Genomic DNA, 72,089 nt, shown 5'->3' with positions numbered 1-72,089 from the left:
ATGCCATCAAACGCAGTCACTGTGCCATGCCATCAAACACAGCCACTGTGCCATCAATTGTCACCACTGTGCCATGCCATCAAACGCAGTCACTGTGCCATGCCATCAAACGCAGTCATTGTGCCATGCCATCAAACACAGCCACTGTGCCATCAATTGTCACCACTGTGCCATGCCATCAAACACAGCCACTGTGCCCCTCAATTGTCGCCACTGTGCCAATTGTCACCACTGTGCCCATTGTTGCCACTGTGCATGTCACTGTGCCCTTTAATTGATGCCACTGTGCCCTTTGTCGCCACTGTGCCCTTTGTCACCACTGTACCTATTGATGCCACTGTGCCCTTTGTCGCCTCTGTGCCCATTTTCGCCGCTGTGCCCTGTAAAATGCACTTACCTTTCTGCTTTTATGTCCCTCGATGTCCTTTCCCGCCCTCGATGATGCTTCAGCCAATCAGGTTACCGATAACCAGAATCGGTGAACCTGATTGGCTGAGACGGCCGTCAGTCTTATCCAAGGGACGCAACCCCCCTACGTTCCGAGGATAAGACATCTGGGAGCCGAGGGGCTGTACTCGGAAAACCTATTAGAGCCGCTGGCTCTGATAGGCACTTCCGCACAGACAACCAGCTGCCGTTATTCAGGTATCCGGCGCCCTATGTCCGGCTATCTGAATAGACCAGTTGCAGCTGGCCACAATAACATACATTCGTGCAATGCATGAATGTATGTTATTTGCAAGATCCAGAGAGGGCGGCGCTGCAGAAAGACATTCTAAATGTCTTAAAGGGCCCGTTTTTTTTCTTTATGACTACAGGAGGGGGGCGGCGCCCAGGCGCCCCCTATGAACGGCCCGCCACTGCTCTCCGGTAAGGATTTGTTTAGCACTTTGTCTAAACATAAAACATGAAAAAACATATTTATAAAGCAGCTGCGGGTGGGAGTAGTGGCTTTTCTGTTATTTTGACGTAATAAATACATTTTATTCCTGACCATTTCACTGGTCTCTCCCACGTACCCCACACTGTGTCTAACCGGGGTGTTTTACGGGGATATATATATATTTTTTTCTGCCCTTGCACCCCCGGTTAGACACGATTGGAGGAGCCCCTCTGCAGCGGTAGAGGAGTGCTTGATCGGTTAATTGTAAATATCTAGCCTGTTCCTTCAGGAGACTTTTTTCTTTTTCTTTCCATAATTTTTTTGATATTTTTTTTGTGGTTCTTTGTTGTTGTTTGTTTGGGGGTTAATTGACATTGTGCTGAAATGGCTTATCATTCACTTGGCAAACACCCTACCCTGATCTCCCATAACCTAAGGGGACTCAACACTCCGGAAAAGAGGGTATCACTTTTAAGAGAATTAAAAAAAGCTCAACCTGCCTTTGTGTTAATTCAAGAGACACACTTCCAATCCTCCTCTGTACCTAGATTATTTGACAGACACTTTCCTGAGGTATATCACGCGCCAAACCCTAACTCTAAGTCCAAAGGTGTATCTATTCTGTTGCATAAACACGCAAACTTTAAAGTGTCCCAGCAATACAAGGACCCTAAGGGGCGATTTCTGTTCCTCAAGGGAATGTGGCATAATAGAGAGATCACCTTGGCAAATGCTTATTTCCCTAACTCAGGCCATCTTGCATTCTGCCGTCACTTAATAGACGAACTAAAGGGCTTTGCCACTGGCTGTATTATTTTAGGAGGGGACTTTAATATCCCATTGTTACCTCTACAGGATACCTCTAATGGTAGGTCTAGCATTTCATACTCTATTATTCAGAAAATTAAATCACAGCTGAATTCTTTGGCCTTGGTGGATGCTCGGCGCCTGGTATATCCAAAGGGCAGAGATTATACGTACTATTCCCCGTTGCATAAGAAGCACTCTCGTATTGATTATGTGTTTATTTCGCAACGTGATTTACCTTTGCTCCAGGCAGCCAATATAGGTATACAATCCCTTTCGGATCACTGTCCGGTATCGATTTCCCTCTCACAATTAGATAGGCCTTCTAGACCATGCAGCTGGCGGTTGAATACCATCTTATTGACGGACCCGTTTACTCGTCAACAAATTCACGAGGCACTCAAATTATACTTTGAGCTTAATACTACAGAAGAATTGTCACCTTTGACAATTTGGGAGGCCCATAAGTGCGTCATACATGGCGAACTTATGCGCCTAGGTTCTATTAAGAAAAGAGATGCAGAAAACGTTACCTCGGCATTGGCGGAAAAAATTGCCTTTTTGGAAAGCCAACATAAACAGTCACATTTAGAGGCAATTATGTTGGAACTGTCAAAAACGCGGGAAAAAACGTAACTCCCTACTTAACCTTAAAGCTAAACATATTCTCTATTTTAAGAAGGGCTTTCATTATGAACATGGGGATAAGTGTGGCAAATTTTTGGCAAAAACCCTTAACACAATTTCTCATGCACATTCTATTCTCTCTATTAAGACTTCTGAGGGTCAACTTCTACAAAAAACGGACCAGATTGCGGCACAATTTCATGCTTTTTACACTAAGCTTTATAATCTCCCTGCGATACATAAACCTGCAGAGCTTCAGGGAAATAGAGAATCCGTTCTGCGAGAATACATCGTGGAGAGTGGCATGCCTACTTTATAGTCGGCCGAGAGCGATTCCTTGGAAATACCGATTTCAGAGGAAGAACTTATGGTGGCAATTAAGACTCTAAAACCGGGCAAGAGTCCAGGCCCAGATGGGTTTACAGCCCATTATTATAAAACTTTTATAGACACCCTGAAAGTTCCTCTACTCCGTGCCTTGGACCATATTCGAATTTCATCAACCTCGAGCACTTTCACGACGGCATATGTAACACTGATCCCTAAACCATCGAAGGACCCTACTGACTGTACAAGTTACAGGCCAATCTCTTTGCTGAATCTGGACCTAAACATATTGGCAAAACTAATGGCATCTAGACTGACACCTTTCCTTTCAAAACTTATAGGTCCAGAACAGGTGGGATTCATGCCAGGAGGGGAAGCACGGGATAATGTCATAAAAGCCCTTAATGTGGTTCATCTCGCACATACCAGGGGAATCGAGGGCCTCCTCCTCTCAACCGATGCGGAGAAGGCCTTCGACCGTGTCGCCTGGGACTATATGTTTGCTACTTGCAGACATATTGGGTTGGGATCGCACATGATGGCGTGGATATCGGCTTTATATTATAAACCTCGGGCACAGCTTAAAATCAACGGCACCCTCTCAGAAGCAGTGGATATAAACAATGGCACAAGGCAGGGATGTCCTCTTTCCCCTCTTCTATTTATTCTATCTCTAGAGCCTTTTATTCGCACAGTTAATGCAAACCCAGAGGTACAAGGCTTTCAGATAGGCCAGCGTGACTTTAAAATAGCAGCGTACGCGGACGATCTTTTATTTTTTCTGACACGGCCTCACAACTCAATTCCGAACCTCTCTAAAGCTTTAAAAATTTTCAGCTATATCTCCAATATGAAAATTAATGACTCTAAATCGGAAGCCCTTAATCTTACACTGTCATCTGATTCCTTAGAGAGTGGACGTTCTTCCTGCTCGTTTAAGTGGGTAACTTCATCTATTACCTATTTAGGAATTAAATTGGCGACTAACTTTGGGGATATCTATAAGATTAATTTCCTCCCCTTGTTAAAAAAAATCCAAGTAGATCTTAAAGGATGGAGCTCTAGACCCTTCTCCTGGTTTGGCAGAGCTGCCATACTAAAGATGGTAATTTTACCCAGAATCCTCTATCATTTCCACACTTTACCTATTCCACTCCCAGGTCTTTTTTTTAAAAGACTTCAGGCTATTGTACGTACTTTTATTTGGAAGGGGCAAAAACCTCGGATAAAGCTGGATATGCTCTCAAAACTTAAGGATGAGGGGGGTATAGGCCTGCCTGATTTCAAACTCTATCACTCCGGGATGCATCTAGCCAGAATTCTGGACTGGAACTGTCACAGGGGGCAGAAGGATTGGGTCACACTAGAGGAAGCATCTTCCACATTACACCTTAGATTCCTACCTTGGATTCCTTGGGGGAAACTTCCACAGAGTCTGCAGCAGCATCCCTTGGTGGGGTCCACGCTTAGAGTATTTCATATGATAATGAAACATCATAAATTGTCCTCATGTCCCGGCCCGCTTACTCCTATTACTCGTAATCCTGATTTTATGCCTGGGATGGACCTGCATTTAATGGCACCCACTGATCAATGGTTGCCCCTCTTAATAATACATTGTGTTGAGGCTAATACCTTAAAATCTTTTGATTACCTAAAAAGAGAGATAAATCCTCAGAGCTCTCTTTCATTCTGGACTTACCGCCATCTGCATAATTATATACAGGTTTCCCAGATTAAAAAACAATTTCTTAGACCATTAACTCCCTTTGAACAAATTTGCCTGGCTGGAGCACCGGTTCTGAGATCTACTTCGCTTACGTACTCCTGGCTTCAACGAGACAGGGGGGGGATAGCTTCCGGAATACGAGTACAATGGGAAAAGGCGCTCAAAACAAATTTCACTGATAAGCAATGGAAACGTGCCTGCATCTTTGCCCATAAGTGCGCGATTGGCACGAGATTGCAGGAAATGTCGTATAAACTTTTAACACAATGGTATGTTACTCCGGAGAAAATTAAAAAATGGTACCTGCTGACATCGGATTTTTGCTGGAGATGCGAGCAAGACCCGGGCACCATTGTTCATATTTGGTGGGAGTGTTCTTGCCTGAGACCTTTCTGGGACAGGGTGTGTGAATTGATCAAAGCCATTACGGATACTACAATCTCCCTTACGCCGGCATGTTGCTTACTCCACATCGCCGATTGCGCCCATGCAACTCTACAAAAAATCATTGATTAGACATCTATTGAACGCGGCAAAAGTCTTAATTCCCAGGCACTGGAAATCAAAGGATATTCCTTCTATCCCGGAATGGTTTAGCTCCATAAAGTATATTCAACAAATTGATTTATAAACATAAAACATGCCAATGTTCCTTGAAATTAGTTTCCACTTCCTTATACTTGGAGTGGAAATTGGAAATTAAACCAAATTCCTGATTTGAACTAATTGTTCCTTCATTATCAACTAAAATTGATTCTTGTTGTGCCTATTTAATTCCTTTGGATACTCCCATATAAAGGTTATATAAATAACCTTTTTGGACAAACCTATCTTTAATATTTTTAGTCTGTTGGACAAACTCCTACTCCTCTGTGCAGTTTCGTCTGACCCTTATAATTTGACCCTTAGGTATATTTTTCAACCATAGGAGATGATTTCCACTTTTCAATGGCAAATAGCATTTACGATCTGTAGGTCTGAAATATACTTTTGTTCTCAACTGGTCTACTTCTCTAAACAGATTAACATCTAAATAGTGAATTTGTTCTGGACTCCATGAGCATTCTAGTTTAATATTATTGTTTATTATGATCAATAATTATTTTGTAAAACAAAACACCATCGCGTTTCTTGCCAAACACATTTTTGTCCTCCCACTCTCCCATGAACATATTTGTCAAGCTGGATGCAAATTTGGCACCCATAGCAGCGCCCCTCTTTTGTGAATAGAATTCACTATTGTACCAAAGGGGATAGACAGAAATCCAACACCATCCTCAGACTTTTTGTCTGAAGGGGATATCTTCTCTTTGACTTAGGGCCCAATTTATGGCTAGCAGTGCATCATGGTGTATATAAAGATGATACATCCGCCATTTCAAAATAAATTCCTCTTTTTTTTATAGATCCACCTCCCCAATTAATTGTAAAAAAAAATTCTAGTATCCTTCAAATTAGCTTTCGTCTGAAGGCCACTGTTTTGAAGAAATTTGTCTAAATACTATCCTAATCTTGCGGTCATAGACCCTATGCTATTTACAATGGGTCAAGCTGGAGGATTAAGGTTTTTTTATGGATCTTGGCCAATGTTTATATGGTGGGAATCCTGCATAATCTCTTTCTTTTTTAAAACTCTATGTTGGTACCCGTACTTAACTAATCGAGTTAGTTCATTCTTATATTTATTAGTGGGATCACTTTTTAATCTCACATACGTGTCTTTATCTGCTAGCATAGTGGATAATTGTGTATGGCAAAATTGTTTGTCCAAGATGACAACACCCCCTCCCTTATTAGCTGGTCTGACAATTATGTTCCTCTTCTCAAGTTGTTCAATACCCTCTTGAATATACCTAGAGTTAACCTTTTTCTTTGGAACTATTTAAAAATCTTGTTATAAAAGATTTGGAACAATTAGCAGAGTTAGGTGGGTTAAATAGGGACTTGTTTTTCAGTCCATTGTCAATACTTTTCGTGGCACTATTTGATCTTGTCAGGGAAGGCATAGCCGTGCAGCGGGAATTGTACGGTAGACACGTGCATTCATGATGCATCAGCACTCGCATACGTGCACACACGTGCACCTGTCACCAACGTTGGTGCCAAAGGGGATATTTAAAGTGTGTGCACCAAAGACTCTTTGCTGTTTGGTCTGCAGCTTCTGTGTTTTCTAAACCTGTTATCTGTGCTGACCTCTGATCTTGACCTGGCTTGCCCTCATTAACCCTGTCTGCTTGATAAATTAAAAGAAAATAGAATCGTGTAAATCATAAACTGATCAATGAAAAACACCAATGTTGAGCAAATATATAAATCGTAAATGAATCATATAACGTGGGTGAGAAAATATATATATATATGTGAAAAATTCCATAAAAAAAAAAACTGTTGAAGTCTTGGCAGATGAAACCGGTTGGGTACATATAAACTGGTCCATACCACTTCCATACTGCGCAAACTGTATATGAATTGACGATATTTTACATACGGTATATTAATTTTTTGGATGTGGTGTTTTGGATGAGAATTTTGGGCCTAATCCACAAAAACCCGGCGCAACGTATATTTTCCCGTTTAAGTTACACCGCCGCAAAATCTCTACATAAGTGCCCGATCCACAAAGCACTTACCTAGAAATTTTGAGCAGTGTAACTTAAATCCGTCCGGCGCAAGGCGTTCCTAATTTAATGGGGCGAGTCCCATTTAAATTAGGCGCGCTCCCGCGCCGGACGTACTGCGCATTCTCCCGACGTCATTTTCCCAACCTGCTTTGCGCGGTTTTACGTTGCGCCGTGTTTTGAGAATCGCGACGGACGTAAAAAAAAAAAAGAGTTGCGGCAGAAAAAAAAAAAGACAGCGACGCGGGATAGAAGGGTCTACTTTTACAAGGTGTAAACACGAAGCGTAAAAGCTTTGTGGATCTACGTAAGTGCTAATTTGCATACCCGAAGTGGCATTTCGACGAGAAATGCCCCCAGCGGCGGCTGCGGTACTGCATCCTATGATCCGACAGTGTAAGTCCCTTACACATGTCGGATCTTCTGCCTATCTATGTGAAACTGATTCTGTGGATCAGTTCCAAAGATAGAAACAGGGATACGACGGCGTATCAGTAGATACGCCGGCGTATCCCTTTTGAGGATCAGGCCCTTAATTTTAAAATTTTTGATTCAGTGTTTGGATTTTTTGAAGTTTTATGAATACATTTTTAAACTTTTTTACACTATGAGGAGTCGTTCTCCTTGTTTTTCCTTCTTTTCCCTCATGCTTGGAGCCCATTGGGTCCAATGATAGCTGAGTTTTTGTCCCCCTTTTTCCTTGATTTGGAATTGTAGCGGAGTGAGTCACCTGGAAGCCGATTCATTCAGTCTTTTGTTGAAGAGATTATCAGCCTAGCAGAAGTGTGGAGCTTTCCAGCAGCAGCGACCAGATTGAGCAATCGGCTTTCCATGCATGTATGACACACCGCCGTATGGTGTAGATTGGGTCCACCTTATCCGGTAAGGGTATTCCATTTGATTTTTTGTTTCTGGAGGGATCACTTTCTTGAAGGAAAACCTTCCATGCCGATTCTACAGGGATCATTCTTATCACTTGGATATTCTTCACTTTGTGAACTGTGGAATTCACTTTATTTTTACAACTTAGAACTCTTGGGGTAGATTCAGGTAGCAATTACGCCTGCGTATCCATAGATACGCAGCGTAATTGCTAAGTAGCGCCGGCGTATCGACTTTCTGTATTTAGAAAGCTCGATACGCCGACTGTAGCCTAAGATATGACTGGCATAAGGCTCTTATGCCGTCGTATCTTAGGCTGCATTCTGACGCTGGCCGCTAGGTGGCGTTCCCGTAGTGGTCAGCGTAGAGTATGCAAATTGCATACTCACGCCGTTTTACAAATGTACGCGCGCCCGGCGTTCGAGTTTTACATCGTTTGCGTACGGCGCTTCCGTTGTAAGGCTGCTCCTGCTATTAGGAGGCGCAGCCAATGCTAAGTATGGACGTCGTTCCCGCCTCGCGTTTTTCTAAATTTGCGTCGTTTGCGTAAGTGGATCGTGAATGGCGCTGGACGCCATTTACGTTCCCGTCAAAGCAAATGACGTCCTTGCGACGTCATTTACCGCAATGCACGTCGGGAAAGTTTCCCGACGGAGCATGCGCACTACGTTCGGCGCGGGAACGCGTCTAATTTAAATGATCCACGCCCCCTATGAGATCATTTAAATTACGCGCGCTTACGCCGGCCACTTTTACGCAACGCCCCCGCAAATTACGGAGCAAATGCTTCGTGAATGAAGCGTAGCTCAAGTAATTTACGGAGGCGTAGCGTAAAAACGGTACGCTGCGCCTCCGTAGTAGTGCGCTCCCCTACCTGAATCCACCCCCTTATCGTTAGGAGTTCCTGAAATAGGCGCTGCACTTTTGTTTATTTATTTTGCTACAATTATCCTTTTGTTGTGTTGGCTGCCCACTACAGATACTTTAGGAAAGCGCAGTATTTATTTTATTCTTTAATCAAACTCCTAGTCTGTGAAATCCTCAACAGACCAGAACAAACAATCACTACAGCCTTGGCTACAGAGGGAGACAAAAACTAGCATCCTACGCCTTTAACATCACTTTAATTATCTTTAAACATGTGGTGTTAAGTGTTAAATAACCAACAATAAATATATTATAAAAACTACGAGAAGGAGATTTATTAAACAGTGTTTCAAATAAAAGTCTTATACACCAGTCAGCCATAACTTTATGACCACACACCTATTATTGAGTGAGCCCCCTTTTTGCTGCCAAAACAAGCCCTGACCCATCGAGGCATAGACACCACTAGATCTCTGAAGTTATACTGTGGTATCTGGCACCAAGCCACCAGTAGAAGATCCTTTAAGTCCTGTAAGTTGGGAGGTGGGGCATTCATGGATTGGACTTGTTTTTTTGGGCACATCCCACAGATGCTCAATTGTATTGAGAGAATTAAGAGGCCAAGTCAACACATCAAACTTGTTTTGTTCCTCAAACCATTCTTGAACCATTTTTGCAGTGTGGCAGGGTGCATTATCCTGCTGAAAGAGGCCACTGCCATCGGGGAATACCATTTCCATGAAGGAGTGTACTTGGTTAGCAACAATATTTAGGTAGGCGGTACATGTCAAAGTAACATCGACATGAATGGCAGAACTCAAGGTTTCCCAGCAGAACATTGTCCAAAGCATCATACTGTCTCCCCCAGCTTGGCGCCTTTCTATACTGCACCCTGGTGTCATCTCTTCCCCAGTTAAGCAATATACTGTACATGCACCCGGCCATCCACATGATGTAAAAGAAAATGTGATTAATCGGACCAGGCCACCTTCTTCCATTTCTCCGTTGTCCAGTTCTGATGCTCACATGCCCATTGTAGGTGCTTTTGGCCATTGACATGCAACAGCATGGGCACTCTGACTGGTCGGTAATGCCCTTTTTTCTACTTTCAACACATTGGCCCAGATTCAAGAAGCAATTGCGCCCGTGTAACCATAAGTTACACGGCGCAATTGCTTACTTTCTCCGGTGTAACGAGTGCTCCTGATTCAGGAACCTCGTTACACCGACTGCAGCCTAAAATCTGCGCGGCATAAGGCACTTATGCCTCGCAGATTTTAGGCTGCATTCTTGTGCTTGCCGCTAGGGGGCGCTCCCATTGTGATCAGCGTGTAGTATGCATATTGCATACTACCACTGATTCACAAGCTTGCGCGGGCCCCGCGCAAGCCAGGTACGGAGTTTCCGTACGGCAACTTTAGCGCAAGGTTGCCCCTTCTAATAGTAGGGGCAGCCAATGCTAAAGTATAGCCGGCCTTCCCGCGCCGTGAAATTTGAATTTCACAGCGTTTGCGTAAGTGATTCGTGAATGGCGCTGGACGCCATTCACGTTCACTTTGAAGCAAATGACGTCCTTGCGACGTCATTTGACGCAATGCACGTCGGGAAAGTTTCCTGACGGAGCATGCGCTGTACGCTCGGCATGGGAGCGCGCCTAATTTAAATGATTCCCGCCCCCGGCGGGATCATTTATCTTGCGCGCGCTTACGCCGGGCAAATTTGCCGGCGCGCCCTCGCAGTTCACGGAGCTACTGCTCCGTGAATCTAGGGCAGCGCAAAATATTTGCGGGGGCGCAGGGCAAATTCGTTGCCCTGCTCCCCCGCAAATATAGCGCAAGCTATGCTGAATCTGGGCCATTGACTTCAGGGACAAAAAGTTTACTTGCTGCCTTTGATTATCTCCTTACAATAGCACCTGGACTGTCCTTCATATTTAGGTAAGAAAATGAGTAACAGATGTATATTAATTGTGAAGCAAACATACGTTAAACCATATACTGTATATTTGGTTTAACATATATATTTTTGCTTCGCATATAATAGCACTGTTCTTGGTTATCATATTATATACATCTTGTAGATGTCTAGGGAGACATCTTTGAACAGCTGCTGGGGTTTCCTTTATTCTTTTTATAGAACAAAGGTCTGTATGGCTACAGCATAGCTAAATTAGTAACAGCGTTAATATCAATCTTACCAACATACTGTATAGTGCTATTTGGTCAGGGCATCAAGGCTTTAATGACCCCCGATCACAAAAGAGCTAGACTTGGTTCCAGTTGAATAGCCGTAATTCTGTGTTGGTGTATCAATTACCGGTAAATGATTCTGTTGGCAGAAGAGACAGTGATTGTGGTTTACATCACAGACACCACAGGCTGGTTTCTATGTGACAGCTTAAACTGAGTGAAACACGGCAAAAAAAATCCCATTCTTTTCATATTCAAATATAAAAAATGTTGACTAGTTTCTATGTCGTGAAAGTAGACGTTTACCTTAGATGCCCAGGCAAAATTTAACAGCGTCAGTTGTGTTGGTTAACTTGGCAAAAACCTTAAACCTACTGTACGTTGTAATTTGCATACCTAAATACTATACTAAATATTTTATTAGGTACATTTTATGTTTAATAGATGTTGAACATTTGTCAGCCTATAATTTAAAAAAATAAAAAATTAAAGTTTTTTTTCTTTTTCACTTTCTGCAGGCTGAAGGCTTATTTTGTCAGTGACCCCTCAAGCATGCGTTAGATAAAATTCATTAATCGGCTTGGTGGTTATGACAGACTTAAAGAGTATATACTGTAGAGTTCCGCGACAAGGTCATCTAGAGCCCAGGGTGAACAAGTCAAACTGCACTGCAAAAAAAAATATCCCCCACAAAAACACAGAGCACTAATCTGCATGCTCCCCCTCCAAGCATAAAATACCCCCTCCTGCTGAAATTCCCTCCCCCCTCAGCACAAATCTTTGCCCCCCAATCCCAAAATCTCCCCCGCTCAAATGCCCCGCTCCAACAAAAATTCACCCCTCCTAGCACAAATCCTCTACCCCTCAAATTTCCCCTCCTAGTACATATATCTTCTCCCCCTCTTCAAACCCTCCCTCCCAACACAAATCCGCCCAAATTCTTCCTCCTAGCACAAATCTTCTCCCCCCATTCCCCCTCCCAACACTAATCCCCCTAAATCACCACCCTTAGCACCCAGGCCCCCCCCAAAATATTTGTTATTGTTTGAGCTAGATGGACTTGTGTCTTTTCAACCTGACTATGTAACTTCCCCCTTCTAGAACAATACTTACCCACTGCCACCCCCCAAAATCTCCCTTCCAACACAAATTCCACCCCATTTACCTTTGGTACCCCCCACCTTGCATGATACTACAGTGCCCAGGGCAACTAGTCCTCCTGCCCACCCCTTGGCCCTGAGTATATACAGTATATTATAATTCAAGTATAAATTATTATAGTATAATATTTATTCAACACTCTGGGTGTTACACAAGGCTAGTTATGGTCTGTTTTACCCTCTGGTTGGCTGGATGATGAGGCCCCTCCTCTGAGGTTAACATACTGGATGATTGGAAATTCTGTCCTGTTTTTAAAGTGTACAAGTGTGACTATCGGGTTATCTATGTTCAGGAGATAATCAGTGGCGGCTGGTGCTCAAAATTTTTGGGATGGGGGCGCATGCCATGCCATCAAACGCAGCCACTGTGCCATCAATTGTCACCCCTGTGCCATGCCATCAAATGCAGCCACCACTGTGCCATGCCATCAAACGCAGCCACTGTGCCATGCCATCAAACGCAGCCACTGTGCCATCAATTGTCACCACTGTGCCATGCCATCAAACGCAGTCACTGTGCCATGCCATCAAACACAGCCACTGTGCCATCAATTGTCACCACTGTGCCATGCCATCAAACGCAGCCACTGTGCCCATCAATTGTTGCCACTGTGCCAATTGTCGCCACTGTTCCCTTTAATTGTCACCACTGTGCCCTTTAATTGTCACCACTGTGCCAATTGTCACCACTGTGCCCTTTAATTGTCACCACTGTGCCCATTGATGCCACTGTGCCCATTGATTCTACTGTGCCCTTTAATTGTCGTCACTGTGCCCATTGATGCCACTGTGCCCATTGAGCCACTGTGCCCTGTAAAATGCCCCTCCCAGCACTTACCTTTCTGTGGGTCAGCCATCCTCCTTCCACGTCCCTCGATGTCTTCTCCCGCCCTCGATGACACTTCAGCCAATCAGGTTATCGGTAACCAGAACCAGTGAACCTGATTGGCTGAGACGCCTGTCAGTCTTATCCAAGAAACGCACTGCCGGTACATCCCTTAGCATTCGGAAGCCGACAACAGCCCAAGGGCTGTACTCAAAAAGCCTATCAGAGCCGCTGGGTCTGATAGGCACTTCCACACAACCAACCAGCTGCTGTTATTCAGGTGGCCGGCGCTCACCATCCGGCCATCTGAATAGCGGGCGGATGGTGCATGAATCTATGTATTTCAGTGGCTTTGCGAGAGCCAGAGGGGGCGGCGCTCAGGCGCCCTCTATGGACGAACCGCCACTGGAGATAATACTAACATGGACTGGATGAAGGAGAGCACACACCAAAAGCTGCTCGATTTCAAATATGACATGAAGGCTTCAGCTCTGTCCCCTTCAAAACCACAACCCTCAAATGCATTTCACCCAATCTTAGACATGGGAGTGGGTATGTGTCTCACGATTTTATGCATCATGATTAGTTGAGTCTTATTTTCTTTTCGTACTCAATGGGCTGATGATGCATAAAAACATCCCTACTCCCACCTCTACAATTAAGCCCATGATGGGTGAAACGTGTAAGAAGGGAGGGACGGAGCTGAAGCCTTCCTATTGTATTTGAAGTTGAACAGCTTTCAGTGTTTGTCCTGAGTAAGTGGGCACTGACCCAAGAAACATGTTGAATTTTTTGATATCCCGAACCAACAAGGGAATTTTGGATCATGAAATGACTACATGTAGTAACATTTCTTGTATTAAGATGTTGGGTTGACTTGTTATATATGAAATGTATATGTATGTAGCGGTACCCCCATGGGGGCTGCTGATTGACTCTATATTAATTTTATTGTTTTAGCTAAATGGGATTTGCTGTGTGTAAATAGACATCCTGTAAAAAGAAATGCCGGTGTGATCAAAGGAAGTTTTTTAAATTTACTGTATTCTATATATCGCTACCCCCTGAGGGGGCGCTGGATTTTTGTTTTCTCTCGTATACAGCGCAGAGGCAGCCAGGCACACAGCAAACGTTCACTCACTCCAGCTCATAGAACAGACTAGAAAATTCTATTTTTGAAGTTTATTGCTGAAAACTTGAATTGAAGGACAACGGCGAATGGGATACTCCAAAAGGTTTGAATGCATAAATCAGCTTAGGAGATTTCTCTCTATAGCCGCAGCACAGCCACAAGATTGGTGAATAGATTGTGATCTTTGTGCGCTGGTCAAAGTGATTAGGATGAGTAAACTAATAAGCTAATAATAGTGAACAAGTATATGCTCACTGTGTAGAAAATAAATAGGAGGGAAGTGATGAGAGCAAATAAATAAAATAAAGTACTGAAATTAATAAGAGAGTAAAAAAACTTGTGAATAAATATATGTAAATATATATAAAAATATATATATATATAATAATAAAGGTGCTGTATGATCAGAACATAAATATCAGCGAATCAAAATAGTGACAATGAATTAAGGAATGTGACAAAATAAATAATGAATCACAAACTGAAAAAGTGCTGGATGAGCAATCCTATCTATTATGCACAAGTGTGCACAGTGCTGATAAGATGCTGGTGTAACAATAAAGTTCAAATACTGGTGAATGAGAGAAGGTGCTTATAGGATCCAATGACATATAAGCAAGAAACAGGAATTAGGTACCCATGTGACCGGAAGTGACATCCGTCCATGCTACAGCTACACCAGACCTAGGATTGCTGTTTTAAATCGTTTGTTTGCTTTTTGTAAGCCTTTTTTAAATAAATATTTTGGCTTAACGTGCTTCACGATTTTGGGAATCTTTACTTTCTTTCCTGGATTGGACCTGTGGACAACCTGTGGACGTTTGGAGGCATCCATTTTCTTGAAGACCAGCCTGGTTCACAACAAACACCCATACAAGCTGACACGTTGTTTGGGAGAGGACTACGATACACCACTCTGAGCTACTGCCCTGTTGGGCTAAGGTAAGCGCTCTGTAAGCCCAGTATCAGGAAGGAAGAAGATTACCCTGTATAGAAAACACTTTGGGCCAGATTCATGTAGATCAGCGGATCTTTAGATCCGCCAGATCTACCTGTTTTACGATCCGCCGGTGCATTATTCATAAAGCACTTACCTCGCAAATTGCACCGTCAGATCCTAACTCCCCCCGGCGGAATGCAAATTCCGCGGCTAAGGGGAGTGTACAATTTAAATCAGGCGCGTTCCCGCGCCGATTTAACTGCGCATGCGCCGTCGGCGAAAAAGCCCAGTGCGCATGCTCCAAATGACGTCGCTAGGACGTCATTGTTCTTGGTGGCTAGGTTACTTACGGCCATCTGTATTCCCGACGCACTTACGCAAACAACGTAACAAATTTAAAACTTGGTGCGGGAACGTCGGCCATACTTAACATTAGCTACCACTCATATTAGCAGGGGTAGCTATCCGCCGGAAAAAGCCGAATGCAAACGACGTTGAAAAAGAGCGACGGGCGGGCGTACGGACGTGAATCGGCGGTTCTCCTCATTTGCATATGCAACGTTTAAAAAAAGCGACGACACCTAGCAGCCGGCGGGAGATTACAGCCTAAGATTTGACTGGTGTAAGTCACTTACACCAGTCGGATCTAAGGGAGATCTATGCGGAACTGATTCTTATGAATCAGTCGCATAGCTCCGACCGTGGGATCTCACAGATTCGACCGTCGGCTCTCACAGATACGACGGCGGATCAGGAGATCCCATGGACCCTCCGTGATCTGAGTGCTGAAAGTAACAGGAAGAACTGAGACAAGGAAAGGATGCCAGCGGACCATGTGATCAGGGATCAAGAGGAGAGGACACAGAGAGGGCTGTGTAATTTAGGAATAGAATAAATTCAGGAAGGGAGTTTAACAGTAAATTGGGCAGAGTTTAATTCCTAATCTTCTAAGATTATCCCCAATAAATTAATGGGCATCCATTCAAGGGCAAATACACATAGTTTCTTCCTTGGAAGCCCAGGTCTTGAATCTAGAGAATCAGCTGGCAAAACTGCAAAGCATCGTCAACCTGAAAGCAAGTTTGGAATGTACCCGTCAGGTGCTAGCAGGGGCCAGCTTAGAGGCGGGCGTAGATACACGTGTGCAGGTACAAAAGAAAAGAAGTTGGGTGACAGCTAAGCGGGGTAAAGGGAAAAGCTATAGGGAGGCCAGTCCTGAACTGGCACATCACAATAAGTACACCCTGTTGCGTGATGTTGGGGAAACCAGTCAAGGAACGGCATTACTGGAGCAGAGGGACTCCCCTAGCTGCCAGGGGAAAAAATCCTCCAGTGAGGACATGGGCAAGGCTAAGGGTAAGGAAAGATAGATTCTGGAGGTAGGGTATTCAAGAATTAGAAGGATAGATTGGTAATCACGGTCTTTGTGACAGATTTCCCTAACTATGTGTTGATAACCGGGCATACTGCGTACCAAATTAACAGATTTTAGGGTGGGCCTGGGGAGGACCCAACTGTCATGATACACATTGGGACAATGTTAGTGGAAGGTTGAGCGTCCTAAAAAAAAAACCTGGAGGTTGTTTTCTTCAATTTAGCTCCTCATTTTAACGCATACAGGTTAATTGGTTGTTCTGCAGGCTGGTCGGTAAGGAGGCTTGGTTTTTCCCTGGGCATTCCCCAGGTTTTGTTGTTATCTGCTTTAGCCTTCCAATGCCACTTACTGTGATTGCCAGCTATAGATGGGTGGCGGTGGACACATTTATTTTTCACCTGTGGTGCTTATATTGGTCCAGCAGTGCACCAACACCTTTGCAGCCATTGTGCTATATGCTGGGTGTTTGGTGTGCTCCTGTACCTTTAAGGAGGGGTGGCTCCCCTTCAGTCTACCTGCCCCCATCTATCCATTAGAATGCATGTGCCTCCACTGTGGGGACGCTCATTGTTTAGTGTTAGGACCACAGATTACAGGGTGCCTTGGCCCGGCTCTGTGGCTCACGCATGCGTTTGCAAATGCGTGCGGACAAAACCCCTGTTTTTAACGCATACTGTTAGACAGGTTAATTGGTTGTTCTGCAGGCTGGTTGGTAAGGAGGCCTGTTTTTTCCCTGGGCATTCCCCAGGTTTTGTTGTTATATGCTCAGAAAAACTACCTGCACCTTGAGCCACACTAGAGAGGCAGCGGCCTTTTTGAATTAAAAAATAAGACAACAGTAAAGTTATCCCAATGTTTTTTTATATTGTGAAAGTAAATGTTACACCGAGTAAATTGATACCCAACATGTTGCGCCCGATTGTGGAATGGCGACAAACTTTTACCCTTAAAAATCTCCATAGACAACTTTTAAACAAATCTACAGGTTGCCTGTTTTGAGTTACAGAGAAGGTCTAGTGCTAGAAGTATTGCTCTCTCTCTCTCTAACGATCACGGCGATACCTCACATGTGTGGTTTATACATTGTTTTCATATGCAGGCGCTGCTCACGTATGCGTTTGCTTTTGTGCGCAAGATTTTCTTATTTATTTTAATTAATTTTCTTTATTTTGACACTTTTTTTTTAAACATTTTTTGGGTCACTTTTATTCCTATTACAAGGAATGTAAACATCCCTTGTAATAGAAAAAAAGCATGACTGGTCCTCTTAAATATGAAATCTGGGGTCAAAAAGAGCTCAGATCTCATATTTAGACTAAAATACAATAACATTAAAAAAATGATGTAATTCTAAAAAATAAATGAAAACAATTTCCCTTTAAGAGCTATGGGCAGAAGTGATGACTTTTTGACGTTGTTTCCGCCCTGCAGTGATATGGAGACGGATGGGGGCCATCTTCCCCTCACTTGTCTCCATACACAAGCAGGGACAGTATCCCATCGCCTCCGATGGCTCCGGTAAGCGGCGGAGGGCACCAGAGAGTGGCGGGAGGGGAGGCCCCCTCTCCCACTGCCAATAAAAGTGATCTTGCAGCGTATGTAGTGGAACGCCCGCTAAAGAAGAGGATACTGGTGTTATGGTAGCTAGCTGCTACCATAACAACGATATTCCCCTTCAAACGGCCGATGTATTCATGCAGCGAGCGGTCCGTAAGTGGTTAAATAAAGGTATTATACAATGCATTCCAATGGGTAATAAATATAAAAGAGCTAAGATTAAACCTGGGTGGCTAAACTTTAACATAAAAATGCATATAAAAGAGAAAAAGAAGGCCTTCAAAAAATATAATATGAAATGTAAGAGCGCAATCACGTTTGCAAAAATAGACCATGAAAGTCACATAGTGAATAAGAGTAAAAAATAAATAAATCCTAATACATTTTTTAAATATACAGTATTAACAGTAAGAATCTGAGGAGAGAGCATATTGGCCCCATAAGAGTAAGGTGACCAGACATCCCCAGTTTCAGGGGACAGTCCCCTGATTGAGGACACTGTCCCCGGACCAAGTCTGTACCCAGTTTTGTCCCCAGATTGGATCTAATAGGGGGCAGGGGCAATTTCAAAGACAGTCAGTGCAGAATTAAAATAAAAAAAATTGAATTACACCTCCCCCCGCTCCGCCGTGCCTACTAGCATAGGGGGGTTGTATTTTTCCCATTATCTGTGCCCCTTTCTGATGATCATGTGCTGGTCGGAGCAGAGGGAATATTTCTTCAGTTCCGCTCGTATGTTCTTCTACCTTGGCTCAAATCCCGGCCAGCCACCTGCCTATCTCCTTGCCTTTCATGGTGGAGTGATCTTCCTCCGCTCCCCATCCAGTAGTAGCCGGGGCCTGGAGATTAAGGCCCCGTACACACGATAGAATCCATCCGCTGAAAAATCCCAGCAAATGGGTTTCAGCGGATAGATCCTATGGTGTGTACACTCCAGCGGATCTGTTTCCGCGGATATTTATCCCCTGGGATGGATTCCAGCAGATCGAATATTTGCTGACATGCCAAACAAATCTATCTGCTGGAATCCATCCCAACGGATGGATCCGCTGGTCTGTATAGACTCACCGGATCCATCCGTCCGAAGGGATCCCCCGCATGCGTCGTAATGATTCGACGCATGCGTGGAATTCCTTATATGACAGCGTCGCGCACGTCGCCGCGTCATAATCACGGCGCGACCCGTCATCGCCAGAGGATTTCGGCGCGGATTTCAATGCGATGGTGAGTACACTCCATCGCATTAAAATCTGCTGAAATCCTCGAGAGGATTTATCCGTGGAAACGGTCCGCTGGACCCTATCCGCGGATAAATCCTCCCGTGTGTATGGGGCCTAAGACTTGAGAGGCTGTGAGGCGGACGACGGGCAGAGAGTGCTGATTGCTGCCATTACTAGTAAAGAAAAAATATGTCCCCGGATTTCATTTTAAAAATCTGGTCACCTTACATAAGAGGCTACAAAGGGAATTTGGTTACAAAAGACAAGGAGAAGGCAAAAGGTTTTAAATGCATTCTTCACAGATTTCACAAAGGAAAAGGGGGGGATATAGTTACCAAGACTATAATGTTAGCGCATCACAGAATGTACCCTCATGGCTACAGAAACTAGTGTCAGAAATAGACTTGAAAAACGTAACATAAATAAATCACCAGGACCAGATGGCTTACACCCAAGAGTCCTTAACCACTTCCCTACCGTAGGACATCATATGACGTCCTGGAATTTAGGGGGGATATCTTATTGATGCCTGCAGCTACAGTAGGTGCCGCCAATTTTGTGTTTCCAGTGCGAACTGGCAATGCAAGGATGTGCTTCTCGCCGCCCCCACGAGATGGCGCACATCCATAGGAATCCATTGGGGGGGCGGCGAGCGGGAGGAGCAACATAGCTCGACGCTGGCTCCTACAACGGGGATCCCGGGTGTCAATCTCACAACTAACAGAGGCGAGATTGACACAATATCGGCGGCAGGCATCATTCATATATCCTTCTTTTCAGGCGGCGATTCTGCGCACCATAAGAATGATCAAAGTGGCGGTTCCACCGCTTGATTGTTCTTATAGGTGGGGGAGGATAGAGATTTCCGGTGACCACATGGTCACCGTTCATCTCTATGACCGTCAGAGTCCCAGGCGCGACATTATAACGTCACGCCCGGTTACCCGGAAGTAAACAAAGCCGCAATCGCGGCTGAAAGCATGAGATCAGTGATTTTTTTTTTCCTGATCTCATGCTTTCCAGCCTGGAGGAGAGATGCGGGGTCTTATTGACCCCGCATCTCTCCATAAAGAGAACCTGAAACAAGGGATTCCTATTAGAAGGGATGTTTACATTCCTTGTAATAGGAATAAAAGTGATCAAAAATAAATAAAAAGATTTTTGCGGTAATTCCATTTTTTGGTGTCATAAATTCACACCAAAATATGTGCAGGATTTCCCAGCTGCACAGGACTCCATCAAGACATGTGGGACATGACATCTATTATTATACATTTTTGAGCCAGCAGCTCTGAACAGGAAGTAGATGCTGACTGGGTGAGGCTAAACAAAGAGACACGCTGTGTTCTCTATGAGAGGTAATAAATGCCTACAAATGTAAAACTTGCACAATACTAAGCATATACTGTATACACCTAATAAATAAAAAATCTGATTCTAGGTCAACCTTAACTGAAATAAAAATGGCTGTATAAAGGTAACACACTGTGCAAAGGGCAATTAAACATTGCATCAACTAAAAATGAGCAGAGGAAAAAAAATAAAAGAATGGAAAATATATATATTGTTTTTCTGTTTTTATAGAACTTTTTTTCATTTTAACCAGTGTTAAAAGAAAAAAGAAAGAACATTTGGTCTGCTGGACACTAGAAAAAAAATCCACAAACTCTGACCATACAGCCCAAAATCCAGTGAAGTCTAATAAACCCAAATCTTGTCATTTTTATGGCCTTTTCTTAAGGTCGATTTGCAAGCTTTTGGCAAATGGCATGGGTAGGTGGGCACTGCTACGAATGAATGGAAAAAAAAAAACAATGGATTTTTTTTTTTAAATACCATTCAGTGGGGATTAGTTCTTTTAATGAGGTTTCAAAGGGTAAAAATAAAGGATAAGTTCACCTTTCATAACATGTTACATGTTAAACCCATATTCGGGGCGCAACATTAAGCATGTTATGAATGCATTGGCCCCCACTCCTCCCACGCCCCCTCTGTGACAGCTTGCAGGGGCTTCCGCCCACCTGGCCGCATTACTCAAAGTCCAGCAGCCTTTGCCTTCAGCTTGTAGTTTTCTATTAACTTCCACGGGGCTTTGCGCACTGAGGTACAGTAGTTCATTCATTCTTCTTATCAGTAGTGTTGCTCACGAATATTCGTATTGCGAATATTCGGCTCGAATATGGCATATTCGAGTATTCGCGATATATTTCGAATTTCGCGGTGAATATTCGCTATTCCGAATATTCACATTTTTTCATTTTTATTTTTAAAACAGATCACATCCTATCGACGTCTAAAAGCATTGCTGGTATGATTAGAGACCCTGGGCCGAGTAGCTAAGCTGAGGCGATCCTTTTATGTTGCCGAATTAAAAAAAAAAAAATTGCGATTTTTCGCTAATGCGAATGCGAAAATGATTGCGAATTTTCGATAACTGTGGTAGGAGGGGGGGCTTTGTGTATGTTTCTGTTATGAATATTTGTATGTTTGATATTATTTTTTTTTGTAAGAAGGAAAAAATTGCGCATAACTTAACCACTTCCATACTGGGCACTTACGCCCCTTCCTGCCCAAGCCAATTTTCAGCTTTCAGCACTGTCGCATTTTGAATGACAATTGCGCGGTCGTGCTACACTGTACCCAAACAATTTTTTTATCATTTTGTTCCCACAAATAGAGCTTTCTTTTGGTGGTATTTGATCACCTCTGCGGTTTTTATTTTTTGCGCTATAAACAAAAGAAGAGTGACAATTTAAAAAAAAAACACTATTTTTTACTTTTTTATTTAATAAATATCACATTTTTTTTTAAAAAAAAACGTTTTTTTTCCTCAGTTTAGGCCGATATGTATTCTTCTACATATTTTTGTTAAAAAAAATCGCAATGATCATATATTGATTGGTTTGCGCAAAAGTTATAGCGTTTACAAAATAGCTGATAGATTTATGGCATTTTTATTTTATTAATTTTTTTACTAGTATTGGCGGCGATTTGCGATTTTTTTTACTGTCACCGTGACATTGCGGCGAACACATCGGACACTTTTGACACGTTTTTGGCGCCATTCACATTTATACAGCGATTAATGCGATAAATATGCACTAATTACTGTATAAATGTGACTGGCATTCAAGGGGTTAACACTAGGGGGTGAGGGAGGGGTTAATATGTATACCTAAATTGTGTTCTAACTGTGGGGGAAGGGGGGTGACTGGGGGAGGTGACCGATCTATGTCCCTATGTACAAGGGACACAGATCGGTCTCCTCTCTCCCCTGACAGGACGTGGAGCTCTGTGTTTACACACAGAGCTCCACGTCTTGTCCCTGTAGCCGCCGATCCCGAGTGCCTGGCGGACATCGCGACCGCCAGGCATGCGCATCGGCATCTCGGGGACGCGCCGGGCGCGCGCGCGCTGCCGCCGGCGCGCTCGCGCGCCCCCCAGTGGCCGCAAGAATACAGGATGTCAAATGACGTCCTGTTGAATTTTCAGAGTAACCGTGGAGCCGTCATTTGACGATGGCCCGGTACTCTAGTGGTTAAAAAAAGGGGAGAATACAGCAGCAACTCAAAAATGTTATACAACATAAATTAATACAAGACAGAAAATGGAGTCGCTCTACAAGAATAAAAAATATGTCTAGTGACAAGACATGTGGGCAAATTATAAAATAAGCAAGCGCAAATAACTTGTGAAATACACAGTGAAACAAATATATAAAGAAATATAGTCCCAATAATAGAAAAATAATCTTTCATAAAAATGTCTTTGATATGTGAAGTGAAAAAAAGTCCAAAGCATGCAGCATGAACGTGTTCAATCTTCAAGGTGTTTGATTGACAAACGGCTGTGACAGATGGATAGAGTAAAGAATCACCACCAATGCAAAACACTTTTTATTTTCTATTGTAAAATATCAAGAATATTCTGAGCCAATCAGAGTGCTCCTTCCGCATTTGCCGAATATTCGCAATTATTTTGTATTGTAAAATATCAAGAATATTCTGAGCCAATCAGAGTGCTCCTTCCGCATTTGCCGAATATTTGCAATTATTTTGTATTGTAAAATATCAAGAATATTCTGAGCCAATCAGAGTGCTCCTACAGCATTTGTCGAAATTGCACAGTAAATATCGCATTCGCATTTTGCGAAATTTCGAAAAAATATCAAGAATATTCTGAGCCAATCAGAGTGCTCCTACCGCAGTTATCGAAATTTCGCAATTATTTTCGCATTCGCAATAGCGAAAATTCGCAATCATTTCATTTCGATAAAATATCACGAATATTCGAATTTAGCGAATATATCTCGAATATTCGACTATATATTCGAGATATATCGCAAAATCGAATATGGCGTATTCTGCTCAACACTACTTATCAGCATGTATTGGCTTCCTCATACGAGGTACTAGCAAGCCGATATAGTGACAGATCTGCAGGAGACCTCCATGGCATCAAACAATGGCGCAAACAAACTGAAAAATTCTGAAAAAAACACCATCAATTGCAGCCTCACTGTGCCCATCAATTGAAGCCACCTCCACATTACCATCCATGAACCTTTATGGGTCCTCAGCCAATCAACAGAAATGGGCCTGGTACGTGACTGAGAAAACCCTTAAATAGACATGGCCCATGCCAGCAGGGAGTTTGGGTGGAAGATGGAGAAGCAGTGCTGAGGGAGGCTGTTGGTGGCCCTTGAGAGACCACCTTATCTGGGGTGGAATTTACATTGGGCTGGAGCTTGTGGGGCTGGCCTGGGAGGATCCCACCACAGAAGGCAGTTGGGGGAACTTAAGCCAGAGAGGCAGAGGAGAGAGCAAGGAGAGACAGTAAGTAGATCAGCGCAGTGCAGGGGCAGACAAGGGAAGAACCTGCCAGCTGAAGCAGTGCTCTCTTGAAGAGAGTGGTGTGCCAAGTCTTCATCCAACCTTGCCCTGGGGAGTCTCCATGCGTGTCAGGAAGACTGAGAAGAAGGTCAGCCAGGTGGGCTAGCATTCTGCAAGCAAGTGGAACTGGGATCAGTGGCCACAGAAAAGCAGAAAGAGATGTGTTATGCTGGTCACTCCATTTGTGCTACTGTGTCAGAGGGACTGAGAATTCCTGCCTGTAATGGGCCTTTGCTGAATTATCGATATACTGTTAGTTCCACCAAAAGTGAGCAGCAGGTGCTGTACATAGGAACCAAGTTTTTGTAAATAAGGAGGAAGCTTGTTCTGTGTTTTGCATGTTTTTGGGAATCTCATAACTCCCTACCAAATCCAAGTTTTCATTCGCAAAAAAAAAAAAACAAGCCTATGACTGATTTTCTGTGTTGGAGTGAATGAAGGAAATGCTATGTTACTGGCTGTGCAGCAGTGGGGACCCGGACATCAGCAACTCCTACGAAGGTAGTGCTACATCAACATAACACCTTCATCAGTCAGTCACAAACTTCCTTGAAGGGAAATACAGCCCAGATCACACACTGGTCCAGCACAGTCACACGCACACACACATGGAGGGATTGGGAACAATGCAGAGCAAGGAATATATCTGAAAGGATTGTGGGATACTTCACAGTAAAGCGGTGAGTCCTAACATAAGGCAGTTTGTCTGCTGAAGAATGGTTCATGGAGGAATATATGAAGGTGACTGACTGTGAGGAAGGAATGCCTTTGGAAGGGGATGTGGACACAGTAGAGTGAGGAATGTCTGTGGAGGGAATGTGGACACTGTACAGTGAGGAATGTGAATTCAACAGGATGTGGATACTGGAGAGTGAGGAATGTCTGTGGAAGGGGTGTGAATACTACAGCAAAAACTCCTCCCTCTCCTAGCCATTGACACCATAAAGCAGGCATGTCCAAAGTGTGGCCCGCGTTCCAGTTTCGGACGGCCCGCCTGGTAATTTTGAAATATATATCTTTTGTTGCCCCCAATGAATCCCCGAGCTCCGGGGGCCACAAAATATATAAAGGCTGGCTGCCTTGTAGGAGAGTGTCGTACAGGATACAAGAGTATTTCCTGTTTACATGGCGTGCTGTGTAAAAGGAAGTCCCATTTTCTGTGCTGCCATTGGACAACTGTTCTGTCTATCATAGGAGGCGGGACTTTCAATTAAAGAGGCAGCCGACAAAACAGGAGTTTCTCCTGTATGTCTGTCGGTGCTCGTCCCGCCCCCTCACTGTCTCCTCGGAGCTGCAAATGGACATGAATCAGGTGGCACTGACGGCAATGGTGAGTCTGCATTCATGGCAATACGGTGGGTGCTGCATTCATGGCAATACGGTGGGTGCTGCATTCATGGCAATACGGTGGGTGCTGCATTCATGGCAATACGGTGGGTGCTGCATTCATGGCAATGGAGTGGGTACTGCATTCATGGCAATACGGTGGGTACTGTATTTATGGCAATACATTGGGTGCTGCATTCATTGCAATACGGTGGATGCTGCATTCATGACAATGGAGTGGGTGCTGCATTCATGGCAATGGAGTGGGTGCTGCATTCATGGAAATATGGTGAGTGCTGCATTCATGGCACTTTTGAGGCTGCAGATGAGCACTGACCCTAATTTTACTTCACAGTTCTTTATTTAAAATGTAAGATTTCTTCCTGAAACTTCCTTTTTAAAGTTAAGGGCATGGATTCACAAAGCACTTACGCCGACTTATCTCGAGATACGCCGCATAAGTGCAAATATGCGCCGTCGTATCTATGCGCCGTGCTCACAAACCGAGATACGCCTAAAAATAGGCTTCATCCGACCGACGTAACTTGCCTACGCCGGCGTATCGTGGGCGCATATTTACGCTGGACGCAAGTGGCGCTCCCATTGATTTCCTATTCAAATATGGAAATGAGGGAGATACGTCGATTCACGAACGTACTTGCGCCCGGCGCATAATATAAGCGGTTTGCGTAAGTCGTACGTCCAGCGTAAAGTTATTCCCCATATAGGAGGCGCAACCCATGCAAAGGTATGGACCAGGGAACACAAGCTGTCGTATCTTATGTCGTTTACGTTGTACGTGAATATGACTAGGCGTAGGTTATGTTCACGTCGTAGGCAGTGATCCGTCGTATCTTAGGGAGTAGTTCCGACATGATTCTGAGCATGCGCAGTGGGATGCGTCCATGGGACGGCGCATGCGCCGTTAGTTATTCGTATCTTTATGGCGCTCGGCCCATCATTTGCATGGGGTCACGCCCACTTCCACTTACGATTTACGCATAGGAAACCCAGCGCAGATTTGGCAGCACTGGCTTTGTGAATCCAGTGCTTGCCTCTCTGCGCTGCGTCGGTTTAAAGAATGGTTTAAAGAATGTCAGGCAAAATGGTCGACCCTCAAGCATGTTCACTTTATCAAATCTGGCCCTCTTTGAAAAAAGTTTGGACACCCCTGCCAAAAAGAGACATTCATAACAAGACATAACACATTAAGATAAAACAAATGATTGTTTTTATTAAATGCAAATGTTAAAAAGTAAATGCAATATAGACATACATTTCTTCTCTAGCTATAAGAGATTTTACCACATAACGGTCATTATAAAAAAAGATTATTATCTTTTTTAATTCTATTTTCAGTATTTGAATTTTGGTTTTGCCAGTATTTTCTTAGTGCTGCAAGTCCACAGTAACTTATTTCCTTTACAAACTTTACAAATAGGCAACATTTAAATAAATTACTAATCTGATATGAGGGAGAAGGGGTAGTGAAACAAAAGATTAAAAGAAAGTCATGTCTCTTTAAGATGAGGGACTCTATTATGCTGTTGGTCCACCACCCATCCCACTTTATGTTTTATGTCATGTAAGGGGGTGGTTGTTGAAGGTAGGTAGAATAAGATCCAGGAGCTGCAGGTGGTTGCAAAACTTGAGCACCGTTCTGTAACACAATTACCTGGGGGGAAAAATTATATATAATAAAAATGAAAATATATTAGATGTATAGATGTAACAAGCACATAGAGTTGTATTGCAGAGTTGGTGCAGCATAGAAATAGCCATCAGTGTTTAAAGCAAATTCTCCCCCCCTAGTCATCAGTATCAGCAATGTTGATGGTAATACCAGTCAGATTATTTTCTTTTCATTTTTCCCCAAAGAATAAAAGATTAAATCCAGTTGGTCAATAGGGTAACAATATGACTTTTGTTTTCAGTTTTTGTGCCAAATTCACCCAGTAAATATACTTGTATAGCACTTTTACAAGACTTACTTTTGAATCTCATGTCAACTTGTTTCATATTCCATCCATAAACATTAATAAGAAATATACTTATCAATATTTTAATTTACTATAAATTAAAAAGCTATTTAGAAACTAAAGAAAACAAATGCTAAGAGGTAGAGTTTTTTTTTTTTGTAGAAGAGACTTTGGGCCAGATTCACAAACAGCGTCGAAAATTAAGTTACTCAAAACGTATGTCATTTAAAGCGGTGGTTCACCCTCCTTAACATCATTATACCATTACATTCGGCATCGTAGCGCGAGCTACGGTATGCCGGTCTTAAATTTTTAATCCCCGTACTCACTGTGCTATCGATCATTGAAGTTTCCGACTCCCGCGGGGAATGGGCGTGCCTATGGAGAGGGAGGATGATTGACGGCCGGCTCTGGCACGTCACGCTCCCCGAAGACAGCCGGAGTAGGTCTCGGCTCTTCACGGCGCCTGCGCACAGGCTATGCGCAGGCGCCGTGAAGAGCCAAGCCTATTTCGGCTATTTCCGGAGGAGCGTGACGTGCCAGGGCCGGCCGTCAATCACCTTCTCTCACTATAGGAACGCCCATTCCCCGGAATCTTCAATGATCCATAGCACAGTGAGTACGGGGATAAAAAATGTAAGACCGGCATACTGTAGCTCGCGCTACGATGCCGAATGTAATGGTATAATAAAAAAAAAAAAAAATTTTAATAGGGTGAACCCCCGCTTTAAGTTACGGCGCCTAAATTTTGTGTCGTAAGTGCCGTATCCACAGCGCATTTGCATCCAAAATTGCGCAAGCGTAACTTAAATCCCGAGGCGTAAGGCGGGGTTATTGCAAGTGGGAAGGAAGTGGGCGTGCTCCATTGCAATGAGCCGTGACCCCATGCAAATGAAGGGCCGGCCGTACTGCTCATGCGCGCACGAATCTGCACCTCACTGGGCATGCTCAGAACTTGGCTCGGCGCAATCAGTGAGATAGGTAAAAGGCCAAGCGTACTTAGTTTGAGAATCGCCCTGTGTATAAATAGCCCCAGACAAACACACTTCCCTTGCAAAAGTACATCCCTGTGTTCCCCTTTCCTAGAGCAAGTTGCTTCTGCTCTGTCGTCTGTTGGTGTGTGTTGGTGAGTTTAGTGGTAGATACAAGTTTTGGAGGAGTAGTAGAGTGTAGTAGCTGTGTATTTTTTCTAAGTGTATTTTCTGTGTGTTTTTTCTGATTGTTTTTGAATTTGTATTAGCTGTCTGCTTGTGTGGTTTGATTTTTGTGTGTGTTTCTTCTGTGAGTATTTGTGTTTGTTTGTTGTGTTTATTTTTTGTGTTTGTTTGTTGTGTGAGTATTTGTGTTTGTTTGTTGTGTGAGTATCTGTGTGTGTTTGTTTTTTGTTGGTGCTGAGTGGTGGGTGTTATGGCACCGAAGCGCAGGAAGTTAAATTTTTCTAGCACAGAGAAGCAGATACTTGCTCGGGCCATCACCCGATATGGGCGTTATTTGCATGGCCCTGAGAGCCGGAACACCCCCCTGGCCAGGAAGAAGGAGATAAATCAAAAAATCACAGATCAGATCAATGCGGCGGGGGGGGGGGAGATGAGGACCCCCAGTGGGATTCAAAAGAAGATCAACGATCTTAAGAGCCTGGTCCGGGACAAGATGGCCAAAATAAATGCCCATGCCACGGGCACTGGAGGAGGCCCACCCTGCTCCGTCAGGCTGACTGAGGAGGAATGGGGAGTGGCCCGGTGTTTCCACCCACAGCAGGTGGTGGGCCTGCCTGGCTTTCAATCTGATTCATCTGTGAGGACAGGTAATTTTTGGGTTTTTCTATCTGGTAAATAGCATGTGTGGGTGGGGGAAGGGAAGATGTGCCAAGTGTGTGGATCCTCCAACCTGTGTATGTTTTGTGTCCTACACAGATGGCCAGGAGGTTGCTGGGCCACCAGGCCAGGCTGCACCATCCCCAGGACAAGAGGCTGCTGAGGAGCCCCAAGAATGGCAGGAGTCCCCAGGGGAGGGGAGTGGCCACACCTCCCCTCATGAGGAGGTTGAGGGGGGGGAGGATGAGGGGGGGAGGCTGAGTATGAAGATATGGAGATTGCCAGGGAAATCCTTTTGGCTACGGATGTGGTTCCCCCTGAGGCTACCCCTGTGGCTGGCAGCAGTCAGGCCTCCATCAGGGGTAGCCCCTCCCACTCCTCCCCCAACAGGCCTCCACCCACAAGGGTCTCTCTCTCCCCTCCTCCCAGGCCACAAGACTCAGCTGCAGGCAGGATGGCGACCCATGAGACCAGGGGGGTGGCCGAGCATCTGCCGGCCAGTCTGCAGAGGGACAATGCCCGGCAGACCCGCCATCTGGGTCAGATCAAACAGACTCTGACCCAGATGGAGGACAGCCTGGGCTTAATTAAGGAGTCACTCACTGATGTGGCCACAAACTCCTTGGCGGTCATCACATGCTTGTGTGACCTGCAGACCGCCACAACAGGCGTGGCCCAGGAGGTGAGTGCCCTGACCCAGGCTGTCCAGGACAACACCCGGGCTGTCCAGGCCAATACGGCTGTCCTCACAATCAGTTTGAACAGAACTGCAGTGGCCTTGGAGGGCAGGCCAGCAGGAGGACAGTCACCAGGGGAGGCTCCTCCTTCCCCTGCTCACCCCCCCATGAGTCTCCTCCTTCCCCTGCTCACCCCCCAGGAGTCTCCCCTGGTTGGCCGTGGCCGTGCCCGTGGGCGGCCCAGGCGTAGCTTACGCCGCCGCCGTTAACTTTTGGGGTACTTTTTTTTTTGTTTTATTATTTTTTTTATTATACTGTACTTATGATTTGTTTTATGTGTGTGAATGATGTATGAATGTGGGGGTGGCATTCCTGATTAAATAAGGGTGTCATCCTCAGTTTTGGTGGAGTAGGGATCCCCAGGACCAGGGAGAAGTGATCCCAGGTCCATGTGAATAGTGTATGAATGCACAGTGACATAATTGGAGCCGTGGCGTGGCGTTACTGCTCCCAAGTACCATTGGGGGTACTTGGATCTAATCCAATTAGATGTGCATGTGATGTGTCTGTGCTAGGGATCACAGTGGGTGTGCATACATGCATTCTCATTGTGCCATGATTAATGTGTGTGTTTACTGTGCAAAGATGCATTCTGCGAGGCGTCTCCTGACTGCTGTTCCCTCAGAAGAGGGGGTACCCTCGGTTACTAAAGTCACTAGTATAGTTATGAGCATGGATGCCCCTGGCATGTTGGCATACAGATTGTTGTCCTGCAAGTGTGTGTGCTCAGCTCTTCCTTAATGGTGTTGCTTTAGCTGACCTTTACACGGCTGGTGTAAAATTAGGGCACCTTTTATAAAGTGTAATTTTACACCATGAAACTAGCAGAAGCGCACAGGGCGTAATCTACGCCGCACACACTTAATTTTGTGGATCGCCTTATCTCCCTCATTTGCATCTTTGCCTATCAAAACAGCGGTGTGTCTAGCGTATTTTGCGCTCGAAGAAGCGCCGGTGTAATTTTTTTAGGTAGGACGGAAAAAAATGGATTTCAGGCGTATCTCGTTTTGAGGATACGGCGCAAAGATACGCGCGGCACATTTTTCAATTACGCCGCGCATCTCGAGTTAAGTGGGCGCATCTACTTTGTGAATCTGGCCCTTTGTGCTTGTGCTGTAATATTTTGGCAGAAAATCAAGCAATGTGCACTCTCGGTCTTAGAAATGTCAAGAATGGAGGCTGGTTACAAGATAATGTAACTCCAGAGCGCTTGTGTAAGTTTTACATCAGAAGCCATCCAATGGCTAACTAAAATAAGAAATTGGATGCAGATGAAGCTGCAGAAAAGATGACAGCCATGGACAGCCCACTGGACAATATGACCACATAGAGGTATTGATGAAGAGATATCTGTTGGTGGAACCAGGTGGCTAGAAGTGCTATATTGTACTGTTACCATTTTCAGTGATTAAAGGTATACGCAAGCATTTATTACTCCCCCCCCCGCACCCAACCACCATGAGAGGGGTCCCTATGTACAAAAATCTTAAGTGTACTACATGTTACGCGTTGACATGCAGAGCGAAGTAAGTCAGAGCAATAATTCTAGGGCCATTATTCCTGGTTAAATCTAAACTGGTACCCAAACTTTTCCATAGGCGAAGCTTTAAAAACTTTAAAAGGTCATAAAACTTGGTTACTGTTTCACAGGCATGTCCAATGAGGAAAATTGGGTATCAGTTTTTCTGCACAACCTTCTCTTTTATATTTCACCAAAACAATTGGCCTTATACTGTATTGCTTTGGGGCACTAAAATTAACCTTAATATATTTTGGTACTGAATAAACTGATGTGCTAGAATGCTAATATCTTGTGACAAAAAAAATTGGGAATATCACCGCTAACTACTGATCCTATTTGTGCATCCATTGTCATGTCTGAGTCAAAAATGACTCCAAGACTTTTGACTTTGGTGCTTGCGGTGATGGTTTGTCCCAGAATGGGTGGTGGTGTCCAGGTAGTCCTGGCCAGTCCTTTCCTGTTTGCATGGAGTAAAAGGAGTTTTGTTTTTGCTCTATTGAGTTTGAGGTGGCTATCCGTCATCCAGTTGTCTATCTGACTATGGCATTGTTCTAATACGAGGTGTTGGTTCTTTTTTCCGCTGATACGAAAATAAAGTTGTGTGTCGTCCGCGTAAAAATGATAGAGAAAACCTTGATTACTAATCATTTTTAAGAGAGGGCGGAGGTAAATGTTGAAGAGTATGGGCGATAAGGGTGACCCCTGGGGGACTCTGCAAGCCACGGTACGAGATTCAGATGTGAAAGGTCCTAGTTTCACTATCTGGGAAAATTTTTCCAGAAATTAGGAAAACCAGGGTAGCTCCGAGTCTGCAACTCCAGCTACCTCTGTAAGGCGGTTTAACAGCAGTTTGTGGTCTACTGTGTCAAAGGCAGCACTGAGGTCCAGCAGTATCAGGAGATAAGATTCTCCGTCATCTGCTGCTTCGAGAGCATCATCCCATATTTTGAGAAGCGCTGTTTCCGTCCCGTGACTTGGGCAGAAACCCGATTGTAGTGGATCCAGAAGTTTCTGGGTGTCTAAGTGGTGTTGTAACTGTTGTACAACTGCTTTTTCCATTACCTTGGAAAAGATGTTGAGGGAGGTTATCGGTCGGCGGTTGTTTGGGTCTTTTGGGTCTAGGTTGTTTTTTTTTAGAAGGGGTTTTATTATGCCTTGCTTTAAGGAGGTCGGGACCTCACCTTCTATGAATGATTGGTTTATCAGGTGCATAATTGCGGGTGCCAAAATATCGGCACATTCTTTCAACAGCTTTGTGGGAATGATGTCATTGGGGGATGTACTATCCCAAAGGGTTCCGATTATGTTTTTTGTGGTATCGATGGAGATTGGCTCTAATGTAAATGTTGTTAGTTGAGGAGCGTTTGTATTATTCTCTTTTTGATCGGTGGTGGTGGGGCAGGCGATTTTCTTTTGCTGAATTGTTTCACAAATTTTTCCGATTTTGTTGATGAAAAAATCAGATAATTCATTGCAAAACTCTTGTGTTTTGTTTTTTAAGTACCTTTCTGGCCTTTGATGGACTGCTTGCTATACAAGGACACCTGTTTATATATCTTGACACAGGTCACTTATTTGTAGGTCACTGTTTCTGAAATTCTCTCCTATACTTGGTAGTTTCATGGAAATTGGGTATTTTTTTACAGATTTCAGTCTGGTACATCCTGTTTGCTTTATATTCATTTGCTGACCAGTGGTATATTTATGCTTCTCATTGGCTCTATATAGCTGAGAGTTTTTTTTAAATAAAGAGTATAATTAAAAATAAATACAAATCTACCTACAAATCTACCTACAACTAAGTATATAAGACATATAAAAAAATATAAAAAAATAATAATAATAATGCATTTTCTCTTAAATTATAATTATTTTATAATTAATTATTATTTTTAAATATTTTTTTATATATTTTTCTTCTTCCCTTTCTCCACTTTGAAAGCTACATTTATGGAGATGTGTGAGCCCAATCACAAATGCAATGGATAAATATGTAATGTAGGATTTTTATTGTATTTATTGTTTTTCTTTATTGTATACATTGTACCCAGAGAGCTTGTGGATCCTGTAGCAGCAATAGATTTATGCAAAATGCATTGGTCCAATAGGTTCTACATTGTGTAAAATTACAGCCTATATCATTTCTAATAGTGAGAGTCCCTGTCTTTTGGAAATTGGGTTAAAAAAAAAACTGAGTTTGTATTTCTGCTGACTGTAAGGTTACAGAGGATAGATTTTAAATGTAGAAAACTGCTCTGGCAGCTTTCTCCAGATTTTTCTATTTCCGGATTGGACTCTGTAGTTTGGGGATTCCTAAGAGTCTTGGGTGGGACATGATCTCCAACCCTGTGTCCGGGTATTGTGGATAGCCTGCAGAGTGTGTGCCCAGGTGCACACAGCCCGTATAACGATGGGCTGGTAAAATCAGTAGGAGGTGGAAGTTCGAGTGTGAGTAGTTTGAAGACAGACACCTGTCAGGAAAGCTGTCTGCCCTGTGGAGGACTGCAGTCTGTGTAAGAGGGATTCTATGCCCAGGGACTGGGAAAAGCTGGACAGCTTTGAGAGTCAGGGAGACTAAGGCCGCATACACACGATCGGTCAAACCGATAAGAACGGTCTGATGGACCATTTTCATCAGACCAAACCGATCGTGTGTGAGCGCCATCGGTTATTTTTCCATCGGTTAAAAAAAAGCAATCTTGTTTTAAATTTAACCGATGGATACCTAAGCGATAGCAAAAAAAATGATCGTTTGTAGGCACGACCATCGGTTAAAAATCCATCCTCCAGCAGGCAACTGGTGTGAATGTCTCTGACCACACAATCAGAAACAGATTTCATGTGGGTGGCCTGAGGGCCCGACTTCTTCAAGTGGGCCCTGTGCTCACTGCTCGACACCGTGGAGCTCAATTGGCATTTGCCAATGAACACCAGAATTGGCAGGTCTGCCACTTTTCACAGATGAGAGCAGGTTCACCCTGAGCACACGTGATACATGTAAAAGGGTCTGGATAAGGCGTAGAGAACATTTTGCTGCCTGTAACATTGTTCAGCATGACCGGTTTGGTGGTGGGTCAGTGATGGTCTGGGGAGGCATATCCATGAAGGGATGTACAGACCTCTACAGGCTAGACAATGGCACCCTAGCTGCCATTAGGTATCGGGATGAAATCATTGGACCTATTGTCAGACCAGGGGTGGATCCAAAGTCTAATCTCGGGAGGGGCACTGCCAAAACATTTGCGGGCAATTTGTAGGGTAGATGGAGGGGAGGACAGGGTGGGAGAAGCCAGGTGGAGGGGAGGTAAGTTCTTACCTTGGAGGATAATAATGGAATCACTGGCTCCCTCCGCCATACAGCCTCATGGTCTCGCTTCTCCTCTCTTCCTCCTCCTGCTTGGCATGCTGGGGGCTGCAGTCCTCTCAGGGAATCATCCTGGTATCCTAGACTACATGTCCCATAATGCTCGGTTTCTAGTTTCCCAGCCATTGGCTCTGAATGTAGCCAATAGGAGCAAGCATTGGCAGATGAATTGTCGGCTCAAGGAGAAGGAGGGGTGGAAATCCCCCGCAGCTGCGGCTCTGCCTGTGTCTCTTCACAGAGCCTGTCAGTTTCGGTGCTGCTGCCCTGTCCTGATGGGAGATCGGCATCAGCACAGCCTGCACACTAGTTTTTGACCCGCCCCCCCCCCCCCGGATCCGTCCCTATGTCAGACCCTACGCTGGTGCAGTAGGTCCTGGGTTCCTTTTGGTGCACGACAATGCCCGGCCTCATGTGGCGAGAGTATGCAGCCAGTTCCTGGAGGATGAAGAAACTGATACCATTGAATGGTCCTTATGCTTGCCTGACCTAAATCCGATAGAAGACCTCTGGGACAATATTTTTCGGTCCATCCGGCACTGCCAGGTTGCACTTTAGTCTGTTCAGGAGCTCAGTGATGCCCTGGTCCAGATCTGGGAGGAAATACCCCAGAACACCTTCCGTCGTCCCATTAGGAGCATGCCTTGATATTTCTAGGCATGCATACAAGTACGCGGAGGCCATACAAACTACTGAGTACCATTTTGAGTTGCTGCAATGAAATTTCAGCAAAATGGACTAGCCTGCTGCATAATTTTTTTACTTAGATTTTTGAGGTGTCTTTGAATTCAGTCCACTTTAGGTTGATCATTTTCATTTTCATCAAACAATGTGCCATCCTTTTGTTCCCAGTTCATATCAGTATAGATATCCAGCATGAGATTTCCCCTCATTGAGATCCTGTGTGTTTTTAAAGTGTTCCTTAATTTTTTTTCAGCAGTGTGAATTTATATTTTCAGTAATATTCCTAAATGAATTATAACTGCAGGCAGACCATAAAAATGGTGGTGTCCTCTAACATTTACAAGCAGTGTAAAAGAACTGAACTGAAGACTTTAAAGGCCAGTTTACACCATAATACAGTGTAAGGCAACCTATTAAAAATGATTGTGCTGCAACACACCTCAAAGCACAAAAAGGTCTGCTTGCATATTTTTGCAGCACATTACAAGGCATTTTGTGTGCTGCAGTGAACTATAATGCACTTTTGCACCAGACCCCCTATGACTCTGTTAAAGATCTGCCAACCTAAAATGATATGACTTTTCTGGCACTTACCTGAGAAGGAGAGCTTGAATTTGAGTGCGCTTGGGCCCGACAGGCAAACACAGAAAGAATAACGGAAACGGAAAACTGCAGCAGATATGTAAGAATGAAAATTCCACGGAGAACATGGCCTCCAACCTGTACATGCAAACAAACACATTAGAGAGTGAGTACACCCAACATTTTAGATATCAGAGTTTGGTAGATCCCACAGAGTTACACATCCTGACAGCCTCTTCTTTTGCTTGGGGACTTATTTTTATAGAGCTAATAGAAGGAATAGCTGGAATACTCAAAACTCCCCAGTGATCAGAAGAACAGTCGTGAATCATGACACAGAAACCTCTTAGGAGTGCATAAGAAATTTACAGCTGAAGTTTAGAGAAAAAAAAATCCCTACAGCTTTAGTAACATAATTTGCCCGTAATGAAGTATGTCCCTTGTGCTGGCAGCTGTATCCTGGAGTAATCTTCACTGCAAGGGTGGCTGTCCTCTTCCTGTCTCTGAACCTCTGGTGCTACAATGGTTAACAGTAGCGATTACCTGACTTTTGCCCATTTGGCTCTATGATCAGCAGGAACCAAGCTTCAAGTATAGAAGCGGTATTTGTAATGCTTCTATATTGGACAGTAAAAGTAAATATGCAGCCATTTATCCAACCGTACATCTAGAGCACCACTTTTTAAGCAGTTACAGCAAAAAAAAAAAAATCCATTCTATTACTGGTTCTTAAGGAAGCAGTGGGTGCTTGCAACCACAGTTTACTTAGGAACAGCTGACATCACTGGAAATCCCCACTATGTAAGCAAATAGCGGTTAACAGCTTGAGGGAAGGTCATTCAGCTCGTTTTATTGTCGGAATCAGTTTTACCTGTGAGTTGGCTGACAGCAAGCATATACATTTATTTCTGGGTGGCATCTACTTTTTTTGTGACTAAGTAGCGATATTCTGTAACCCAATACTTATTCACAAAGGGGAGAGCTGGTATCTGGAGCCTTCTTTATTATTAAAGGTGGATTCTGAAAAGCCACCCATACACAGATTCTCACAACCAATGGCCAGGGTTGTGGGAGAGAGGCCCTGGAGTTTGATCAGTCACAGGATCCTCCCCATCATTCACAGATTATGTTGTTACAGACAGTTGGGTAGATTCAGGTAGGGGCGCGCTAATTTGCGGCGGCGTAGCCTAGCGTGTTTACACTACGCCGCCTTAAGTAAGAGAGGCAAGTACATGATTCTCAAAGCACTTGCCTCCTTACTTAGGGCGGCGTAGTGTAAACGTGACGGGCGTAAGGGCACCTAATTCAAATGGGTTGGAGGGGGGCGTGTTTAATGGTAATGAGGCTTGACCTCACGTTTTTGAAGTTTTTTGGCTACTGCGCATGCGCCGGGCGCCTACATTTCCCAGTGCGCATTGCGGCTAAGTAGGCCGTACGGGCCTATTGATTTAGACGTGGACGTAAATGACGTAAATCCCGATTCGCAGACGACTTGCGCAAACGACGTAAACATTTCGAATTTCGCAGCAGGAACGACGGCCATACTTAACATTACTATTCCACTAGGGCCTAGCTTTAACTTTACGCGGCCTATCTCTTACGCAAACGGCGTAAAAGTACTGCGTCGGCCGGGCGTACGTTCGTGAATCGGCGTATCCCCTCATTTACATAATCTACGCCGACCGCAATGGAAGCGCCACCTAGCAGCCATCTGAAAAATTGCAATCTAAGATAGGACGGCGCAAGCCATCGTATCTTAGATATGTTTAAGCGTATCTCTGTTTGGGCATACGCTTAAACATAGGTCGGCGTAGATTCTGAGTTAGGCCGGCTTATCTACAGATAAGTCGGCCTAACTCTTACTGAATCTACCTAAGTGTGATTAGTAAAATAACATTTCCCAATTTGGGAGGAGAAAGGAGGAGGACAGAGGGGATGTGTCCCCATCAGACCATCTGTTCTGCCTGAAGATCCAAAACTGTTAATCATTGCAGCAATGAAAGTCCAGAGTCAGGAAGAGGACGGGACATCCCGGCAGTAAAGATTTCTCCAGAATCCAGCTGCTTTCACAATGTGGAACATCCTTCAGGCATATGATGTAACTAAAATATAGGGATCTTTTATTTTTTCAGCTAAACTTCAGCTTTAGGAACCCAGTAGCTGGCTGAACCCACCTTGCTCCTCTGATGACTAAAATATCACTTTTTGAGATGACTCGAAATGTAAAAGCATTGTTTAACCTGTAAACAAACAATACAGGTGAACAATTCCATTTTAATGTGCCTAGTCTAAAAAAAAAAAAAAACATAATAATAATAATAATAATTTTCCTGGTATATCTCCCTGCCTCTAATAGGCTACATTTAGTTTTTGGCTTCACTGTAGTCAGTGGAGCAAGGATCATTTTTTTTTGGTCTGGTCAGCGTTTGATAGGCTGGGTGTTTGAATGCTTCTGTCTGTTTCTGGAGGGAGCTTCCAGAATATAGAACAGGGAGGGTCAATATCTCAGTTATGAATTCTTATCAGACTTTGGCCAATCCCTTGGAGGGGGCACCTAGAAGGTGACTGAGGAAGGTGATAACTATTTAGGAGGCCTTTTCAGAGGGTTATTTCCTCTACACAGAGGGTTCCGGGTCTCTTTGGGGTGCTGCCCTTGAGAGATAACTAGTGAAACAATAAATTTCAGTCCGACCCTTAGTAGGTGTTTAGTGATGGCCTGGAGAACATTAATTAAGGATTTTTGTCGGAGGTCCCTATCCTGAAGTTCTAGTCTGGAGAAGGATATTTTTTCTCCATCACTGAAGAGTGTCATGTGGAACCCGGATGACAGTCAGTTCCAAAACCAGGTCTGATGCACAATGTACCAGGATCTTTCACGTGTGCTTGCAGCTGTAAGGATTTGTGCTTCCTGTTGATTCGGACATTATTTTGGAGTATTCTCCACACTTATCCCCTCCTGTTTAAGTTTTTGCAAATAAAATATACCAAAAAACATCCCCTATACTGAGCCAGTAATGTCGGTGTGATTGGAATGGTGTCTGTGGGAGGCAACCTCTGTATTAACAATGGAGACCTCGGTGTATTCTCAGCAGCCCCTCCGGGGTTGAGCTCTACATTGGAGATAATAAACCAAGGCTAACAGGCATATATGGAGCGGATTTGGATTGGATTGCCTCCTTTGGGGTGTGTGTGTATCACAGACTGGACATAAAATAATTATAGTCAGAAATCCACTGTATGTAAGTGGCTGGATTACAATCCTCCGACCCTTGGACAGAGGTAGGCAGGAGGTAAGTACATGCAGGGGGGGGGGTGGCTCAGCTTAGGGTAGTTTAAGGGACTAGGTATCTGGTCTGAGGAGCCTTTATAAAAATTGTGACAATGCCTTTCTAATATTAATGCCAAAATGTATTATGGTTGGTAAAACTTGAAGTATTCTATTAAACCATTGCAAGTTTTTAGTAAAGTATTTTCGATAGATAGATAGATAGATAGATAGATAGATAGATAGATAGATAGATAGATAGATAGATAGATAGATAGATAGATGAGATACTTACAATTAAACCATTACAGTAATCGTTGACATAATAATATCCATCGCAATAATAATAAACAAAATAGTCCACAATATGCAGTATCACTCCAACAACAGAGAAAATTGATATTATAATACTCAAGCCCAGGGAGCCTTGTATCTGTAAAAAACATGAAGACACTTTGCTTAAAAGCTCATCTTAACCTTATCTTTACTTTTTTTCAGGCAGAATACACACTGTCAATTTCTAATTATAACGTCTTAATATCAGGTGTAAACAGGCAATACGTAGTCTTGGAAGAACCACAAAATCATTTTTACTAGCTAGTGCTGGTGCTGATCTGCACTCTAGAAGCAGTAACATCAGGCTCATCAGATAGTATGGAACCTGGCTCTAGACTAGAGTATTGCACTTCTCTGCACACACTAAGAAATAGTCAGGCTGATTAAAGGATTTGAGAATGTTCACACAATAAAATGAAAAGTTTCACTTAAATTTTCCAATCATGTTCAAGGCCACCATCAAGGGGTCTGGCCACCCAGCAGAGCCAGGAGAAGGCAGGAGCGGGTGAGGAGAAGCCATGCTGTGCACTAAAGAAACAAACTCAGCAGCTTCTGCTGTTCTGTGTCATTGCGCTCACACATCAAGCTCATTACTGCCACCTCTGGCTACTATCTGCATGTGCACCCATCATGCGTGTACTGCTTGTACTTCATTATGTACTGTGATTGGCTGCATCTCCTCTGTGTCTCAGCAAAATGTGTCAGCTTTGTGTACACAAGAGCTGGGGCAAGGTGGGCAGACCTCCTTTACAAGTAGGGGCTGTGAAGAAAAGAGAAGGGGGGGGCTGTTTGTGTACAGAGAGGGGCCAGAGCTGTGTGTGTATGTGGGGGGGGGGCTGAAATACTTACAGGTGTGAGGGGGTTTGAGTGTGTACAGGTATAAGGGGGGCTGAGTACATCCCCAGCACCCTCTAATACTTACTGGAACCCCCTCTCTCACCAACAATGTCCACGAGTCCCTCGGCCATCTGGTACTCTCCCTCCTGATTGAATGAAACACAGCAGCAGCACCATTGGCTCATGTGGTTGTCAATCAAAGTCAGTTAGCCAATAAGGGGAGAGCGGAATGGGGCCGAATGGCAGCTCCATGTCAGATTGGACACAGGGAGCTGCAGCTCGGCTTGGGTGCCCCCATAGCAAGCTGCCTTCTGTAGGGGCACTTAAAAAAAGGGAGGGGCCAGGAGCGCCAAAGAAGGACCACAGAAGAGGAGGATGTGGTCCTGAAAAAAATACTAAAAAAAGTATTGGGTTCTTGTTTTTGTATGGAGTCGATTTAAGTTTTATCTACAGGTCCAGTGGAGGCATCTTGTTAGTTAGATACAGTTATATACAATCTACAGTAAATCTATAACTGCTTCCTGCTAGCCATATGGAACAAGAACATGAATTCTAACAATTATGTTTTAATGCATATATGATCGTTTTTATATTTGATATCAAATTTTTACACAATGGTGTTTAAATTAATTAATTTGTTTGTTGTTGTGAAACTTTGTTAACTGCTGGAAATTTCCCGATGTTGATGCAGGTTTAGTGGTAGCTTCTACTCGCTCTGAGTTTTGTATTTGATGTTTTACGTTCCTGCATCTCCCTTGGGTCTTTTCTCATGCGTTTCCTATTTTCACTTGATTGGGCATAGGTGTGGCTTTAATGAACTTTTTTCTGATTGCTTTTTCATCCCTATATATATATGTATAATCAGAACAAGCCTTCCCCATGTAAAAACATATATAAAATAAAAACGATATATATGCAATAAAACAAAGGCCTGGATTCACGTAGAGCGGCGTACATTTGTGCGGGCGTACGCATCTCATATGCGCTACGCCGACGTAACATAGAGAGGCAAGAACAGTATTCACAAAGCACTTGCTCCCTACGTTGCGCCGGCGTAGCGTTAATTGGTCGGCGTAAGCCCGCCTAATTCAAAGTAGGAAGGAAGTGGGCGTGATCCATTTAAATGAAGCGTGACCCCATGTAAATGAAAGGCCGAACGAATGGCACATGCTCAGAATCACATTGAATATACTCCCTAAGATACGACGGCTCAATGCCTAAACGTAACCTACGCCCAACCCCATTCACGTGCGACTTACATAAACGACGTAAAATACGACGGCTGTTTCGTCGTCCAAACCTTTGCAGTGGGATGCGCCTCCTATAGGTGAAATAAATTACGTTTGTGAATCGGCGTATCTCGGTCATTTACATATTCGACGCGTAAATCAATGGAAGCGCCCCTTGCGGCCAGCGTAAATATGCGCCCAGGCTCCGACAGCGTAGGAAACTGACGTCGGTCGGATGAAGCCACATTTCAGGTGTATCTAGCATTAAGAATCAGGCGCATAGATACGACGGCGCATCTGTGCACTTACGCGGCGTATATAAAGATATACGTCGGCGTAAGTGCTTTAAGAATCCGGGTCAAAATTGTTCGAATTCATGTTCTTGTTCCATATAAATACAGGCTAGCAGGAAGCAGTTATAGATTTACTGTTTGTGGTATATACAGTGGTACCTTGGATTATGAGCATAATTCATTCCAGAAGAATGCTTGTAAGCCAAAGCACTCATATATCAAAGCGAGTTTCCCCATAGGAAATAATGGAAACTCAGATAATCCATTCCACAGCCACTGCTATTGTACGCAGTACTGCATGTGGCCAGAGGTTTGGGGGGTTGAGATTCCACAGCAAGATAGGGGTGGAATAGACTTTTATACATGAAATATATTAGGATGATCAAGGAGATATAAGAGGCCAGAGGGTGATTCAACACACCCACAGCCCAGCCACCAGAGAGACAAAGTGGAGTTACTCCGTAAAGAAACCATTTACTAGACATGTGCACACTGAAATATTTTGATTCGTAATTTCGTTTTCGTCCGAAAAATACATTTATTTAGTTACTCCCGATTCCAATTGTGGGTAACCCAATGTTTGAACCCGGTTTAAAAGATAGAAGTTTCAGTAATTAAAAACAACAGGGTAAAAGTAGACTTATACACTTCACAGTAGACAATCAGGTAATGACGGGTGAGGAGACTCAGTTTTACGTGCGCTGACTTTTTAGCATGCTCTGTGACAATATAAGTAATCAAAACTCAAAAAAAGTTTTGTACAGGGAGTTATTATATTGGATCACTTACCAGACACATGGAAGGCTTGGACACAGCTGCCACTGACAAAGACCCTGCAATGATGTTCTGCAAAATATAAGCAACATGGACTTTATATGGAAAAAATGGTGGATCTGTGGTTTTAGGCTTTGGCATGTGGATGGAATTGTGGCTCAACTTATTGCACAAGTATACTGATCTGAGCTGTTTGCTATGAGACAGACAGCATATTTAGATGGTTAGAAAAAGCAGCTCACTTTTTAAGATTTATGTTATTATGTATGACAAGGGTTTACTTTAAATAGCTTTTCACCCAAAAATCATCTCTATTCTATGAGGGTGTGCATTTTTATAGCTGGATATCAGATGCTCCTCAGGGGAGGTGCTTGGTGTGTTTGGCAGCTTCTATGGCATGATGCCTGATGTTTATGGTAGCTTCTCAGAGAAAGCACCTGATATGTATTGTTTTAAAGTATACTGTATTATATTGACACCTCGCAAGTTAAAAACATCAAATGGAATATATTTGAATGGAACGAGATTAAAAAACTCTATAGAGGAAAAAAAAACTAAAATGATTCAATAGTGTACCAAAAATGATGCGAAACCATTGTAGAGATGCTATAAGCAACATAAAACGTGAGCAAGTCTTGTGTCCTCTATGTGGGTGGAGTCTGAAGTGGTAATAAAAAAACAAAACATCAAATGTTCATTTATTGCAAACATTCTAAGCATTTTTTTCACTTACAAAAATAGCTCCCCAGAATGAGATTCCACTGAGCTTTGCAGTTAAGGATGCTGTGTACAAATGACCAATACCCATGCCAATGTGTATGATGCCAACAACGATCAGGATAATCTAAAATCATAACAATGAGACAGTTATTTTCCATGCTGACTACACTTACAATTTTATAATTTATACATAAAAAATAAGTAACAATGGTTAATTAATATATATATTCATGCAGTAGCATGTGACAATGAACAGAAGATACAGTTGTAAACCACCTCTATTCCATGAGGAGCCCATAAAGCCTACCTAGCCATGTCCAACTGAGAGCAGGTGATCATAGTGCATGCAGATCTTTTTTTTTTAAATGATGGCAAAGACTTACATAAAAACTTACAGATTGGAAAATAGTAAGTTCTGCTAGAGAAAGATTTGCTCAGACCTTGCAATGTAACAAGCTGATCTTTAGCCAGTGGCAGTGCGTCCATAAGGGCGCACAGGCGCTGCCCCCTCTATCCTGCCGCACCCTTTTTTGGCACCGGGCGCCTGAATTACAGCGGTGGGGTAGTTTTTGAAGCACCTAATTAGAGCCATTGGCTCCAATAGGCGACAAAAAAGGTGAACTGCGAGCGATATGCTTGGTGCTCGCAGTTCACCCAGCTGTGTTAGAAAAGCAAATGAATATTTGAATATTTTGCTTTCCTAACACTGAACTGCCTCTCCGCCAATTAGGTGCTCGAGTCTGTTACTCGTTACCTGATTGGCTGAAACAACAGGCGCTGTGAACAGGCGTCCAATCATAGGAGAGGACGGAAGGAACAGATGGGAGAAGACATCCAGGGGAAGCATAGAGGATATCCAACAACGCTCGTGGGCAGGGGGCACACTGGCAGCATTTGGGGCACAGTGGCATTTGGTGCACAGTGGTAGAGTTTAATGGGCACAGTGGCAGTGTTTAATTGCAGCCCCACTGTGCCCATCAATGTTTTTTTTTCAGATTTTTTCAGTTTGTTCACGCCCCCCCAAAATGTTGAGCACCAGCCGCCACTGTCTTTAGCGGATTCTTTTACTACTCAATCAAACCCTGGAAGTCTAATTTAGGATTGTATGGGATCTATTTTAGTTTAGATTGTATTTAGTTAGGAACAGTGCAAGGAACTGTGGGGTTCCCTCCCTCTGATGTCTATGTCTTGCAAAATGGCTCAATACTTTCTTAGACTACATTTTAGACTACATTTTCTGATAAAATGTTGCCCTAATATTCTATATATCACCTCTACACCCTCTACTACTATATAATGCAGATCCCCATTCGATCTCATCCACACATTGTTCAAAGATCTAAAAGTTAAAGGTTGGGGCCAATCGATTTCCTTTACTAGTTTAATGATCAGCAGAGTGGACTTGCCCCATTGTGTCACAATAAATCAGGCTTATTAACCACCTCTTTCACCCTCTTCCTTCCCAGATCAATTTTTAGCTTTCAGTGCTCTCGCACTTTCAATGACATTTACTCAGCCATGCTACACTTTACCCAAATTTAATTTTTATAATTTTGTTCACACAAATAGAGCTTTCTTTTAGTGGTATTTAATCGCCACTGTTTTGTTTTGTTTTTTTTGTTTTTGCGATACAAGCGAAAAAAGAGCAGAAATTTTGAAGAAAAAAAATATTTCCACTTTCTGTTTTAAAAGAAATCCAAAAAAATCAAATTTTATCATAAATTTAGGCCAGAATGTATTCCGATACATATCTTTGGTAAAAAAAAATCCTGAAAAGTTTATGATAATAGGTTTCTTTGAACATTATAGAGTCTACTATCACTGAAAATTAATCAATCCTGACGGCCTATCTCAGTTCTTGAGGCCCTGAAATGGTGGGACAGTACAGATACCCCACAAATGACCCCTTTTTTAAAGATGACAGTCCAATGTATTTAGTAAGAGGCATAGTGAATTTTTTGAAGTTGCAATTTTCTGCTCACGATAATTTTTTAAAAACTAAGATTTTTCTTTTTTTTTTTCTACTAATTTGTCATATCAGCAAGTTATTTCTCACAAATAGCATAGATGAACTTGTAATTACTGTACACAAAATATATTCTGCTACTCCTCCTGAGTATGGCAATACCACATGTGTGAGGCCTCGTACACACAAGCAAGAATATCGTCAGGAAAATAAATATTTTTTTTTTCTGACGAGATTCTTGGCAAGAATCTTTTGCCGCCAGAGTGTATACACAGACCTTTCAAAAGAACCGCGGTTCTCTTGAAAGGCAATAACGCGGTGACGTCATTGCGTACGACGAGCATGCGTTCGTCATATTCAATGCCGTTGCCGCCATCTTGCTTCACCATACCTATGCCGTGGAAGCTACCGCGCATGCATCAAAGTCATTTTGAGCATGCACGGGTTTCTACGGCGACAGGTAAAGATACACACTCTCGGGTTTCTTGTCGGGAAACAGGACAAGAATCTCAACGAGAAAATAGAGAGCAGGATCTCCATTTTTCTCGTCGAGATTCTGGCCAGATTTCCAGACGAGAAACCTGAAAGCCTCGTACATGCTCGGTTTACTCGGCAAGAAAGCTCTGCCAGCAGTTTTCTTGCTGGTTCTTGCCAAGTAAACCGAGCGTGTGTACGAGGCTTGAGACTTTTCCATAGCCTGGCCACATACAGAGGCCCAACATCCAAGTAACACCGTCAGGCGTTCTAAAGGCATAAATTACACATTTAGTTTTCTGAGTACCTATTACATTTTTGAAGGCCCTGGAGCACCAGGACAAAATAATTATATGTGGCAGATCTGTCTGTGATCATCACAAAATAAACAAAATGAAAATGTTGAGTATAATTTAAAGAAATTAAAACACACTTCAGAAAAACAGGTTGCTTTACTCCCAAAAGACTCCGGTGGGATGTAGCTCCCAATGATGGATTAGACAATCCAGAGATTCAAGAGGAATGGTATAATTTCTTTAATGTCAGTGAACAAAAGCTCCTGGCACTCATGATCTCTAGAAGGAAAACCAAATTAAGACTATTAATTGCTAACAAATACAAACAAAGAATAGTTTATAAATGGCAGGAAGAAATAACAGAGGGGAACATAATATCTAAGGAATCCTCTATGGAGAGAGAACTAGCGTCTTTCACACAGACTCCTAACCCTCGAACACCAGCGTGAGGAGGTAGGAGTAACACAGAAATAATAGGAATGAGCCCAACCACACACCCCATCCTCAATACCGATCTAACAGTGGACCAGAAACACCCCAGTACAATCTCCTAATGTACAACAGATATGACCCCATTAGACCTCACACACCCCCACAGAATATGGGAGGACCATCATACTATAGACCATGAAAAAAAGGGGTGGAGATAAGGGCCGTCTATTTTGAGCCACCCTCACTGCGCGTAGCTGGAGAATAAATGTGAACTATGGTGATATTTATAAAATAAATGAATAAATTAATAAATATACGAGAGCTGCTGCTTTAAAAATTATAAAATCAAAAATAGTTAATTGGTTAATACGGATGAGGAAGCCATTGTGGATTCACAACAATCATCAAGAACCTTGGATGTCATACCCAAGAAGGATACTATTAAACAAAGTACCAATAATAAAAAACCAAAGCTTGATCAGAGCTCATCTAATCAAGCTCGAGGAATTGGTACGAATATTGGTAAAAAAGATCATTATGCCTCTCAGCAGGCATCACCTGGACCTTCAAGGCAGGGGGGAAATTGCCAACAATATGGTCACCAATATCAGTCCCCTCGGACCCCACAATTTTATGGGAGGAAGGATCAGTGGGACTATCCCCCACACCAGAATTACCAACAGTGGTCCCATCACCCGCCCCCTCTAGGATATTATCCAGGACCTGAATATGGACATATGGGTAACAGATTCCAACCCTTGGTAGAGGATTACCATAATGGTTATTACTCTCAACAGCCTTTTTTAGGGCATCGGGGGAGGGAGAGGCGGGACTCCGAAGAGGAATCCACAGACCAGGAACAACAAGGGAGGAGACAAGCATGCCACTCCGAAATTTTCGCAAAGAGGACCAGAAACTTATCAAAGAGAAGACGGGGATGCAGGGCAGGCCGAAGGAAACAATCCCAGAAAACGAATGAGGGAAGTGGAAGCATAGGAATATTTAACCTGAGCAAGGTAGCGCTGAGCCCGAAAGAGCTCAATGTCCTCAATACGGGTTTAAAATGTGCTCCTAGAAGAACGATGAATAAATTCGATGTGTACATGGACACACAGAAATTCATCAGGACTCTTAATTTAAAAAAATATTTCTTGAGCCATCCTGTAACGTCTTCTATGAATAGTACCATTGTGGCAACGAAAGTAGATAGTGGACTTAAGAATAAATCATTATTCAATCCCCAGATTTCCAATAATCATTTTATTGAGGTCTTCAAACAGTTGGTACTCAAAGATATTGAGGAATTACCTCTGAAGAAAGGGGTTAACCCCCGCTATATCAAAGAGAGCATTGAATCTTTGGAGGACAAGAAGAATGTTGTGATCCGACCAGCGGACAAAGGGGGAGGGGTGGTAGTCCTAGATAAGGAGTTCTACTGTACCCAATTATCCAATATGCTGAGTGATACCTCCACATATAAAAAATTACCATCAGATCCTACCGAACCTTTTAAGGTACAACTTGATGCGTTGGTAGATTGGGGATATCACATTGGAGCTTTAAGTCTTAAAGAGAAAAAATACTTAGCTCCTTCAGCGTGTAGGATACCGGTGATCTACACTTTGCCGAAGATCCATAAGAATGAAACCATTCCACCTGCTCGTCCAATAGTCAACGGGATTGGATCAGTTACAGCCAGACTGGGAGAATATCTCGATAGGTTTCTTCAATTGAGTGTGCGGACCACCAAGGCATGTCTGAAAGATACCACTGACCTGCTACAGTCCCTGGACAAAGTGAGCATCAAGCCTGATATAGACATCTTTTTGGTGACAGCCGACGTGGCGTCGCTTTATACTATTATTCAGCATGATGATGCCGCACTGGCATTGAACTGGGCTCTTAGCAGGAGGGATGATTTATCGCACATTCAGAAGAGATTTATGGGACATGTATTAGAATTCTGCATGTCCCACAATTACTTCTGGTTCGATGGCTCTTTCTTTTCCCAGCAGGTTGGCGTGGCTATGGGGGCTAAGTTTGCCCCCAGCCTCGCCAACCTGTTCATGGCTGAGTGGGAGGACAGGCACGTTTTTCATAACCGGAGACCCCAATTATTATTTTATCGGAGATTTATAGACGATATTTTATTTATATGGGAAGGATCACAACAAGAAGCACTCCAGTTTCTGGGAGAACTCAATAATAATTCCAATAATATTAAATTGGAATATACGATCAGTGGAAACACTGTTAATTTCTTGGATGTGACTATTTAAAGAGAAGAAAATAAATTAAAGACTAAAGTTTATTTTAAATCCACTGATCGGAACAGTTATTTGTCCATTAATAGTGGACACCATCCAGCATGGATTAAAAATATCCCTAAGGGACAATTTTTAAGAGTTCGACGCAATTGCTCAGATGTCACTGACTATCTCTCACAAGCACAAATACTCAAGAATAAATTTGTTCAGAAGGGATATGATGAGCCAGCTTTGAATACTATGATTGAAGACATTGCTGTTATCCCTAGAGAAAAATGCTTAGAGAAGAAGGTAGAAGAGCCAAACAATAATCAACACCAATGCGGGTTCCTGTCTGGGTTTCATGCCCAATATAGGGAGGTAGAGGCCATTTTTAAAAATCATTGGCACATTTTGGGGAAGGACAGACACCTTGCCGAAATACTTCCGAGTCAACCACGATTCATCTACAGGAGGGCTCCTAATTTCGGTGATAAGGTGGTCTGTAAGATTTTAGATCCCCCAGACCAACAGGCCCTCAGAATAGATTTTAAGGGATTTTACTCCTGTAGGAAATGTATCTGCTGTAGAACTGTACAGACAAGTAACAGGGGTAAACAACAGGTCATGAGTAGTGATGGGAAGAGTTTTTCTATTAAAGAATTCATCACATGTAACTCTTCTTACGTAGTATATCTGATCTGGTGCCCCTGTGGGCTACTTTATGTAGGGAGAACTAAGCGGTTATTGCGGATACGAGTGGCTGAACACCTTGCGAATATCAAGAAAGGCTTCGATTATCATAGCGTGTCAGTCCACTTTAAAGAAAAACATAACCAAGCTCCCTCGTTAGCTCAGTTCTGCGGTATTGACAGTGTGCACCCTTCGTGGAGAGGCTCAAATAGGGTGAGAGACCTGTCGCGAAACTCAATGGATCTTCCTGTTAAAAAGCCATTTTCCGAGGGGACTGAACATAGAACTGGATGTGAATTGCTTCATTAGTAATGCTTAAACTATGAGCAGTATATCTGAGACATGTGTATTTACATATATAGGATGATCATGAGTTATGTTTATATAAGGGGGCCAAACAACTGGGCTACCCGTCATGATCATAGGTTTTGATGGGTGCATGCATATGGGGATGATGAAGTACACCCACCTTCATCTGAACCAGAGCATTTATTTGTTTTACTAACTTATAGCTATACACATGTCATTTACAGCTCATGGTCCAGTGTAATACCTTTTTCCAGTATTCATTTTAATATAATGTTTTTAAAAAATGTAATACATTTTTTTTAAAAATATTTTTATTCTTATTAATATTTTTATAATGCATTGATATTTAATACAGATAACAATACCTGCAACTCTTTAATATACAATTTTTAGAATATTATTCATATTTTATATATACACTTATTGTCTAGAGATGTGTTCGTAGATTTTAGAGTGTTATATGATATATATTTTATATATGTATACATGTTATTCATAACTATACACACTATTAATTGGGTGGCTCTTGCGCTTAAATAGTGAGAGTCAATTTACTCTGTGTTTCTGAATTTATACTGCTACATTCTGTATGTATAGACCTAGAGGTGACTTGTGGTCATAGGGACATCCGAAAAGCTGACAGTCAGTAATATTTGGATTGCATCCCTCCACTATGGAATACATTGCAGGCATGTTGAGTATCATACCCCAGTTTAACCACCGGGGATAGACATTGCATTCGATACTAGGCAGTGGGATGGGGTGTAATACACCGACGTCGCCACTGAGGGCCTCCACTACGCTGTGAGATTGGAAGGACGCCAGCTATAGCGTCACGAGGATGATGCTGCTCTGATTGGATGAGCGGATCATCTGCACGCCAGCACGGCTGGGTGGGACGTAAGTCCACTCAGCTGCACCGTGTAAACATCAGAGGGCACGCACCAACACGCGAGTGGAGGGGGGACCCTGGCAACTATATAGAGCGGCACCAGACAGATGGTAAGTAACCCCATGAAGAAATCATTTCGATGAAACATGTCGGGGAGTGATTACTAAAGTCACAACCGCACACCTTAACTTGCTAAGTTTGAACGTGGAATGGTCTAATCTGCCACCAGCTTAATTACCTAAGCAGCGGCTCCAGTACACCTGCATAAGGGCTGTGAGTAACACTTGGGCTATTCGTTGGTCCGCTGTGACCACTAGTTCACCTGGAGGATATTTAAATTTTTTGTTTTACACCGTGTCATTTTTTGGATTTTATACACTGCTTTTAACAAGAGTTACTTTTGTGAGTGCATTCTTTGGGAGATTTGTAGTGTGTTATTAAAAGTTGTGTCACAGTATCACACTATTGTGCTCTCTTTTTTCATTGCATATGGCTGTTATCTTGGAGTTTTCTTTTTGCTTCGGATTTCCATCTGTTTAACTGAATGATCCACTCTATATAAAAAGAAGGAGTTCCATCAACTAAACTGAGGGGGTCAGTTAACAAGCCTGTGTGCCTAAACACGAAAGTGTCAGGCCATTTGTTGTGGTGAGTTTGCATTTCTGATGGGTGGTGGAAGCACGCAGTCACTGTGGTGTGGTGAAAGCACGTATTGAAGATCGGGAAGGATTTTTCTTCTGTTCTCCATCTATGAACTATATACCGTATTTATCGGCGTATACCGCGCACTATTTTGCCCTGAAAATCAGGGCAAAATCGTGGGTGCGCGATATACGCCGATACCCGCTTTCCCGCCATGAGTTTGAATACTGCGCCCGCATATAGCGAGCGCAGTACACTCGTGAATCTTCGGCCAGTCTCGGCGCCTCTCGTACTGACGTCCTGACGTCCTGAGCGTACAGGACGTCAGTGCGAGAGGCGCCCGAGCCTGCCCGAAGATTCACGAGTGTACTGCGCTCGCTATATGCGGGCGCAGTATTCAAAGTCGTGGCGGGAAACGAGCGGGAGGACGCCGCCGAAGGACGCCGGACCCGCCGAAGATGGACACCGGACCCGCCGAAGATGGACACCGGACCCGCCGAATATGGACACCGGACCCGCCGAAGATGGACGCCCGACCCGCCGAAGATGGACGCCCGACCCGCCGAAGACGGACGCCGGACCCGCCGAAGAGGACACCCGACGAGGCCGCAGAAGGACGCCGGACCCGACGAGGCCGCAGATGGACGCCGCGCAAGACATCAAAACTGTAAGTACAAAACAACAAAAAATCTTTTTTTCCCACAGGATTGGGGGCCACTTTGGGGGTGCGCGGTATACGCCAGAGCGCGTTATACCGCGATAAATACGGTATTTTTTGTTCACTTAGGCAGTTTATGGACTATATTTGCCAACCTGGTATTTTTTTATGTAATTTTTGCACGTATTTTTGGACACTTATATATTGTCTCACTTAGAGGGTGGATTATTTATTTATTTTTCACTATGTCACTGTACCAATATTATATGTGTCGATTCATATTCTCACTTATCATTCTGAGCGCTGTTTAATATCACATTTGGTACCTTACTTATAATAGGTAGCACTGTATTTGCATATTAACTATTTTTGATACTATAGACCATATGAACATAATGGTCACCCACCATACTATGAAGGGGATTATCGGGGGCAGAGGATAAGACAGACCCCCTTGGAGGGGAAACAGAGGGAGATGAGGATACTGGGGACCCCCCAGAGAACCAATGAATTATTGGAGACTGAGTGGGGGGCACAGGGGTTATCCACCTCCATACAATACAGGAGAAGGAAGAGTAGAGGTAGCAGAGGAGGGAAGAGAAAAAAAGGTATTTTTAATTTGAGCTTTTCCATTTTTAGTGTGGAGGAACTCAAGGTATTGGAACTAGGTTTAAAATATGCCCACCTATAAGTGTAGGTAAATTCAGGACAATTATTGATTTGCATAAATGTATTATAAAAATGAATATCAAAAAAGCATTTTGCAAGTAAAACAAATGGTACGCAACCCACTGACCCACTATTTGAACACAATGGGTTAAGAAACAAATCTACCTTCAACCCTAAACACAGTAGTAACCAATGTCTAGATGTTTTTAAAATGATGGTAGAACTTGAAGCCATAAACATACATCCCATGAGAGGTAATAGACAAAATAAACAGGGTCTTATGGAATTAGAATATCAGACTAAAATGAGACCCTGGAAATAAATATGAAGCACAACTCCTTAAAAAAAAATCAAGAAAGCTCAAAAGGAATGAATATTGGATAAAAAGAAGCAAGATATCTTATTCCGGATGCATCCACAACTCCCATCATATACCAGGTTCCAAAAATCTACAAGGATTTAAGGAAACCCCCAGGTAGACCCATCATAAATGGAGTGGATTCCTTATTGCCAAGGGTTGGGGAGTATTTAGACCACTACCTCCAACCAATAGCCCAACAATTTCCATTGTATACTAAAGATAGAAGAGATCTCATAAACCACATTAGAGACATTCCTTTAAATGAACATTCCATATGGGCAAGTATTGATGTGGATTCATTGTACACTAATATTAAACAAAGAGACACCATTGAAGTAATAAAATGGGCCTTAAAATACAAAATTAATCTAAAGAGCACACATATTGAATTTATAGTGGATATATTAGAATGGGCAATTATTTTTGGCATGCTAAACTATTTTTTAAACACATTAGGAGTTTAGCCATGGGGGTCAAGTATGCCCCCACTGATACAAAGATCTTCATGAGCAAATGGGATTTGAAGAATTTTTTTTGCAAAAGGATCCCAGGATTAATAACATACAGAAGATATATTGAAAATATATTTCTAGTATGGGAGGGCACTGAACAAACATTAAAAGAGCTTTTACAACAAAGTAATATTAACAAATGTAATATCTCTTTCTCAGCTAATTGTAGTAAAGATAAAGTCAATTATCTTGAACATTTTTAAACAAGGAAATAGAATGGACAAGTGGGTGACTAAAGCGCTAGCCAACAGTGAAAATTAAAAGTGACCAGTGAAAAACAAAATGCTGCTCAAATCTAAAATGTGCTAACAACAAATAAAGGTCTGAATAAAGAATGATGAGCGCAAACTGAAAATCTAAAAGTGAATATAAAGACAGTCCATGGGGGACTGATAACAATCAATAAAGATATGCAGTGAATTCAAAATTAGTGAAATAACCCAAAACTGATAATAAATCCAAAAATAAAAGTCCAAATATATAAATCAAAGTTTGGATAAATCAATCTAGTGTGCCAGTGATAAACAAAACTTCTGCACTTCGGGCATCAATGTGGACAATCTTGATAACTCTTTGCTTAGCCTGGGCTCGCAGTGCGCTTACCTCCAGACACTAGGTCATGCGTGTCAACGAAATCCTCCCAAAAAGAAAAAGAGTGGAAGGGGGGAGGGGGTCTTCAACCTAAGTGGCAAGGAGCTGACTGCAGAAGAAATTTTGGTATTAGAGGGTGGTCTTAAACATGCACCAGTGAAGAACCTTAATAAATTTGAAACTTTTATAGGCATACAAAAATATATCAGGAAAATGAACATTAAAAAATATTTTTTAGGTAATCCAATCAAATATGGATCTTCCACATTGACATCCACAAATCCCATTCAACATAGTACACTCCGCAATAATTCTGTGTTTAATCCACAGGTCAGCAATAATCCAAATATTGAAGTTTTCAAAAAATTAGTCCTTCAGGACCTTGATGGACTAAAACTGAAAAAAGCGAGTGATCCCATACATCTCAAAAAGGGAATGCAGTCCCTGAAAAAACGCAAAGACATTGTAATTAGACCTGCCGATAAGGGAGGAGGAGTTGTGGTTCTATCCAAAGAACAATACAATACAGAACTCCTGAGACAACTGGAAGATACTGAGACCTACACCAAATTATTAGGAAATCCCACCTCCAAATACAAGGAGCAATTGAAACAACTTATTCATTTGGGAGTGAAAGGTGATATCCTGAATAAAAAAGAATCCGTATTTTTATTACCGGAAGTTTGTAGAATACCGATAATATACATCATTCCGAAAATACATAAAGATAAGGTCAACCCACCAGGCAGACCCATCGTCAATGGTGTTGACTCACTCACAGCCAGGATGGGTCAATACCTTGACCAATTTTTGCAACCAGCTATTCAGCAAACCAAAGCATATCTAAGAGATACTAAACATGTTTTGCAGCTATTAGAAGAGGTACCTGTTGTGGAGGGACAAACCTGGATCGCCACGGCAGATGTATCCTCTTTATATACAATAGTAAAACATCACCAAGCTTGTAGTGCTACGAAGTGGCTTTTGAGAAATTATACTATGCTCATTTGCAAGCAACGGAAATTTCTCATTAAATGCTTGGAATTCTGTCTGAAATCTAATTATTTCTGGTACAATCAATCGTACTATAACCAAAGAACCGGCATCGCCATGGGCGCAAAATTTGCACCCTCGGTGGCTAATGCCTTCATGGCACAGTGGGAGGAGAGTGCCATTTATTCCAATACCCCCACTCAATTAGTATTCTACAAAAGATACATCGATGATGTGCTCATGGTGTGGAAAGGTACCAAGGAAACATTTGAGAATTTCTGTGCAGAATTAAATATTAATGATCAAAACATTAATTTGGTGTTCAATATTAGTGACAAATCAGTAAACTTTTTGGATCTAGATATTACTATATCAACCAACAAATTGATTACCAAAACACACTTTAAAAGTGTTGATTCTAATAGTTATTTGTCACTGAATAGCTGTCATCATAAATCATGGTTGCTAAATATTCCTAAGGGACAGCTGGTTCGTATTAAACGGAATTGCACAAACAATACGGATTTTTTGACTCAGGCAGAGTTCATAGGTGCAAGATTTAAAAACAAAGGATACTCAGATAACTTTATTGATGAACAAATTCAATCAGTTGCGGGTCTAGATCGAAATACGATGCTACAGGGAAATATTAAGAAACAGCGGGATATGATGGCCCCTGCCATTATTTTGGATTACAATATTCAGCATAAAGATGTGGAAAAATTGATCAAAAGACATTGGCATATTTTGAAAGAAGACAGGCATTTAAAATCCATATTGCCAGAAAAACCTAATATTGTGTATAAAAGAGCCCCAACCATAAAAGACATTTTGGTGAAAAATGTGGTTGACCCTCCACCTAAGAGTGGTTATACGTTCTTTAATACGAAGGGCTTTGTTCCCTGTAAATATTGTTATGCCTGTAAACATTCTAAAGGTCCTCAAAAGAAAAGGACTGAGTTAATCTCCACCCATACAAATGAATGTCATATCATTAATGACTTCATTAGTTGCCATACTGAAGGGGTGGTATATGTTCTCCAGTGCTCCTGCAACTTGCAATATGTAGGAAGAACGAAGAGAGCATTAATGGTTCGAATAAAGGAGCATGTTGTTAATATAGAAAATGGCTTCCCGAAGCACAACGTTAGTAGGCATTTTGCGGAGAAACATAATAAAGATCCTAAACAACTAATGTTTTGGGGGATAGATAAATTCAACAAGCCATGGAGAGGAGCCCATTTGGTTAGGACAATAAGTCAGAAAGAATCTCAGTGGATTCACTCTTTAAATACTTTAGTGCCTAATGGGTTAAATGTTGAGTTCGACGTCAACTGTTTTTTAAGCAATTTTTAGTTGTTTTAGATTTCTGGTTTAGAATGCAATGATGTGATCTATTCATTGGAGGGGGATTCACTTGTAAACGCAAGGGGTATCACTCACTCCAGTCTAGTCCAGTACCTCATTCACAATTCAAGATTTTATGTATTTTACATTTTAATATTTTAAATTTTATCTTGAAAGGTTATTAAAATTTACAGACTACCATCAATTAATAATTGGATAATGTTTAGGACCCCATTGGTTAATTGTTATGAAACGTTTATCTATTCAATATTGGTGTCCTTAGTCTGTTATCTTGTCATTTATATACATATTTTATTTTGACAAGTTTTAATGTGGGTTTTACATTTAATTGAATATAATTAATTTTTGGCATTTTGAGTTGTGCATATTCAATATGTCCGTTGTTTTTAGCGTGACATGGTCTGGTCCGTAATTCCGTTACGTCACCAGTTCAAATAAATAAATATTTTTTTCCCTTATCTTTGCCCTTCTCCAAAATGGCCGCAGCCTAGCTCTGTTCAAATGCCATTTTGTAATCTAAAATGGCTGCTGGACCATTTCCTGTTTGTATCAATATAAGGCAGTATCCATTAGTCACTCAGTAACCTCCGATGAAGTCACGTGTCGTGACGTAATGCATAAGGTTAGATGTGACCGGAAGTGACGTGACACCCTGACCGTCCACCGGAAGTGCCGCTGTTTGGCGTTTTATTCGTTTTTTCAATGTAAGCACATTTTTACCTTTATTAAATTTTAAAGTGCTTGCATACTTCACCATGAGAGCTTTTTATTTCTACATTTGCTCCTGATACACCTTGTGGCTATCCTGTGGAGTCGACTTCGCTGCGCCTGGACCTATACTGGTATTGGATACAGAGAACGCCCCTCGATTCTATCTCAGCACTGGGAAGATTCCGTGCAACACGTGTTACCCACTGTTTGGATTCTGTTCCAGTTTTGGGAGGATTTCGTTGACACGCATGACCTAGTGTCTGGAGGTAAGCGCACTGCGAGCCCAGGCTAAACAAAGAGTTATCAAGATTGTCCACATTGATGCCCGAAGTGCAGAAGTTTTGTTTATCACTGGCACACTAGATTGATTTATCCAAACTTTGATTTATATATTTGGACTTTTATTTTTGGATTTATTATCAGTTTTGGGTTATTTCACTAATTTTGAATTCACTGCATATCTTTATTGATTGTTATCAGTCCCCTATGGACTGTCTTTATATTCACTTTTAGATTTTCAGTTTGCGCTCATCATTCTTTATTAAGGAAATAGAATGCTTACATGCACTTATTTTAAAAGTACAAATAGGAATAGTTATATTCCTACGTCTAGTGGTTATCATTCTAAATGGATAATGGGTATACGCAAAGGCCAACAAATGAGGCTAAAAAGAAATTGTGACCAGAGGGAAGATTACGATATACAATCAAACATGCTGATAGATAGATTTGTCCAAAAAGGATACAAATGTCCTCACTTCTTACTTACAAAGAATCCAGGAAGAGGTTGGCTTAATGGGAAAAAAAAGTACTACCCAGCCCCAAACAGAGAAAGAAAGCAGATTTTATATAGCCTTTTGTACAGAATATAACAGACAATATAAACTGTGGAGATGCAACCCTGTGCCACAGATGCATGTGAGCAATGTATACCTGATTTTGGCAGGAATACTGATTGCACACCTGTGGGCTGGGTTTTTGTCTTCCTGAGGTTTGCTCTCAGGAAGACAGCTCAGGCAAGGCTGCCATCAGGGGGATACAGGCATTACACCTGTAAGGGGCCTTGCTGGCCCCCCTCCCGTTTTTGTTATTTTTTAAATTTGTTTTATTCTTTTTTTGCATTACACCTGTAAGGGGCCCAATGGTCCCCAGGGCCCCTTACAGGCCCAGCCGCCCCCTCTCATTTTCTTAACCCCCCCTCCCCGGTTCTCTTCTAAAGGGGGGCCCCACCTAAAGCTGTGTAAGGGGCCCCAAAATTTGTGATGGCTCCCACGGGCTCACACTTGGGAACAGCTCCACCCTACAGGCAGGTGGCCTGGTGTAGGAGTCGGGAGGGCTTTAAGGTGGAGACAGCTCCACGAGAGAGAGACAGGCGGTCTCTGGGAGTCTAAGGCTGCAGGTGGCAGTCTGAGAGTGTATGTCTGCAAAAGGCAGATATGACTCATGACCAAGCAGCGTGAAGCTGAGCAAGTAAGTTGTCAGAACACACTGGGCAATCCTATTGAGAGACCCAATACTTGCCAAAACACTACCTAATCTACCTAAATTTATTTATAGACAACCACCCATATTAAAAGATAAGATTGTAAAGAGCATCCCTGACCCACAGAAGAAATGGGTTACCTTCTTGGATCAGGTTGGTTTCTTTAGGTATGGCAAATGCCTAACATGTAGGACATGCAAGAGAGAAAAAAAGAAAACCACACATTTCCAATCCAGGACCACAGGGTAGGTGTATGAAATATCATCACATGTGGAACCACACATGTCACATACCTTTTGGAATGTGAATTACAATATGTGGGTAAAACTACCAGGGAGTTAAAAGTAAAATTATGTTAACATGTTAGCAATATCAAAAAAGGGTTCCGCAAGCACAGCCTATCCAATCATTTTAGAACATTTCACAATAGCGATCCTTCAAAATTGACTTTTTGTGGGATAGATAGAGTAGAAAGACATTGGAGGGGTACCAACATAAAAAAAAGCCATATTACAGAATAACGCTAAATGGATATACCAATTACATTCTATGACACCTGCAGGGTTGAATGTAGTAAGATGTGAACAGTTTTATTTCCAATTATTAATGATTTTATATGGGTAATTCATGTTTATTGATTAATTGCCTAATGTATATTTTTATGCGTTTTTGTATTTTATATCTTTTATATTTTTTATATTTTATGTATTGCATATAACAATGAATTATGTTGATTACTATATCTATGATGGGCATTACATAAGCAGGTGTTTCCTTTTGTACGTTACATTGATTAATTGTCTGGTGTGGTGCCTAGTTCTGAAATGATAGTTTAATAAGAGTGGGACCCATACACCAAATAGATATGAAGTATTATTATCATTATGATGGGCGTTTTAACTTCCTGTGTGATCAGGAAGTGAGTTAAATAACATCGGAGTACCAATATGGCGACCGCTATACACAGTAAACTCACTTCCTGATCACACAGGAAGTGAGTTAAATAACATTGGAATACCAATATGGCGACCGCTATACACAGTAAACTCGCTTCCTGATCACACAGGAAGTGAGTTAAATAACATCGGAGTAGCAATATGGCTACTGCTATACACAGTATATTGAACATGGAGTACCAATATGGTAGCCGCTAACTTCCTGTATAAACAGGAAAGTCAGTTAAAACACATAAGGAGTACCAATATGGCTGCCACCATACTTCCGGCGGAACATATAATTACATACATCACAGTTAGTGAGGGAAGTAGGAGGTTTGGAAGTAGTGGGCGGGACTTAATACATAAAAGACAGCCAGGCATTAGCACCCCCAGCTTCTGAAGACGCCCAGTGACGCATCAAGTAGGGACCAGTTACACGAGGTTGAGTGGTGGCTGGCAGCACGCCAACACAGCAATTTTTACCTGCATGTTTTTCATTGATGTAAGTGCATGTGATTTAAAAAATAAATTGTAGCAATATTAAGCTATGTGCATCTCTCTCTTCATTGGTACACTATATATCCATACCATTGCAATGGAGACCTAGCCATAGATGTGGATTAAAGATCTTGGAGTCCTTTAAAGCCTGTTGTAGGACGGAGACATCCTAGCCATTGATCTAGGATAAAGACCTTGCATTTTTAAAGCTAACTGCTGGTGAGTGGGGACCCAGGAGGGGAGCACGGAGTGGCACTTATATCCTCACAAGCAGAAGTGAACATGTTTATTTGCACTGAAAGACTTTACTTTGATTGCACTGTATGTGTTTGCACAGAACTTTAATTTATTACTGTTTATATATTTATTTGTACATTTTGGAGCAGTGCTAAGTATAATCATTTTGCATCACTATTAGGGGTTTTTACCTTACACGTTAGCAGCAGCCCATTGTTTTCAATTAACTTAATTCATCTAGTTATTTATTCATGTATTAATCATTTATTGCATACACCATAGTGTGGGCACTTACACTTTTTCAGATGTGGCAAATGATCACTGACAGATGTGGCAGATGAACACCAATGATCTTGTATTAAGAGAGGTGTAATTGCCCCTGTAAAAATCATTAGTAAGACCTCATGTTGAATACGCAGTTCAGTTTTGGACGCCAGTTCTCAAAAAGGATATCAGGAAACTGGTGAAAGTGTAGAGAAGGGCAACCAAACTCATAAGAGGCATGGAGGAGCTTAGCTATGAGGAAAGATTACAGGATTTGAATTGATTCTCTCTTGAGAAGAGGAGATTAAGGGGGGTATAGTCAACATTTAAGGGGTCCATATAGTGAACTTGATGTTGAGTTATTCACTTTAACCATTTAAAATGGATGCAAACCCACTCTTATACTTTCTAAACTACTGACATAGTGCTGATCTATAAGGATATACATGCCTCCTGCATGTATCTTTACCTGTCAAATGTCTCCCCTCTATCTGTTATACGAACTGAAAAACTGCAGATTCTGTGGGTGGATCTGTTGTCTGGAGCTCAGTGGGTGGAGTCGTGATATCAGTAGACTCCCCCCCCACCTCTACACTCCCCTTGTCAATATGCATTTTTTCCTGTGTATTTCTTACACTAAATTCTGCTATGATCATTAACATCCAATCAAAATCCAGAAAAGTCACCACATGACTTCAGAAAAGGAGTGGGGGTGGGAATTAAAAAATAATGCCTGTCTCAGGCTAGTGCATGAGATATGTAAATAACCTGTCATTCACAGCAAGGGGGAAGAACGGACAAAATGTTCTCTTGTTTGTCTGTTTATCTCACTGAAAAAGAAAAGAGGATTGCTCAGAGCTAGATTAACTATTTGTGGCAAGACTGGGCATAGATGATAGGAAATCTTATACTCTACATTGTGACAGCAAAAAGAACATCCACTTTAACCACTTGACAACTGGGCACTTAAACACCCTTAATAACCAGACCAATTTTCAGCTTTCGGTGCTCTCACATTTTGAATGACAATAACTCAGTCATACAACACTGTAACCAAATGAAATTTTTGTCCTTTTTTTCCCACAAATAGAGCTTTCTTTTGGTGGTATTTGATCACCTCTGCGGTTTTTATTTTTTCCGCTAATAATGAAAAAAGAACGAAAATTTTGTAAAAAAATGATTTTTTTTTCATTTCTATTATAAAATTTTGCAAAAAATTTATTTTTCTTCATAAATTTGGCCTAAAATGTATACTGCTACATATCTTTGGTAAAAAAAAAAAAAAAAATTGGGATATTATTTAGTCTGGGTGAAAGTTATAGGGTCTAAAAGCTATGGTACCAATTACTGAAAATTGATCAATTTGATCACACCCGATGTACTGACAGCCTCTCTCATTTCTTGAGACCCTAACATGCCAGAAAAGTACAAATACCCCCCAAATGACCCCTTTTTGGAAAGAAGACATTCCAAGGTATTTAGAAAGAGGCATGGTGAGTTTTTAGAAGTTGTAATTTTTTCCCACAATTCTTTGCAAAATCAAGATTTTTTTTTTTTTTTTTTTTTTTCACAAAATGTTCATATTCGCCAGTTATTTCTCACACACAGCATATGCATAACACTAATTACACCCCAAAACACATTCTGCTATTCCTCCCGAGTATGCCGATACCAAATGTGTGAGACTTTTACACAGCGTGGCCACATACAGAGGCCCGACATGCAGGGAGCACCATCAGGCGTTCTGGAGCACCGAGACCAATTCTGACATTTCTCTCCTACATGGAAAAATCATCATTTATTTGCTAGAAAATTGCATAGAACCCCAAAACATTATATATGCTTTTTTAGCAAAAACCCTAGAGAATACAATGGCGGTCGTTGCAACTTTTTATCGCGCACGTTATTTTCGCAGCAATTGTTCGAATGCGTTTTTTTGGAAATAAAACGGTTTTGTGCTTTTAAAAAAAAAAAAACATTAAAGTTAGCCCAATGTTTTTGCATAATATGAAAGATGAAGTTACGCCGAGTCAATAGATACCCAACATGTCACCCTTCAATATTGCACACGCTTGTGGAATGGCGCCAAACTTCGCTACTTAAAAATCCCCATAGGCGACGCTTTAAATATTTTTACTGGTTACATCTTTTTAGTTGGAGAAGAGCTCTAGGGCCAAAAGTATTGCTCTTGCTCCAACGTTCGCAGCGATACCTCACATGTGTGGTTTGAACACCGTTTTCATATGTGGGCGGGACTTACGTGTGCGGTCGCTTCTGTATACGAGCACGCAGGAACAGGGGCGCTTTAAAAAAAAAAAATATTTTTATTGTTCATTTCACTTTATTTATTTTAGTTTGATATGTTTTTCCCCAAAAATAAATGTTTTGATCACTTTTATTCCTATTACAAGGAATGTAAACATCCCTTGTAATAGGAATATAGCATGACAGGTCCTCTTTACAGTGAGATGTGGGGTCAATAAGACCCCACATCTCACCTCTAGGCTGGGAAGCCTGAAAAAAAATTTAAAAAAATAAAACGATCCTGGTTTCGATCGTAGCGGTGAGTCAGAAGAGGCACCAGAGGGAGAAGGGAGGGGAGACGTCCCCTTTCGCCTCCCGTAAGAACGATCAAGAGGCGGAACAGCCGACATGATTGTTCTTACGGTGTAGGGAATCGCCGGCTGAAAAAAATGATATCTGAATGATGTCTGTAGCTGCAGGCATCATTTAGATATCCCTGCACAAAGTCAAGGACGTCATGACGGCCGGCGGGCGGGAAGTGGTTAAAACGCATTTTTTTCCCAGAGTATTTTCTGGGTACTGCAGAGTATTAGCCGGGGTATTGCAGAGTATTGGTGTTGGGGTATTGCAGAGTATTGGTGTTGGGGTATTGCAGAGTATTGGTGTTGGGGTATTGCCGAGTATTGGTGCGGGGGTATTGCAGAGTATTGGTGCGGGGGTATTGCAGAGTATTGGTGCGGGGGTATTGCAGAGTATTGGTGCGGGGGTATTGCAGAGTATTGGTGCGGGGGTATTGCAGAGTATTGGTGCGGGGGTATTGCAGAGTATTGGTGCGGGGGTATTGCAGAGTAATTGCGCAGAGTAATTGTGCAGGGGTATTGCAGAGTATTGCCGGGGAGCAATGCAGAGTATTGCCGGGAGCAATGCAGAGTATTGCCGGGGAGCAATGCAGAGTATTGCCGGGGAGCAATGCAGAGTATTTCCGGGGAGCAATGCAGAGTATTGCCGGGGAGCAATGCAGAGTATTGCCGGGGAGCAATGCAGAGTATTGCCGGGGAGTAATGCAGAGTATTGCGCAGGGGGGTATGCAGAGTATTGCGCAGGGGGGTATGCAGAGTATTGCGCAGGGGGTGGTATGCAGAGTATTGCGCAGGGGGTGGTATGCAGAGTATTGCGCAGGGGGTGGTATGCAGAGTATTGCGCAGGGGGTGGTATGCAGAGTATTGCGCAGGGGGTGGTATGCAGAGTATTTCGTAGGGGGGGGTATGCAGAGTATTGCGCAGGGGGGGTATGCAGAGTATTGCGCAGGGGGGGTATGCAGAGTATTGCGCAGGGGGAGTATGCAGAGTATTGCGCAGGGGGGTATGCAGAGTATTGCGCAGGGGGGTATGCAGAGTATTGCCGGGGGTATGCAGAGTATTGTAGGGGGGGTATTGCAGAGTGTATTGCACAGTATTGCAGAGTATTGTAGGGGGTATGCAGAGTATTGCAGAGTATTGTAGGGGGTATGCAGAGTATTGCAGAGTATTGTAGGGGGTATGCAGAGTATTGCAGAGTATTGTAGGGGGTATGCAGAGTATTGCAGAGTATTGTAGGGGGTATGCAGAGTATTGTAGGGGGTATGCAGAGTATTGCAGAGTATTGTAAGGGGGGGTATTGCAGGGGGTTTCAGGGATGGCTGAGCAGGGATGGATGGATCTGTGACTGCAATAGTCACAGATCCATCCACAGCGCTGCTGACACCCGCGCTCCCCCCTCTCACACTGTACCGCTCGGTACAGAGAGAGGAGGGAGGAACCGGCGTCATCAAAAGACGCCGGTTTGTTTACATGTGATCGCTCCGTCATTGGACGGAGCGATCACATGGTAAACGGCCGCTATCAGCGGCCGTTTACCGCGATTCGTGATCGGCCGGGTCCTCTGGACCCGGCGGTCACGGATGTTCCCGTGTGCGCGTCCCAGGGGACGCGCGGGAGACGGACTCTGGGAGGACGTACATTGACGCCCTCCTAGAGTTAACCACCCGCCCTGTAGACGTATATTGTCTATAGGGCGGTTACCAAGTGGTTAAGGACTAGAAGGATTTGCCCCCTCAATGAACAGGCCATTTTTTGTGATGCGGCACTGCACCGCTTTAACTGATAATTGTGCGGTCGTGCGGACACGTACCCAAACAAAATTATTGTCCCCACAAATAGAGATTTATTTTGGTGGTATTTGATCACGTGTGCAGTTTTTATTTTTTGCGCTAATAAACAAAAATAGAGCGACAGTTTTGATAAAAAATCAATATTTTTTACATTGCTATAATAAATATCCCCAAAAAATATATAAAAACTTTTTTTTCCCTCAGTTTAGGCCAAAACGTATTCTTCTACATATTTTTTATAAGCAAAAATATACTGACAATTTTGAAAATAATTATATTTTTTACTTTTTGCTATAATAAATACCCCAAAATAATGTAAACAAAAAACAAATATCAGTTTAGGCCAATATGTATTCTTCTACATATTTTTGGTAAAACAAATAAGCGTATATTGATTTGTTTGCGCAAAAGTTATAGCATCTACAAAATAAGGGGAGAGAGACTTGTAAAGCGCAACACATGCGAACTGAATCGCCTCTGGGCGATGTATCCATTTCATGGGTAAGGAACCCCTTGACCTCAGAAGAGATGGGTTTTAATCTTTCTCCTGAAGGCCAAGTGGTCTGACTCCAGTCGGATGGTAGTTGGTAGTGCATTCCACAGGCGAGGTCCCAGGACTGCAAGGGATAGATTTATGGCATTTTTAGTATTTATTTTCTAGTAATGGCAGCGATCAGTGATTTTTAGTGAGACTGGGACATTTCAGCAGACAGATCGGACACTTTTTGACACTTTTTTGGGACCACAATGATCCGTTCTATAAAAATGCACTGATTACTGTATAAATGACAGGGAAGGGGTTAACACTATGGGGTGATCAAGGGGTTAGGTGTGTCCTAAGCAGGTGTTCCTAACTGTGGGGGGAGTGGACAGACTGGGAGTACAGAGAGATCGCTGTTTCTGATCACTAGGAACAGACGATCTCTCTGAACTCCCCTGACAGAACGGGGATGTTTGTTTACATTGACAAATCCCCATTCTGGCTCTCTGTGGAGCGATCATGGGTGGCCTGCGGACATTGTGGTCGCCGGCCAAGTGCATCGATGCAGGCAAGCCCACTGTATCTATTGCAGGAAGCGATGTACCGGTATGGTGATACGTGCAATAGAGCCTACCTGCCTCAGTAAAACTGCAGCGACTGGTCGGCAAGTGGTTAAGTGTCAGGGCTGGGCTCAGCCCTTCCTTCTCTGAGCTGGCCGTTCAGCTGTCGGCTAATTGCCAGCTCCCATCTCTCCACAGTGATCCACCTGTTGACGATCCTGCTTGTCAGTCCTGCCTACTTACACCTTCCACTTCAGTTGCTCTCTACCTTTGCCAACATCACAGAGACTATCGCCTGTGTTCCTGTTAAAGACTTGCTTAGCTGACGTCCCTTCTGGCTATTGAACCTGTTTGCTGTTCTACTACGTCTATCCCTGACTCTCCGACATTTGGCCTGGCTGACTATCCGATCTGGTTGCTAAACTCTGGCTATGTTTTGACTACGCTTACTCTTTTTTTATTTTTATTATTATTATTATTAAACAAGTGTGATTTAATTGTACTTCTGTCTCGGTCTAATTCATGGTTTCTGACATTAAGGTCACCACAGAAGACAAGGGGACACCCTTTACATCTGGAGAAAAGAAAATAGGTTTCATCTCAAAATATAGAAAGGTTTCTTCACAGTAAGAGCTGTGAAAATGACTCCCTCCAGAGGTGGTTCTGGCCAGCTCTGTAAATTGCTTTATAAAAAGGTCTGGATTTTTTCCTAGGTGTACATAATATAACTGGGTATTAAAATGTATAGGTAAAGTTGACACAGGGAATATCTGATTGCCTCTCATGGGATCAGGAAGGCCTTTTTTCTTTTTTTAACCTAACTATGTGACTGAATATCTTTTTTTGAGCACATGCTTGCAAAACACAAATCCCCCCCACACACACACACACACACACACCTACCCCCAGGGCTTTTGGTTTACCCATCAGAAATTCTTGATGGAACGTAGCTGACTGGGTCACTGGAGGTATACCAGTAATTGCTGGATTGTTCCATTGCTGAGGAGCAGGGGGGTTCCACTGTTGTGCAGTAGGGGCATTCCACATCTGATGGTTAGGAGATAGATTATATCCAGGGACATCTGGAGGAACATTCCACTGGGCAGGTGGGGGAGCAGTTGGAATGGGTTGTGCATAGTTAATATCTTGTTGTTTGTTGCCGAACTGAGGATAAGACATTTTTCAGCCTCACTAGTAAAAGAAAATAACAGAAATAAATACACAGAAGCACAGACGGAATGTTCTTGTGCACATTCCATATAAATAAAAAATATGGAAATGTGGTCATGATGAAATATGGACATGTAATTTGTTATGATCAGTGGACATGTTGACTGGTTGGCGTGTTTTATTTTTCAGCAGGTTAGCAGGCATAGTTCATTGTAATTGACATAGATCTACATTTCTGAGCAACATGATTATTAGTGAATTTACAATGTTGGCTTTGTGTTCATTGAAGTACTTTGTGACAAAGTGTGTTTATTTACTATTTAAATTTTGTATGAGTAATCAGGGGTACTATGTACCTCTTACTAATTCACATAGAGGGCAACATCTATGGGCATTGGGACAAAATGCTTTGTTAGGGGGTCCCCCTCTTAAGGTTCCCTCCCATGTGGCCCCAGTATAGCTCACATCCCCACTCCATTTTCTGGCCAGCCAGGGTGCATGCTCAGATAAGGGTCTGGTGTGGATTAATTTTATTTTTATTTTTGTGGGGGTACCCCCTTAACCACTTAAGGACCACCTTGTGCCGATATACGTCGGCAAAATAGCACGGCTGGGCACAAGCACGTACAGGTACTTTGCCCTTTAAGTGCCCAGCCGTGGGTCAAGCTCACGACCCGGTCTGAAGCCCCGTGAAAGCACCCACGGACCCAATCGTGATCGGGTCACAGGGGCTGTCACAGTCACGAAAAAAAAATAATTGCTGATCGCCGCCATTACTAGTAAGTAAAAAAATAATTATTAATAAAAATGCCATAAATCTAGCCCTATTTTGTAAACGCTATAACTTTTGCGCAAACCAGTCAATAAACGCTTATTGTGATTTTTTTTACCAAAAATATGTAGAAGAATACGTTTTGGCCTAAACTGAGGGAAAAAAGTTTTTTATAATATTTTGAGATATTTATTATAGTAAAATGTAAAAAACATTGATTTTTTTTTTCAAAATTGTCCATCTATTTTTGTTAATAGCGCAAAAAATAAAAAACGCAGAGGTGATCAAATACCACAAAAAGAAAGCTCTATTTGTGGGGAAAAAAGAACGGCAATGTTGTTTGGGAGCCACTTAGCACGACCGCGCAAATGTCAGTTGAAGCGAGCCATTGCCGAATCGCAAAGAGGGGCCAGGTCCTTTACCTGCATAATGGTCCGGGTCTTAAGAGGTTAAAATCCCTTTGGGGGGGACTCCATGTCCTGTCTTTTTTTTTTTGAGGGGGGGTTGTTTATTTAGAAAGAAAAAACATAAAAAAAAAAAAAGTATGGTACTAAATTACATTTCCCTCTGAATTGCTAACAGCCACAGTTTGATGTAAACCTTATTGGTCAAGAATACCTCCTGAATGTCTAAAAGCTGCTGCTCTGCCGCCATTTGAAAAGTGATCCACGGCAGATTGATTTATAGAGGGCAGTAAAAACTGACTTATGTGTGAAAGAGACGAAAGAAAATGGGTCAGAGGGTTATATTTGGTGAATCTGTCAAGATTTACTTCCTGCTACCAGCTATCCACACAAATTGCCAGACAATGCATGTATGCATTATTGTACAGTAGTTAACAATAAGTAACTCATTGCTGTTTGCACAGAGCACAACCTTTAAACTTGTGTCACCAAAGACCCCAGTTATCAAGGAAAATACTGGAATTTAGTGAATATGTGTTTTTTCTGTGATCATGTACTTTAATGTATTATAGTAGAGTTTAGTGTTTTTGTTATGATGTGTATCTAATTAGCAAACATGAGTGGCCCATATATATATCTATATATATAAAACTCAACGTGTGTATGTATGTTCCAGCATCACGTCCAAACGGCTAAAGATATTAACATGAAACTTGGCACACATGTTACTTATATGTCAGCAACAAACATAGGATAGGTGGTTTAACCCTTACCCACCCCCATTTGCCATGGTCGGGGTTTTTCTTTAAAGTCCCATTCAACTCTATGGGAAATACATGTTACTTCATAACTTCCAAACGGCTGTAGATATTTCGATCACACTTGGTCACGTTACTTATATGTCCACTTAAACTATAGGATAGTTAATTTATCCCTTAACTACCCCCATTTGTGAGGGTCAGGGTTTTTGTTTAAAGTCCCATGCAAATCAATGGGAAATGTATGTTCCCACATAACTTCTGTACGCCTGGAGATATTTCAATAATACCTGGTACACATATTACTTATATGCCAAATAAAAATATATGACAGTTAAATTAACCCTTACCTACACCCTTATATAAAAGATGGGTATATTTATATTACTATGATTTTCCTCCCCAAAAGGTTAAGATAGGAAGACCGGGCAACGCCGGGTATTCAGCTAGTACAATTATATAATGTACATAGAAAATAGATTTTTTTTTAACATACTACTATATGTTGATATGAAATAATCTTTGTATGAAACGTTTAAGATTTTTACATATTATGCTTTACTTATTTAAAACTGTATTATGTTCAGTACTTTTTTTTGGTCATGTAAATTTGAAATATTGCAAACTAATATTTCTGAAATATTGCAAATGAATATTTCAGATTTAAAGACAAACTAATCTTTAGGTTTAAATCAGCCAAATAGCTTTCAAGTATTTAAAAACAAAAAAAGGAAAAAAAGTCTTCCAGTTTGTTTACTTTATATAGCAGTCACAGCCTTAGTAGAAAACTCTACCAGTATGGTGTAGAGAAGGACTGTTGCGGAAGAAAAGGTCTCTCTGCAGTCCAACACTTCCCATAATGAGTCAAAGTTACAACTCTTCAATCAGCAGGGAGCATGAGCTTTACTGATTGCACTTAAAATAATACATTGACCCCTAACCATTACAGTTGTCTTAAAAAATATTTGCAAAGTCCATAAGCAGTCTGAAAAAAGAAATGTTTAAGCTACATAGATGACTGAAAAAACAAATAAATCCTGAAGATGAAATGTACGCAAAAATATATTACCTCGTTGCATGATGCTCCGATTTGTGTGAAATCCTAATCACATTCACATGTTGATGTGTAATTAATTACCATGACAATTTATTTTTTCAATTTTTAGCAACTAAGACTTAAAAGATTTTGGGTGGTTTAGAAGCACAACTGAGAATCTCAGGGTGGTGAATACCCTTTACATTCCACTTTTAAAAATGAAATGTAGTTTCAAGCTAAAATCAGATTTTTAAGAAAATTACAAGTCCCTTTAACATATTTGGTAAAATTACTTATAACACCTTGTATACATATGCAGTAATATAGCATCGTACCTGTGCAATGTTCACTTGATGAGTGAGTCACTTGGTACAGTGCCTTAATGGAAGTATTCAACTCTGCACAATTTTACAACCTTCTCTAGTTACACGGTTAAGTCGTTTTACAGTATAACGCAATGACGTGTGGTAGAAAAACAAAGGATGTAAAAACAATAAAAGCTATAGAAATAAAAAAAAGATTTATCTCTCTGCGTTGTGGTGGGGCGGCCGCTGACACAGATGAGTAATATAACAAACTTATAAATTTAAGAAAAAGTGTGTAGCGCCAAAAGTAAATGAATAGCGAAGAAATATGAATACTGTTATAAATGGACAGCACATTGAAATAAAGTCCAAAAAAGTGTTAGGCACATTTCACACAGGCGGATAGAATTTTTAGCTTTTAGCTGCGAACAGATGAAGTTATTAACCTCACCTAAACTCACACAATGCTTTCCTACACTCCCATTCACACACCGCGTTTAGCGGCGGTTTCGTACAGTTAGGCCTTGTACACACGGTCGGTCAAAACCGATGGAAACGGACTGAAGGTTTGTTTCATCGGTCCAAACCGATGGTGTGTGGGCCCCATCGGTCCGTTATCCTTCGGTCGAAAAATTTAGAACTTACTTTAAAATTCAACCGATGGCCACCTAACCGATCGGTCAAAACCGACGGTTAGTATGCAAAAGCATCGGTTAAAAGCCCGCGCATGCTCAGAATCAAGTCGACGCATGCTTGGAAGCATTGAACTTAATTTTTCTCAGCACGTCGTTGTGTTTTACGTCACCGCGTTGGACTCAATTGTTTTTTTAACTGATGGTGTGTAGGCACATCAGACCATCAGTCAGCTTCATCGGTTAACCGATGAAGCGGTCCTTCAGTCCGTTCTCATCGGATGGACTGATCGGGTGTACAGGGCTTTAGAAAAAAATTATTTGACTGCGTCCAGAACGGATGTAGCGCAGTTATCTGTACATAATCATGGGGGAAATTCGGGTTTCAGCTGCGGATAGCAGCGGGAACAAAAGGAAACAAGAAAACAACAGGAAGCACATCAGAAGCACAAGGTATACCTGGGAATAACACAGGAAGTTGAGGGGAGGGTACTCTAGAGAGAGGAGCAACGGCGGTCGGTGATATCACACTGGCGGTCAGTTTCATCCAGGACCTATGACTCCACCCAGCGCGAGACCTGTACAATGATACAGCAAGCCTTGAGGCTATCGAGTTTATATCTTGGAGTGACCCAAATTGGTTCCTTTTTGTATATTATGAATTATTTTGTGTAATGTATTTATGTATCTATTTATGCCTTATTAAAATTACAAATTGTTTCTGTACGTGCCTATAAAATCCATCTTTTTTTGAAAAGAACATTCTCATATGTTTTTTTCTATAACCCATATATTTAAGGATGTGACACATGTTTATTAGTGGGTGTGTGATTGCCACCCCAGGGCAAATGTAAT

The 72,089-nt window shown here is 42.3% G+C and overlaps 1 protein-coding gene across 1 annotated transcript; it reads right to left on the bottom strand.

Moving 5' to 3' along the window:
- Positions 1–26,565: 26,565 nt before the first annotated feature.
- Positions 26,566–70,721, bottom strand: LOC120909291 (membrane-spanning 4-domains subfamily A member 8-like). The gene is made up of 7 exons (XM_040321036.1): positions 70,633–70,721; positions 67,061–67,348; positions 43,504–43,614; positions 42,786–42,842; positions 39,597–39,734; positions 36,049–36,174; positions 26,566–27,032 (listed from the first exon to the last, which is right to left on the bottom strand). The coding sequence occupies exons 2-7, from the start codon at positions 67,334–67,336 to the stop codon at positions 26,934–26,936; spliced, it is 807 nt and encodes a 268-aa protein (XP_040176970.1). The 5' UTR covers positions 67,337–67,348; positions 70,633–70,721; the 3' UTR covers positions 26,566–26,933.
- Between the last annotated feature and the right edge of the window lie 1,368 nt (positions 70,722–72,089).

This window comes from Rana temporaria, chromosome 8, assembly GCF_905171775.1.
Source record: "Rana temporaria chromosome 8, aRanTem1.1, whole genome shotgun sequence".
Lineage (NCBI taxonomy): Eukaryota > Metazoa > Chordata > Amphibia > Anura > Ranidae > Rana > Rana temporaria.
Note: the sequence above shows the minus strand (reverse complement) of the source record. Positions and strands in the feature narration are given on the sequence as shown.

Bases quoted from the DNA above. Each gene is read 5' to 3' on its own strand.
- LOC120909291 (XM_040321036.1), bottom strand. From the start codon at position 67,336: ATGTCTTATCCTCAGTTCGGCAACAAACAACAAGATATTAACTATGCA. The intron at 43,615-67,060 runs GTAGGTGTGTGT...TTATGATTTTAG, and splicing joins GTAAACCAAAAGCCCTGGGG to ATTATCCTGATCGTTGTTGG. The intron at 39,735-42,785 runs GTAAGTGATCCA...TGTTTTTTACAG, and splicing joins CCAAGCCTTCCATGTGTCTG to ATACAAGGCTCCCTGGGCTT.